At 33.8% G+C, this 72,089-nt stretch overlaps 1 protein-coding gene across 2 annotated transcripts; it reads right to left on the bottom strand.

Moving 5' to 3' along the window:
- Positions 1-23,488: 23,488 nt before the first annotated feature.
- Positions 23,489-28,863, bottom strand: LOC123550144 (uncharacterized). Of its 2 annotated transcripts, XM_045338582.2 has the most exons (4): positions 28,665-28,863; positions 28,096-28,269; positions 26,076-26,116; positions 23,490-24,900 (listed from the first exon to the last, which is right to left on the bottom strand). In XM_045338582.2, exons 1-4 carry the CDS (start codon positions 28,696-28,698, stop codon positions 24,088-24,090), a joined length of 1,062 nt encoding a protein of 353 aa, XP_045194517.2. In that variant the 5' UTR covers positions 28,699-28,863; the 3' UTR covers positions 23,490-24,087. The 2 variants fall into 2 exon arrangements, with proteins under 2 accessions (XP_053402957.1, XP_045194517.2); XM_053546982.1 differs by lacking the exon at positions 28,096-28,269 and having other exon boundaries at positions 23,489-24,900.
- Positions 28,864-72,089: the final 43,226 nt, after the last annotated feature.

The following is a 72,089-nucleotide window of genomic DNA, read 5'->3' on the forward strand; positions in this document are numbered from 1 at the left end:
TCATTTTCCACTCAGTTGTGTAATTGCAAGGGAAGTAAACTAATACCTATCTCTGCTTATAAGTACTAGCCAAAGGCAAGAGTTGTCATTCTTTGCGAACCACAACTTTAAATTAAAAATTAAAACTTCTGTTATTGATATTAACAAAACTATCATAACCTCCACATTTGTGAAATCATTTTTGGTTATTTCAAGGACTTGGAAATAAATTTCTAGACTTTATCTATTGTATAACTATCATTGAGAATTTTAGGGTTTATCTCTATATTATGAAAACAGGTCTCACGGTCTGCTAGATGAATTGAAAATTGTGATTTCTGATCATTTGTCGTAATGTCCAGGACATTATCTGTTGTTTCTATTTGCGTTGTGTGACATTTTGCAAGAACCCTGTCTATCATTTTAATAGGATGACACCTAAGTTTGTCTGATATTTAATGTAATATATATTTTTGCACTTTTGTAACACGCCCTTCATATGAAAATAGTAACTAGTAATCAATATCAGATCTTGAGAGACAAATGACATTTGGTTATACCAAATGAGCCGCGCCATGAGAAAACCAACATAGTGGGTTTGCGACCAGCATGGATCCAGACCAGCCTGCGCATCCGCGCAGTCTGGTCAGGATCCATGCTGTTCGCTTTCAAAGCCTATTGCAATTAGAGAAACAGTTAGCGGACAGCATTGATCCTGACCAGACTGCGCGGATGCGCAGGTGGTCTGGATCCATGCTGGTCGCAAAGCCACTGTGTTGGTTTTCCAATGGCACGGCTCAAATTGTTTTAATATATCATTAATTTAATGAAGCGAAGACTTGACAGTGCTGAATTGTTTATCCTATTATCAACAATAACAGCGCTTCAGTTCCAGTTTTGGTTGTCAAATTGATTATATTAACAGAATACCGAATCATTACAAACGAGGAGATAAATATCTGTTATAAAGGTTGCACGCATATGTGTCATTAGAGGCCGGCCGGTAGTCGCCAATTACATTTGATACTTACTCAAATTAGTCCCTCGAATACAAATCTAAATTTCTTGCAATAAAATAGGAATTAAACATAACCTGCAATGAAAACTATGGCAGACTCAAAGGAAACAATTATTATTCACTCATATATAATTTCAAGATGGAGTTGTTAAACTTGACCAATATTCAAATATAATAATAATTATGTCGGATCTGTTCGATTTTATTCTCGGACTTCTATTATAAAAATAACTTCAAAAGAAATTCTCAGCAAATAACAGTAAGTATCAAAGAGACAATATGCATTAAAAAATGTCGTTTTAAAACTGAACCTAATGCGCGAATTGAATAGAATAATGCTTACAAGCATCATGATGTGGCAGCTCAACCGGCCGATAATATTCAAAAGGAGCCACATCACGCCAGACTATTCGGTCAAAAAAGAGCATACTTGCATAGTGTAGGTCATTTTAATGAAAATAATAGAAAAAAATACTCTTATGTATTTACGTTCTACAGCAAATACTAATGGTAAGTAATGCTTTTGTTTAAAAAGCTAGGCACAAGATGAGATAATGAACAAAAGGTACAGTAACTTTTGCATTTTCTCTTCAAATCCCATTCTAAACTAATAAATAATATTCTAAAAAGGAAGCAATGGTAGCGCATTCTAAGCCTTATCTTACTGGGGTTCCCTGTCATGTATATGGAGCAAGTAAAAGAGCAAAATACGTATTATTCATGTATAGGATATCGCCTAGATATCGCCTTGTAGTCTATAAAGCCTTTAAATATTAAAAGAAATGAGCCGCACCATGAGAAAACCAACCTAGTGCATTTGCGACCAGCATGGATCTAGACCAGCCTGAGCATCCGCATAGTCTGGTCAGGGTCCATGCTGTTCGCTTTCAAAGCCTGTTGCACTTAGAGAAACCTTTAGCGAACAGCATGGATCCTGACCAGACTGCGCGGATGCAAATGCACTAGGTTGGTTTTCTCATGGTGCGGCTCAAAATATCAATTTCCTTATGGATCTTTACTTTCATTAATGGCCAATCATTTCTGAAGGTGACTGAACATTGACAGTTGTCTCTGTACATATAGCTAAATTGCATTTAGAAACAATATCATGATTTTGTTGACTGGTAACTGATCCTTAACCTTTTTGTTTAGTAATTCATATTCATAAATAGATTGCATATTTTGAAAACGAGTGCCGATAAGTTTTCTTTCACGCGTATAATTGTATGTCACTATATAAATACTCACAATGGCCTTTCGGCAACCGAAAGAGAATCATATATGTAATAGCAACTTAAATATTGATACTGAGATTATTACGAAGCAAATTAGTTAGCGTGTAAATTTTCACGTTTTCTGCTTTGTTGCCGTCGATTTAAAGTTCGATGAGGATATAATTTCATCCCATTTTGCATCATAACGGAAGAGTTGTTTTCTGCTGAGGCTGCAGACTAGCAGACTAGATAATCACTTTTATTATATACCTATATAAATTTTGTAAAAAATCTGCTTGTATTTCACAATTAAATCTGAACAGACCGACAAAAATTCCGTATTGTACCTTTTAAATTCCGTATCGTACCTTCCGTATTGTATGCTGCCGGACTATTTTCATTAATATGCATGACCCGACACATTTCTATAAAAAGCGCACATAAAAACTTAACTATGTTCCATTTAATATCGATAAACATTGAAGATTTCGTTCAGGAACAAAACAAAAATCAAAGTGGTAAAGGTATATAATAAAAGGGTCATTATAACAGTAGCTAGATCTGGGACTTTGTATTCGGCTCTCGCGGATTTTGCAAGGTCGGATCACACTCGGCGCTTGCACGCCTCGTGAGATCCGATCTGGCAAAATCCACTCGAGTCGAATACTGCATCCCAGATCAAGCTACTGTTATAATAACCCTATTTTATATTGTTTTACTCACCAAATTGCTTTGATGGCCATAGGGAAACATCGTTTTTTTCATATTACACAACGTTGAAATAAGAATACCAAAACAGTAGGACGAAGGTCCAACTGGAAAAGTCACGACCGGAAAGCGACACAATTCGGCATCGTCTTAAAATGGGCAGTGGCAAAAAATGCCAACAGGGAGTTTAGACCGCTTTGTGTAAAATGTAAAAAAAGGTTTCCTTGCCAGGTGAGTTCCTAAAACCTCGAATGTTAACTAAAGGAGATATATAAAACATGCAAGTGCTCTTGTAGATTTATAAAAATAATCAGACCAAAGAATCACCTAAGTAAATTAATTATGTATTCAATGTCTATGCTCAAGAGAAAACCCATTTAAACCTCTATATCGATAAAGACCGAAAGACAGAAAATATCTGCAGTCTTCAAGAACTGACTGCATATCACGGTGTGTAGCGTGAAACTGTGAAAGGATGGAACACGAAAACGTGCAGTGTGTTACTGAAACATTTCGGCTAAATTTGTAACAGTGTAACGCTTTTTCGACATAGAATATCGTGTCTTGGAGACTGGAATTGTTTTAAATTCAAAATGTAACTAATATTGTAACATAATATATATAAAAAAAACAAGATGCATATTTTAATGTAGGTTTAAACAACCAGTTGACTTGATTAAAGGAAATCACATTTTCTGTACAGTTGTTTACTCTCAATCATACTTCACTTTAATACCCAACCACCTCCAGTCGACTTAAACCCACGTGTTAATATTTTCTCGAGTCGTTAAAAAACGCCAAATTTCTATATAAATTTGGCCAGTCGCGATATAAATGGCACCGGTAACAAAAGACAATTCAGCATGCTGTTTGGGATACCAACAAATGCACGTAATTGTATCATACAATTAAATTCTTTGTTACAGTTAATGGTATAGGTGTACCGTCATGTACCAGTCATATTCCAGTTCCGATCAGTAAACACAACCCATGATCTGAATTCCATATCTGTATCTGCTTGTTGTTTTCAAGGAACCGAGATTGAGAACAAATAAGTTCGTCATGCTCCTTGTTGAATAAAAGTCATGAAGACCGCTTGACTTGCACAGGAATCAAAATCTAGATACCGGATTGGATCATATTTGCTAAATTTACTTTGGTAACAGTTTTGGGTAAGGCTTAATTGAAAATTTGTACTTTGTAACTCTGAGGCGAATTTACTTCGAGAGAGAAATTCGAAACACAAATGTGATTGTGATGTATAAATATGCAGCACACATGCGACAAGGTCTTGCATTATCAAACTAAATGTGGCCTTTAAAAGTGAACAGAGGAATGAATGTATGCTCACAAATTCTGATATTAATTCTGCATGACATATATCATAGATTTCAATAATCGTCATCTAACACGTGTTTAAGTTAATAATACGAACAATAGTAAGACTATTTAATTTTTATTATATTGTTATTATTGTTATTCAACATAGATCTATATAAATGTTCAGCTGATGTGTGAAACTATAAATAGATTCATATCAAGGCATTTTATTATACATTTTGTAGTAGCTTGTATGTAGCAGCTTTATTATAATAATTCTTGAGACACATTCGACTTTAAAGTCGCACACTTACACCAGTTTAATTCCACAGACTGTTTCTAATATTTCTTATGACCCACTGTTGTAGTGGAAGAAAATCTAGACAGTTTATTAATTGAAATGCTAAAGATATATATGACATACGAAAATAGACTAAAACTCATGTGTACGTAATAGTTTCCGAATTTCCATCATATTGATGTAAGCGTGTCTTGACAATTATTAATATGTCTTGAAAATGCCATAACCAGTAGACATTATATATCCGACAATATAAATTATTGGTCAGAAATAGTTCACGGCTTTTCCTTAGGGCTCCACCGTGTTTGACAGCTTGTAATTACAAGGTAAGAGACGCTGTTTGTCGTCTGCATGAATAATGAACTTCTGCTGCTGATGCATTAGTTTAGAAAAGAGTGAGTTACCATTACGATATTGCAAAACTGGATTGTTTTCTCTTATGCACACACTGTTTTTCCCTAAAGTTAAACAATTTGGAATTCAAATATTCCGTTGTAGATATATTCTTATTTTTACGTATATATACAATCAAGAAGTCAAAAAATTCTTCAGCAGGGAGAATAAAATATGTCATGGTCGGTCCTAACATGGAACTTTTGTCTGGGTATTGCGAAATTCATCAGCAAAGAGAATGACAAACTATGTTGAACCGAACGTATACGTGACGTTAGTAAACTTATCAATAAGTGTGTAAAGTAAGATATGAGCCGCGCCATGAGAAAACCAACATAGTGCGTTTGCGACTAGCATGGATCCAGACCAGCCTGCACATCCGCGCAGTCTGGTCAGGATCCATGCTGTTCGCTTTCAAAGCCTATTGCAATTAGAGAAACCGTTAGCGAACAGGATGGATCCTGACCAGACTGCGCGGATGCGCAAGCTGGTCTGGATCCATGCTGGTCGCAAATGCACTATGTTGGTTTTCTCATGGCGCGGCTCGTATCTTTTACTCGTGTTAGTTTAGGTGTAGGTTGCCTCATTGATATCCTGCGACACAAGGACTTGAACACATTTCTATATCGGTAACCACTTTTCCCCGATTGTCTATCCTGATATTGATATTTTTTCATGTTTGGCATGATACAATGTACCTGTTAAAAGTAGAAGAAAGTAACTAAAACATTAAGTTAGTAAAACATTTTACATGTATACGTATGGTCTAGATTTTGTTGAAGGTTGGAGAACGGTATGTTATAAACAAGTTAGGTTAAGGTTCAACAATACGTCTTCAAATCAATATAAATGATATGTAGTTAGTCTTATCTGTATGCTTTCATATAGACAAATCATTGTTAAAAGATAGACAAAACAGTATCCAAATGATGAAAGAGGGTGTTTGTTTCCTCCTGAAAACAATTTAGATGTGCAGTGTGTATTGTTTACTGCCTACGCTGAAACAGTAGTGTTTACAGGCTTTTTGCAGTGCAGAACTGTCACAGGTCTATTAACTTTTGATGCCTCGTAAAATGTAAATTGATATTTGATTAGCAGTCATTGCCTACTAACAGACAATCCTGTGAGATCGTTGTCCATATTCATGAGAAACATGATATTTATTTATCACATGTTTGACGTCGCGGGGGTGAAATTAAGCCATTACTTAGAATTGATAATACACTAGTGTAAGAAAGCTTTGACGTCGTTTAAAGTATTGTAGACGTTGGTCAAATTGACTTGTGTATAATAGTTAAGGAGGTAGGTTACCTTGTTACAAGGGTAAATTCAAATTAGTTGAACCGCAACATCTTTTTGTATTTCGTGTAATATGAAGTTTTAACTGCTAAAATCTCAGTTTCGTTTGTCTCTGTCCCTTCAAGTTCAATTTTTATCCACGTTTGAAGAACATGACCCTCCAAGGGTATTTCATATTGAAAGAAGAAGGATAATACGGATATTTAACACTTTTCAGTGTATTTTAGTTTCATTGATATCCGTAGAAGTCAGCATAATGTATAATTTTACTAGTATGCACGTTAGCTTTCTAATATAAGCTTAAAATGTATATATGTCGCGGGGCTCGTGTTTCCATGGTAACGCATTTTCCTCTTATTTTTAAACAACTATGTATAAAAATAGGGGTTTTCGACGGCTTCAGTGCCATTCTGTTAATGACCAACATGGAATATTTGAGTAATATTATTAGCAAAATACCAAGCACTATACATGGTACCATTTTTTCTTAAAGTTTAAAGTAACCATGGCAACAGAGATGTTTAAAATGGCTTATATCTTGCTTTTTGTCGTAATTTCTTATAAAATAATATTGAATAAAATTATCTTTCTAGTTGATGTAGCTTTAAAACATATTATTTCTAAGGTAAGTTATATTTCCGTGTTATCTGTATTTATTCAAAGGAATTTCTAAGCTTAGAATACTTACAGCAGTACCTCTCGTCTGGCATTTTTCATGGAAAAATCGTTCAGCATGCTACAATTATTCTCATGGATATTGTTGAAATGAAAATAAAAAGCCGAAGCTTTGTTTCTTAAATAGACTAGTGTCAAGGCTTTTGAATTTTACATTTAGATACATAGGTCACGGGCTTCGTTTCCATGGTAACATCAGTTCAATTCAAGAAAGCACAATTTTCTACTGAAATTTGAACAATTTTAGATCTTAGTTTTAGTATATAAGTAACAAATTATCAACGGAACCTGAAAAATAGGTATTACAAATCAAACTGCTAGATTTTTTATTTGAAAATGGCCGTAACAAGTAACCTCTCACCCATCTATATTCCAAATAACATTGGTTACCATCATCCATTTTCTTACATTCCGCATTACATTTCAATATAACTACATAAAAGAAGCAAAATATTGATTATTATTCAGAGCAAAAGACTCAAAAAAATTATTTCAGCAAATAATGGTTATTTGAAAATAGTTTGAATAAAGAAAATGCACAGAATTACGTACTTTCAAGATAAAAGCTATTAATTTTGCGCGGTAACTGACACGTAACGTCATGACGTCAATGACGTCATTTTAAGGCAACATTGTTTTGAAGCGTTTCTGCGGCAATTTATTCATTATTTCTGCATTATTAAACCATAAAGCGTCAGATCGAAGACAGGTCTATGATTTGTTTTCAGAAGAATGAATAATTTAACACATTTAGTTTGTCGTAAACGTCGTCGTAAATCGTCACGTTAGCTTCCGGTTGGACATGCGCACATACAAATATAAAGGTAACCTACCTCCTTAAGATATAAATATGCTAGTTCTATATGACAGTGCTATCAAAATATGTCAATCTTAATGCCTGGTAAGCTCATATAAATTTTGTATCATTTGAAAGTGAATTGTCTACTGAAAATGAAAATATAAATTACATGACAAAATATGTAATATAATTTTTAATTTTTTACTTTATAGTTTTAATGATACTTCAACAGAAATCCAGTTATTACAGTGTAATGTTTACCGTTTCGCAGTCAAAAACATTAATGTAGTGATTCGTGCATATTATTTATGGTCATCATATTTACTAATTCTTGTTCAACAAACACAAAACCAAAAAATATGGGGTCACCATGCATCGAACTGTGGATCGGATACCTTAAAGAAAGCTTTCGACAGGAAAAGTTTACGTGTGATAAAAAAAATATTACATTGTGACTTTCCACATTAAATTTATTAAACGAGTTGAATAAAATTGATTAAACGCTCGGCAGAGCCTAGCATTTGAGCCGTGCCATGAGAAAATCAACATAGTGGGTTTGCGACCAGCATGGATCCAGACCAGCCTGCGCATCCGCGCAGTCTGGTCAGGATCCATGCTGTTCGCTTTTAAAGCCTACTGCAATTAAAGAAACCGTTAGCGAACAGCATGGATCCTGACCAGACTGCGCGGATGCGCAGGCTGGTCTGGATCCATGCTGGTCGCCAACCCACTATGTTGGTTTTCCCATGGCGCGGATCATTTTATCATTTTGTTCAACTCGTTTAATGGATTTGATATGAAAGGACACTAATCTTATGTAATATCTTCTATTTACAGCATTTCATTCTAATAATAAGGCTGGGGTCTGCATTTTAATTTTTCTGACATTTAAGGCATTATTACCTGAATATTATTACATACAAAATATTCTTTCCTGAATGCAGATCATTTAGATATTTGATATACACTTATCAAGTATAATATCAAACGTACGCATTATCGACAAAATATCAATATTTTTTCCCAAAATTTTTATAAAAAATGGTACGATATTTGACTTTTACTTTTACCTGGAACACGACAAAACATTAATACACATAACTTCGACAAGACATATTGCCATGAACAAAACGTTCAAAAAACGTAAGGTGCTCTGTTGCAATAAAATCTATAAAAAGATCCTTTCTAGAGGTCACAAATGGACAAGAAACCTGTACAGATATTTGACTGACAGATTTAATTTTGTAAAGTATATTGAAATGTCTTATCCAGCTACGGAATTTATTGGAAATGTCATTGTCAGTTCCATTTATTACGTGAAATGCTTTTAAAACGCTTTCGGGAGACTGTTATAGAAACAGGAACACGTCTTTTCTTGCAGTAACTCTCACATTTTATTCCCGCCACTTGCCGTGTTTGGTCATTTTTTCCAATCAGGCACACTTTAATCTTATTTATAGAAGCCTTCATGGCCGGATGGATAAGGTTGTTGGCTTCTATTCACTTGACACTCACCATGTTGGTTCTAAACCCCCGAGTGGAGTGTAGGATTATTTTATGCAAGGAGGACATCTAGGTGGATAGTTCTACTCAGGTGACCATTGTGTCTGAAATTTTGTCTGAAGGGCCATCTTGGATTTTCCTCTGAAATACACCATATGATGGGTCGGTGTGACGCAAAACCCTACAAAAATATAAAAAAAAGAAATGTTTTAAGCTTGTCAGTTTGTGCTGGAGTATCGTACACAGTCCGAGTACGGACTTCAAATTTTATTCTATCCCTTCAGAGTATTCACCCTTGACTTCCACATGGTTGATTTGTACCACTTCATTTTTCAGAAAATTTTGAACGATGGCCTTTTTGTGAGCCGCAGCGTTGTCATGGATCAACTTGAGATCGCAAAGACCCGTCTTTGGACGCATTTGTTTGTATTTGCGTTTAACAGCTTTCAGTCTCTAAAAACTTTCCAGTGACTAACTTTCCTGACGGTAAAATTGTACAAGAGCAAGCCTTGAGTTTAAGAAGATTAAATAATAAAATCTGTAATACAAAATCTTTTTGTTATCTTTAGTTGTTTTTTTTTGCAATTACAGGTTTATTGTTATCTTTTCACAGACACTGTCTGTTCTCAACGGCTCATAAATGTATATCCAGGTCTCTACTCCTGTTCAGGGCTGTGACAGCTAAATTTGAGAACTTTTTCAGCGTTTCTTTAGTACAAGTGTCCCTATTGGCCTTTTGCTCCTCGGGTATCATGTGAGGCACCCATCGGGCACAAACCTTTCTTAAACCCAAGTTCTTGGTGTGGATCTCTTGAGTTCTTCCCGTTGACATGACAAGAAAAGACGCTTTCTCGGACACCTGGCGTGCTCATCAATTAGACAGCTTACAGCTGTAATGTTCTTTTACGTCATTGCTGTTTGGGGCTTGTCAGGACGAGCACTGTCTGAAGTACTACTTAACCATTTTGAAATTTACGTATCCTCTGTAAACAATTTTGCCTGATACTGCAGACTTCCAATATGTAGAATTTGGCCCATCAGTGTAACACAAAATGGATATATTACAACTCATCAAGTTAGTATTGAATTTCATAGTGAAACATACGGACTTGTAATTACCAGCTTGTGATCGGTGTAATTATGTGCACAATAAGTAAAATTTAAAAAATAGATATATGTACGGGGGCTGGGATAACTTGGCGGTAGATGGGGTTTGGCGCTGGGGCTAGTGTCAGTTTTGTGTAGTGGCTTGGTTTGTAGGGGTTGATGGTAAAGGAATGGTGGGGTAATGGGGACAGTTACACTCTGCGCATGGTTTTATCACCACCTACATTTGCACCTTTATTCAAAGCTTCAAGTCAATACCTTAAATTATTTTAAGCTATAAGAACTCCGAAAAAACAATTTGAAAGACAGTTTTGACTTTTGAACTGAGTTTGTGACTTTAACCTATGACCTACCGATCCGGTTTGTAGTCTTTGCACATCTTCTGACTGCCACCTACCAATATACCAAGTCTGATTTCAAAATCTTGAATGCTTTTTCAGCTCTACTCATGCGGAATATGAGTTCGCAACAAGCATTATTGATAGACATGAATCTAAATCAAAGCATTTCTTTTTATCATTTATCCGGAAAATTTATCCGGAAAACCTATAATTATACCTAATAGACGTAAAATGGGTAATACAAATGTTCCTGGGGATCTTTTTTTACCGTGTATTCAGTGTAAAACAGTCAGTCTTTCTTAAAGGTCATTTTGACAGTAGTTCGGTTTTATAACAATAATTAAACGAAATATCATAACTAGAACAGAGCAACACATAATTTTATTTCTAAATAAGTAGCCTTAGTAATATCTGGCCACTGTGACTTCAGTATTTGTCACTGATTCTGCATTGTTACACCTATAATTGTATATCACTTGTTAAATACACAGTTTTATCACATGTTGGATGTCACGGGAGTGAAATAAAGCCATTACATAAAATTGACAAGTAAAAAATTGCTGCAAGATGCAGCAAATAGATGGTCGCACGGCCCAAAAAACAAAGTGTTTGACCCATATTCAAACTTGACCTAGATTTTATCAAGGCAATAATTCTGACCAAATTTCATGAAGATCAATTGAAAAATACTGTCTCTATCGCATACACAAGGTTTTTCTTTGATTTGACCTATGACCTACATTTTGGCCCCAGATGACCCATATTCAAACTCGACCTAGATTTCACCAAGGCAATCATTCTGACATAATTTTATGAAGATCAATTGAAAAATACAGCCTCTATCACATACGCAAGGCTTTTCTTTGATTTTACATAGTGTCCCAGTTTTTGATCCAAGAAAAACCATTTTCGAACTTGGCCTAGATTTCATCAAGATAATCATTCTGACAAAATTTCATGAAGATCAGTTGAAAAATAAAGCCTCTATCGCATACACAAGCTAAATGTCATCAGACGACAGACTCCGGACATCGAGTGATCACAAGAGGTTAAAAAACAACAAAGAGTACAAATATGCCCCCAAGAGTAAACAAAATAGTGGGGAATAAATTTATTTCAAGGTATATACAGTATTACAGCAGTATAAGTAAATAAAATGCATTTTTATATTTTACCTGTAGATCTTCTATAAAAAAAAACTGGAAAAAGTTAACTTCACAACGCGACAGTTTGCACAGCCAGACCAGGATTCGAACCTGGAACCTCCCCAAAACACAAATTACCATACGTAATTTCCTCAATTTTTGGTTGCTCTGCCAACTGAGCTATCTGGCCAGTGGAACTGCAATATCCTAGCAATATCACTTAAGATAAATGTTAGATTTGCGGTTTTTAAAGCTGAAAGGGAGCATGAAAATGTGAAAAAATGGTAATGGGGATATTAGTAATCATTCAAGTTTTCTACCAAGTCAACTCTGTATATAAGCTGATTTACCACTTTTTTTTCTATTGAGCCTGCTGAAATTCTCTCAAAAATATTAATTAAAATCCTCTTTAAATATTTAAAACAAGCATTGTCACAAACAAATACAAATTAGGTTAGAAAAAAAGTTTGTTTCCGGTATCCCGACCTACCCTTAACTCCGGACCCTAATTCTTTTTCATTGCCTCGGAGAAGTTGTTTTTTTAATTTAATGTTTTAACAAACAGTTGAAAAACTGCACTTTTTATGTTTTAAACATAGTCAGTGATGTTAAAAATCAACTTACTCAAGGAAAAATCAGCAGGGGCTAAGGGTTTAACGATACATCGGAATTCATTTTATCATGATACATCAGTTTGGCGATACGCATATCGTATCATAGACCTATTATTTCGAAATTCATTTTATCATGATACATCAGTTTGGCGATACGCGTATCGAATCATAGGTCTGTTTCACAATACAGAAACGATAAGTGAAAACTAGAAATATTGCATGATATCTTTCATACAATCAGTGTTAAAGATAGTAACTAAAGAAATGTATCATTCCAAGAGTAGAGACATTGATTAATTTTTATTTTGTCACATAAATGCTTACTTACGATACTCAATTCGTATCGCGATATGTACCATATCGTTGCATCTGTATCACGATACATATTGTATCGTGAGTCTAGCATATCGTTACACCCCTAGCAGGGGCCCAGTAGCCCAATGTTCCTAGATTTTTGGCTGGGACCCTAAATTGTTGGAGAAAATGCCCATATACCTAATGTTAAACATATGTTTTTGACAGTCTGGGCCCCTAAATAAAAATAGCTAGTTTATATCCCTGTTACTAATGCTCTAAAGGAATAACACCTTATTCGTATTTTTGTACACAAAAATAGTTTCCGAAAGGTCCCACTTGATAATAAAATCCAGATTTTTTTTTTAAATTACTGACCAGCTACCTTCCTATTTTTCTTTAGCATGTTACTGGAAACATTCTTTTGGCCTTACATACATGTATACCTAAATTGTAGTAATACATGGTATCTTAAATACTATATGATTTTTAAGACAGGAAAGTGTGCAGATTGGAAATTATACACTGTTTTTCAAAGTGAAAGCACCTATTAAGTGTATTTGAATGGGACTAAAATTACATTTTCATTTTTCATCGAGTGGGTGCGTAATCTCCCTATAAATTCATATCTACATTTACAGAAATACTCCCAACATTCAACAATTAACTTCTGATCATAACTGGAAGGTCAGGGCAGTTGTTAAAAACTGGGGATATCTTCAAATAAATCAAATAAATGTAGCACAAAATATGCAATTATAGCTGCTGTCACTCATGCAGAAAAACCTGAAAAATGTGTTAGTGTCATAATCTAGGGCCTATATAAATCTTTATCACTTTAATTTTATGTCAAAAGCATTGATTTGTCATTCAATACATTCATACACTTACAAGAGTCCAAAACACAATTTTCGTCTTGTAATCAAAATTAACAGAAAAGTAGTGGTTGTTATTTATCATCAGGAAGTACATGTAAGTACCAGAAGACAGCGAGTGAAAAAAAATTTCACGAGGTCTCAAATCGCCCATTATCTGGACTATCATTGGACCTTATAATAAGACGAAATGTAGACGAAATGCCCCCTTGTGCAGGACATTGGATTATGTTTAACAATAGTTCGCTTTAATAATTGGAAAAACCGTTGAACAGCGCAACCTGCCGAGTGTAACATATGTACATGTGTAGTAAATTCGCGCCGTAAGTCACATGGTCTATTCTAGGATTTCTTCGTTTTAAAATATATACTGTACTGTACATATGTGAACCATCCATGATTTCAAAGATTTTTCTATATATAATTTTACAGAACATACAAAATCCTAGACCTGTTATCTCTTTAGACAAGCTTATACATCGGATTATTTCGACTATCTATCTCTTCATACTGCCTCGCGCCTCTTGTTATCAGGAAGTATGTACAAGAGAAAATTCTCTCCAAGACACCGAGTCAAAAGTTCTGACGCGGTCTCAAATTGATAAATTAAAATGCCAAATGTTTCAGTAACTGTTTCAGACATTGGGATATGTTTATAAATAGCTTCATTTAATAATTGGAAAAACCTTCGCAGCGCCACCTGCCAAAAGTAGCATATGTATGTGTAGTAAAATCGCGCCAAAAACCACGTGGTCTATTGTTTACATTATTCCGTCTTCAAAAACTTCACATTTATGCACATTAAAAAATGATACTTTGACTGCAACTCACCTCTATAAACCTATTAAAATGCGTAACTAAGCAAAAAGTCTTCTAAAGCATGCTATTTATTTATGTTTCCTATTGATAGTGTAAGTAGGTCATCACTTAGGGTGACTCGCTACGAGTTTGGTTTATTCTAAAATTTAGCTCAACGCATGTGAATTGGCACTCAAAATGCATTGTTATCAAAAACAATATTGTTGGTAACAACTTACCTTGTTCTTGACAAAATCCACTTCAAAATATTTTAATAAAAAAAGGACGTTACACTGACTACACTTTATGTACAGCAAGAATGACATAATTTTACTGCGCATGCGCGAATGGCCCTGCGCGAATAACTTGAAAGGCTGAAATTGATCAAATCCGATTCAATATAATGCAAATTCTGCAAATATTGCAAAATATAAACCAGAAGGAACAAAATTAAATAATATTAATTCCATTATTGTTGCGGTTACACGTTAGAATATTCACTTTCTGAGTGTCAAACGAAAATTTAACAGAAATATGACTCGAAGGGAAAAAATTGTCAAATCCGAACCCATTGCACATTCTAAAACCACCTCTATATGCCCGGCCCTGATGGGCCGTGCAATAATACACTAGTGTAATAAAGCTTTGAAGTCGGCGTCGTTTAAAGTGCAGGAGACGAAGGCCACATTAACTTGTTTATAATAGTTAAAGAAAGTAGCATTTTGGATGTTTCGGAAGGAAAAGCTAACAAATGATCAAAAGAATATTACATAAAATGCTCTGCAGAGCCTATAATATCTTATTCAACTCGTTTAATAAATTCAATATGACAAGACACGTAATATCCTCTATATATTTCCTTTTTCAACTAAATGGCTAACATTTGTCACAGCGGTCGGGTATTACTAAGGCTTGCACAGTCGTGTGCGGTTTTTCTTCTTCTCTTCAGCCGTACAAAGATGAGTTCCGCGACTGACTGAAATAATTCAAAGAGGGCTGCATATGTTTAGTATGCCATGTATATTGGCTTTTGCTATTCAATATTTCAATTGTTTGTCCAAATTTAGACCGTCACCTCTAACTGTACTTCCCAAGCTAATATTCACATATACTGTTTGCAATATGGCAACATACACACTTAAGTCACAGTGACACGATATTACTAAGGCTTGTATTTCGGCCATTTCGGCCTGGGTGGTTCCAATACTCCCGCTTTCATAGCCTTGGGTATTGTTTAATCACCCCTTGGATATGGTGCCTGCTTTTTAATTTTGTCTTTTGACAGTTCCAGGCTCCATAACCTCAGATCCCCTTCCTAAATTCCAGTTTGTTTAGTTCTGCCCATTGTTTTCTCGTTTGGGGCAAACCCTTTACTTTATCGCGGGACCAAACGCCGCTCTTCATGGAATTACACGCCTCAGCACGTGTATCATTGAAGGTTCCATGTTCATCGCCGTTTGAATACATCTGCGGATGTCTCAGAGTTGCTTTTTGTACTTGTAGTATGTGTAAATGTTGAGTTCTGCTCAACCCGGGGCTAGAGGGCGTGGACGGTAGCATGCATTTCCACTACCGTCCATGAACAGGCTCAATCAAACCGAGCCTGCAACATTTTCGTTTTTGTCGTGTTGAGCGACCTGTGTAGTTTCCACTTTTCTCTATTTCATTTTTGTAATATCGAGTGCTGTTCTCATTTACACTCACTTAGAGATGAATAATGATGATACAAATTGAGACCTTTATCTGAACCGATTCTGCAATGGAGCACCTGTAAAATTAAAAATTACTAGTTAAATACGCAGATATGTTTTCTTTGCATCTGAGTAACAGCAGCCGTATATTACTAAGGCTAGTTATATCAAGTGCAGTTCTCTCTTGCATTCAGCCGTTCAAAGATGAGTTCCGTGACAGAGTGAAGCATATCGAAGAGGGCCACATACTTTTCATTAGCCATGTAGACTGACCTTTGCTATTTAATATTTCATTCCTTGTCCAAATTGAGACCATCATCCTGCACAAACCACTGAACCGATTCGTAAAAGAAGCACCTCTTACTGTACTTAACAAGCTTAATACACACATATATATTATTTGCAATACAATGACATACGTTCAAGTCACAGTGACCCAATATTACTAAGGCATGTATGGAGATGAAAAATGATGAGTTTAATTCTATGTCCAAATTGAGAAAGTCTACCCGCCCTAACTCTGAACCGATTCTGCAATGGAGCAAATATAGCTGCAGACCACTACCTTTGCACCGTCACCTTTGCAGCTGACACAGTGGCCCGATATAGCTAAAGCTTGTAAATTCTAGTGCGGTTCTCACTTGCATTGCACTGCATATTAATGAGTTTAATATTAGGTCCAAATTGAGACCGTCATCACGTCCTAATCACTGAACCGATTCTGCAATGGAGCACATTTACTTACTATACTTCACAATCTTAATACAGACATACAATACAATGCAATACAGCGACATACACTTAAGTCACAATGGCCCGATATTACTAAGGCTTGGATTGAGCTGAATAATAAGATGTTTAATTTTAGGTCCAAATTGAGACCGTCATCCCGCCCTAATCACTGAACCAATTCTTCAATGGAACGCAAATAGTTTTCTGTTTTAGCTCAGCGAAAAGCACTTAAGTCACAGTGGCCGGATATTATTAAAGCTAGTAATTTCAGTAAGTTATACAGTACCTCGTTACATACAAATTTCATGGTCACGTGATAAATTAATACAATCTTTAAGTAGAAAAATAAACATATAGCAAATTGTAATCATATTTTGTAAATGGAGAATAGACGTTCACACAGATATTGCCCTATTATAACAGTATGGTATGATAGCATACGCTGTACATATTTTACAAGATATACAGTACCATATAAACTTTTCACAAATACCTTATACATGCTTTAAGAGTACCAAGCAAAGTCAATTAGGATGTATAAGGTATAATTATATTGCAAAAGAAACAAAAAGTTCATTTCAGTATACGGTTTCATGCCTAGATTGCAAGTTGTCAAACAAACTTGTTCTAACAAGGTTTATTTGAAGCAAGCAGAATTTTGGTTTCATTGATTGCTTCTTGTGAACTGTACTGAACAAATATGGCCACACTATGTTTAAATGAAATGACGTACAAGGCATTTCGGTTCTAAATAATTCTTATGTAAAACTGTTAGTGTATTTGCAAATCATCTATGACTTAATGGCCTTAACAAAAACATGTAAGAATATGATAACATTTGATATAATGACACTCTGCTTTCGCGTATGATGTTATTTAGTATTCTCAAACAAATTGCTATTTTCTCTAAAATTACTATTGATCATGTGGGTACGGTAAAAAAAGATATTCGCTTAGACGCGGCACGGAGATGACAAAAATGTTTTTATATTATTGCGTGCGGCAAGCATTAGTTATTTAGTGCGTGTGTAATAACTAATACGTGCACACGTGATGCTTATTAGGTTGGTTTGTTTTGGGTTTAACGCCATTTTTCAACAGTATTTCAGTTATGTAACGGCGGGTGCTTACTACGTGCATACGTAATAAGTAAAACATGCGCACGTAATAATTCGTGAGTGAGCACGTAATAATTCGTGAGTGCGCACGTAATTATTTATACGTGTGTACGTTATTTCTTATATAGTAATGCCATAGATGTTTAGAACTATTGTGTGTTGACATATTAGTTATAGCGTACCTATATATCACTTATTACAACATGGTATGACGTCATTATGACGTATAGTTCCTGTCGTGAAATTTATTGTCATTGAGATAATGTATCGAATTATTTGAAAATGTTCAAGATTCACTAACAATAAGCATTAGAGTAATTTATGATATTAAAAATAAAAATACCAATATATTGTTGGCATTCATCGCGTATTAAGTACAATGAAAGTGTAAGGCATAAATCACACTAATGTTGTTTCCATATAAATAGACTTACCTAGTTGATGACACGCCAATAACACATAAATTATGTTATATTGTTTGTTTGTACATCAATACTGTCAATACAAGACCTTCCTGTTACGAAAAAAAAGTTACTTTTGACATATTTCAGTAATTTCCTGTCCTTATTGTTATTGTCATTCATTAACGTCAACAACAGCCTCTTACATATCAGATACACTGATGTTTGCCTATCTTTCTATAAAAAGCAGCAATGCATATATATCCAGATATATGTTGCAAGTTCTGCGGAAAAATACTTTGGTTACGTGATTTGGTTATTTCGTTTAATAATTCACGTGATGTTTAACGAAAAACAACCTGGCCACGTCTAACGTTCACGACGTCAAACCGTTGCCACGCGTCTGACATGTCAAATTAATTTTGACTTTTCCTACAATTCTTCACCTTATCAGATTTTGTTTATAAATACGGAAAATTGAAATAATAAAAACCACAGTATTTGGCTGAAAATATGGACACTTGAATGACAATTTGTGTAAGATGAGCCGTCACCAACGTTCAGCCCATTGCGCCTGTTGAATAACTGATAAATATATGTTGTCAGGGCTTTTCAACGTTTTTCAATGGTGGGGGCAGAGTGGGTCTTAGTTCGTAAGAGTATGTTTATCATTAATTGAAGCCATACATCGCTATGTTTAGATTAAGTAAGATAATAAGTGTTCAGGAAAGTACCTTTTCTGGGATTTGGTATATTGAACGATCAGTACAAACAAAAGTCTATAAGATGATTTTGGAGGCATAGAATGCTATAACGGAAAACTGGGTCTGTTCATGAGAGGAAATGATATGTGCACCACCTACACGCCATTAGAATAGGCTTAAATGAATTTCTATTATTTACATAAATTGTCTGGATTCTATTACACTTAGAACGACTGAGAGCACTGTTCATTCTGCTAAATATTGCTTTTATAGTACCATCATTCATACACGTTTTTTTTTTCTGTTTACAAATAACCAATTTTATAATTCATATATAATATTACAATTATACATGTACGGATATACACGTAGAACTATTTTTGCTCTTTCTAAATTTTAGCACACGAAGATATCAAAATTACGATTTGATCGTTTCATAATGTTTCTCACTGAAAACTAACGAATAACAAAATGTTTCTGGTTTGAAACTGATCCATTTAAAGAAAACGAGCTGTATGTTATATTGGCATTCTAGAATGGTGTTCTTAATTTTAGGAGTTGAATTCTGAAATTGTTGTCATAAGAATGTAATAGAACACTGTTCTGCATTTGTACGGGACCCATTTCAAATAATCAAAGGAAATAAGACAAGATTTTCAGCCGTCGCAATCACTGTTAACTTTTTACTCCATTGATTTAGACTATGTACAGAATAGTCAATGAAATATGCATTAGGACTTATCTGCAAATGCAATGTAGATGCTAGTATAACAAAATGAAAAGTCAGAGAATTGCAAAGTCAGCATGCTTAGCTTATAGGCAATACATTGTATTTTGATATCTTTAACGTATTTTTCCGGCGTGTAATAAACAAAGGACAATCCTTTTAAAAAAGACACGAAATTAGATAATATCGGGAAATCTTAAAAGTTCTGTTATAACTATTACTATGGGTTCGAGTTCTAAAATTACTTTCTACGTGCATAAACCGGTTTTCAACTAACCTACTTTTCTTTATGCTTCTCATGCTAAGAGAGAAAGGGTAACCTATATGTACTGAGAAAACGGCTGAATGGTACTAACAAAGCAATGCTTACCTCTTTCGTTTTTGCGTATTTTTCACCTGTTATTCAACCTAACACACATTTCATTTAACGTTTTAATGATTCGTTTGTTTCGATCATTGTGATTTTATTTATTGATGTTTTATTATGTTCAATGTATATTTGACGATGTACACATGTACAAGTCTGAATAAATTATCTGTTCTGTTCTGTTCTGTTCTGTAAAGGTTATATATTTAACATATCAATGTGCAATTTTTCTAGTATATTAGATTTATGAAATTGGCCCAATGTATGTGGATATTACATTCTAATATATGATATGTCAAATGTATATGATTTTCACGTTTTATTATACACTTTACCAAGTGTATATGATCTTTTAGTTTTCAGTATACACTTTCTCAAATTTCTCACGTATACATTATTTTGCTTTTTAAAGTGTATATGATTTATGGAATTGGTCTAGTATATACGACTTTAAAGATACAATTTAAGCATATATAAGTTTGATTTTTTGAGTGTACTAGTTAATTATTTTTCATTTACCTACAGATTAAGTATTATTTTTTTTGTTCTATAATAGTTTCTTTCATTGGCCCAACCATCTCTCCAATAATGTATATTTCGGGAAAAGGCGTACACAAAGTCCCACAAGCAAAATGATTATTCATGACCCGGTTACGAAGACGCTATAATATATGGTATACAAATAACACCGGCGTGATTATATGCGTCTGCATTCATGCATATTATAATATACATCTTAGGAAAAATAATATGGATAGATATTACAATATAGAAATATGTTAAATAGAACCTTTGCCTGAACAATAAATGTTACTACTAACAAAGGAACGCTACACATAGACTTCAGTATGGATCCCAAAGGTAAAGGTCGCAGAGAACCTGTACAAAGTTTACTAACAGAAAGCATCTTCTTCATCCATTTATCACGAACCTTTCTATTTTTCATTGTAAATAAATATTATAATTTTGTTATACCTAAATTTACCTCACTGTCATTACTGACTTCATGATATATTTCATAGAGGACTGCAATGTATGAGTTACATGGGTACGATTTTTGTATGTTTCAAAGAGTATATATCTGCAAACATTGCGAGCGGACATATGCTTCACCGGATATATCTAAACTGAGTGGAATTATGCCTATAAAGCGATTGACCTTATTAAGGACATCTGGCTGACACAGATATGAGTTGTTTACATCCGTTATTGTCAATACAAGACATTTAGCAGTTATGAGATTGTCACTAACATTCATAAGCGTCATCAACAGCAAACTAAACATCCGGAACAGAAATAAATAGATATGATGTCTATTACACACATGCGTGCGCATTCTCTTTGGTGGCGCTTGACAGTATAATTGTCAACATGGCTTGTTTCTGAAAATACCGGTAATGAATAAGAATCAAATGTAGATGGATTGTAAAAAATACAAAATGAGTTCATGTTTGCATTATTTGTTGCTCCTGGTGCTAATAAAGTTTAAGCGATACAGTGAAGTCATGTCCTCATAATAAAATATTTACAGTTCAAATGCTTTTTTCGGATAAAGCTGTATACTGCATATACTGCAAATGCATACAAATCCAACTGAATATTGAGATCTCAGTTTTGGAAAATGTCAGCTAATGTATCACATATACTTATTACTTCATCTAATGGCATTTTCAGCTTTATTGAAATATTGGTTTCATTTTTTTCACTCTGTTTCTTGTGATTCAAAACCTCCAGCTCTGCGCACATGTGTCATTATTAGCAACTGGACAATTATCATGTGCCCAAGTCATAATTTACTATGATTGGAGATATGATCGTATGATGATGATGATGATGATATTTTGATGATGATGATGATGATGATGTTATGATAATATGGTGAAATGTTGTTTATGTTCATACGTTCATGATGATGATGATGATGATAAAGGTATGATATGATGACAATATGGAGTTGATTTGACGATACGATCATAACCATGATGATAATAATGATATTATATGATGATGATATGAATATATAATAATGCTTTGATGATTATAATGATGATGGTTTAACGATACAGTTGGTACAGTTAAAGCATGTCCTCTAAATCAAATATTTACAGTTCAAATGCCCTGTCTTTAGATAAAGCTATGTACAGCAAATGCATAAAAATCCAAGCTCAGTTTTTGAAAATGTCAGCTAATGTATTACATATATTTATCACCTCATCTAATGGCATTTTCAGCTTTATTGAAATATTGGTTTAATCTTTACCACTATTTCTTGTGCAACGCTGAGTGAAATGACAAATGCGTTCATCCATTGTTCAGAGATGCATTTATGTTCTCTTGTAAAAATAAATTATTTTATTTTTGGTAATAAATGTGCTCTAATTTTCATGTTAAGAGAAATGCCTTGTCCGCTATTCTTCAATATCAGTTGCATTCCGTTTTACGGTTTAATTCGTGAATCTATAAATCTACAGCTTGGCAGCAAAAATTACGAGAAGTCCGTGCATTTATGTGGTTTTCAGGAGCAATCGCGTTTTAAGTCTACAAGGTAGAGAAAAGTTTTGGTTTTCTGTTGTGTGTAATACACTAAAGCAATTTCATGCAAGACTACTCGTTTGATGTTCATCTGTAGAAAGGAAGCACATCAGATAATTTTCATCCCAGATACAATATTCTTGGAGTAGATCTGAAAGATATGACCTTAAAGGAAGTATGTATCCAGTGTTTGGTTAATCTGTGGAAAAATGGTTTTGTTTACATCAGTGTAAACGTTACCATGACTTTTTGCATATGGAATAATATGCCGTGTTCGCAATGTCTTTCATTGCATTCAAAACAAGTGTAATCTCGCCAGACATGAAAATCTGGATACCTTAGTATGGAGTCCATTTATTTGGTGAATTTTACCAAAAAGGTAGTAAAGAACCCGTTTACTTTAGTTCAATGTAATAACACACCTGCAAAGGTTTTCAAGGGCAAACACGTACCATTTATACATAACTTTCTTTCAAACTACACTGCGCCGACCATCTTTTTTAAAGATGTTGTTTCTCCTTTTTACGTGTCAGTCGGATGAAATATATTTATATGTTGATAAACATAGCTGTTAGCGTTACTTTCCCCTTTTCCTCCTCCCAAAACCTCTTTCATTTACGCCGTCCTCGGGTGACCCATTGTGTTGTTTTTTTCTTGCTTGTCTGTTTGTTTGTTCTGTGTTTACACGTATGTATGACTGTATGCGTGCGTGCGTGTGGGTGTGTGTATGTGTGTGGGTAAATGTTTTGTGTCGTGTTTTCGCTGCTGCAATTTGCGGCGAAGGGAGACTGCGTTTTTAAAGCATGGTTTTCAATGTTAAATATTAATTCATATATTAATCCTTGCTTTTATTTTGTATTTTGCCAAGCACCCTCGCCCCTTTATCTACCACTTACCCATTTTTGTATTTTGCATATAATTAAAATGTACTTGTTGTTAGATTTTTAAGCAACCAGTTTGCTATATTATTTCGATGAAGTTTCTTTTTGTTGCGGGCTTTCTTTGCGATGCATGGCTCCAAGGCTGTGTTTGAGGTGCTCTGTGCTTCCGTGAAATCTACCTTTATCTTTCATTTTTTTTGTAGTGCAAAAAGATCTTGTTTTCCATATTTGGATAACACCAATGAAAAACAAAATGTTAATCTGAATGTCAAACAATAGGATGTAGGTATTTAAACGAAGCTACGAATGAAATTCATCTTAAATATATGCATTTCATTAGACATTTTCGTGTTATTGATTCTTAAAAATAACATACAAATATGCACTAGACATAGTATAGGTACACAAAATGAATTGTGTGTCTTACCTGAAAACAAAGATGTGTACGTTCATGTACGAAGTAAAATCGGCTTATTAATAGCAAATTACACATTTTATTTACATATAATATTTTCATTTGATAAGCGGCATTTAATTGTCTATGTATTACTTTACAGCTTAGACTTTTTGTTTCCGGATACTCCGCCTTTGTTTACTTTATTTCTAACCCTTTTCTTTGATTCGTTATCGGCTCCTTCATTTTCATCTTCAGATATTTCTTCCGAATCTGCCTCTCGAGAACCTCTTTCAGGTTCATTTTTATCACTTACTTTTACTTTTATGCCATCACTAGATCTTTTGTTTCTAGACAATTCCTTTTGGTTACCTTTATTTGTAACTTGTTTCTTTGGCTGGTCTTTGCCTTCCCGATCCTCATCTCTAGACATTTGCTCCGAATCTTCCTCTCCAAAGCCTGATCGAGAGCCGCTTTGGTCGGTTATGATATCTTTAGCTTCGTCATGTAACTTGTCCTCCTTAGAATTCAATACAGTTTTTGTCAAAATAAAACTGTTTGCTGCAGTTAGTGCATTCTGTAAAGCATTTAGGCCATTTTGAAAAGATATTGTTACTTTGTCTGATATATGGTCAGTGAATTTAAACGAAGAGACGTATACCCTAAACCTTCTCCATGTCGATATCTTTTCCCAAATAAATCTTGGTTCATCTTTATCATCATACCAAGCACGTATCTTTTGTTTACCGCTTCCTTTGATTATTGTTATGTTATTGGTACCTTCAAAGGAAAAGTCTATCGTTAATTTGACATCTGTCAAAGGATAAATCTTATTTTCTTCTATAATATGACCTTTTGCGAAGTTGCAAAGTCGTTCTTGCTTTTGGCTCATACCATTCTTTTTCTTATATATCCGTAATTCCTTACAAAAGTCATCTGCAGTCAGAACGTTTTCCTTGTCCACACATTGCTGAAGTAGATATAAGACTAGCATGAAAATGATAGCTGGCATTTATTTGTCTTCAAGTAAGATAAGAAAAGATGTGTGAAAATGAATTTCAGCAACTATTTGAACATATCTATACGACATGAAAGCAAGCAAATTCGAGGAAGTGGTAAATTTCGTGAATATGACCTAGCATATATGCATGGGCTTTGGTTGAAAATTGCAGTTTGTACTCTATTAAAGACCAATTACTTTATTCTAAAATATCTGACAAAAACATTCTTGATTAAATACAAACATTAACGTATAATATCAACTAAATTTGTATAGACAACAATTCATCCTAGATAATAATTCTAATCGCATTTTGGGCAATAACACTGGTCATACTAAGTTCATTTGTTGGGAGCAGTTATGAGTGAATGCAATCAAAGAGCAACTGAATGCGACTAAGAATTACAAAAGATAATACAATTGATAGACAAGAATTAAAATTACCATTTTCTTTTGATTAAAGGAAATGTAAGAATTTACGACAATATTTACGACAAAATGTTTGTATAGTCATTCTTATAGCCAAAAACATTAATCTGATTCCGATATGATGTTGAATGGGTTAAAATGACGTCATAAAAGTCATAGCGTTAGGTGTCAGTAACCGTGCAAAAGGTTATACCTTAAAAGTTCTTGATTTTGGGGCAGTAATGGTATACAAAGTACAAAATTCCGAAATAAAAAATAATCATTTCAGTGGAGAAAACAAATAAAACGTATAGTGAGCGGCGGAACCTCAAGCAGTTAAATGTGTACATAGGGCAAATTGATACAATTGATACAAACAACTGATTACTCGAACTTATTTTTCAAAAAAAAAAAGAAAAAAAGAAATGAAAACAAAAAGATACAAGCGGGACGAGAGCATTTGCTCATGTGAACAATTTGTTGTATGAATACATCGTAATGCTTGATTTTTCTTAAGCCTTATATGTAATAATTGTTTTATAACCTCATGTTGTCATATTTGTTTGCCTGGTCTGAGTGTTAATAAAAGAAATCTCCCAAAACTTGTGACTTTATACGTAAAAGGCATGCATGAAAATGGATAATATTTATATTTGTAGTGGAGATAAAGTTTGGATAGAGCCTTTTCCCATTTAAATATAACATCAACTTAGATTGAAAAAGAAAAGTTAACATACTATTGCTTTAGTGGTATCTATGTCTTTTTCTAAATCAGCTTCTGAAAACAAAAAGAACATATATGCTTACATAAAAGATTTGGTTACTGCAATTATTACACTTAATTCTATTACAAAAAGATAAATCTGTATACATGTATATAACATTTATATACAACGTGTTTCATTATTCACTAAAATCCACACTTAACTTCGCCAATCACTAAGTATAGTAAGTCAGAAGTGTTCAGTTTAAACGTATACCTAGTATTTGTCAAAAGTTAATCGCAAAAGTTTTGCAAAATAACAACTATCGTTATACTTCTATGTAATCCTCAAGGGCTTCTTTCTCACTTTATATATTATGATATGTTTATTCCTTGGTGTTTGACCATCGCTGTTTCCAGTCTTTACTAGTAAATCGTACTGTTGACTGTATTCAATGTCAGGTCGATGCCAGGACAATTCCTGGCCTATGACTTCTGTATTTTTTAAATTAGGAATTTGATTAAAAGTCTGGGTGCTAATTTCATAACATGTCTGGGTAATAGAAAAAACGTTATCAGCCTTTTCCAAAATCGTACGCAGTGCAATTCATTTACAGACTAAAAAGCAATTTTAAGATTTGTCCGCAGCAAAACTATTCCACAAACATGATCAAATTGCAAAGCAAGTACATTCACACAACTGTCAAAATGCTTCAAAATGTTTTGAACAGTAAGATTTTTGTGAAGATTATATACAAGATGTTGTAATTTTAGGTTACATTGTAGTTTTGCAAATAAATTACTAGTAACTGCAGTAACGATAGAACACTGCAGGACCTCGTTGATGGTTTTGGTCTATTTGACGTGTTTACATTCTTCGGAAATTGATGGTAGTTGGGAACTGTCAATTGATTGTTCCCCCGGCTCTGACTTGTGCTGGATGCACCCGATTTGTGAATTACTAGACTGAGCGAGTGTAGGCTAAGCGAGAGTAGTCTATGTTGGTTTAACCCAATGCCAGTCAGCTAGAGTAATATGCCAGTAGAATAAGACAGGACATGTGCTTAAGTGGCGGGATTCCCGAAGAAGAGATAAGAAACTTCTCTCTTCATTTGTTCCTAGTATTTTCCTCGAGACTGACCATACCCGAATGATGTGGATCTGCCGGTCAGAACCAATAACACACTTATAAACATTCTGGGTGCACCGTTTTCGGCTTACTTGTTGCATGGGGGTTAGGGACGTCCCTCATGACACTCAATATAAGTATTTGATTTCCTAATCTATTAAGATATTTCCTATTTACTGCTGTAAAGTTCGAACTGAATGTATTAGAATTAAATTCGTCTATGCATTGCGATAACATATTGTCAAATCGCCAGTTTATAATTTGTACTATTATTATTTGTCGAAACAAAAGGTACCAATAACTGATTACACTTAAACTAATTATTAAAGTTCGGATGCTTGTGGAACGACCGGTTATTAATTACATAACACACACACTAAATAAGAAAAATTAAGAAATGCTCATGCGTTGAAGCCTTCGAGTTTTCGATCCAGTCCTTACGATGTTTAGTATAAAGAGCGGTTTTAAGAGCATGACGAATCAAAGACGAAAGTCGCTATTCACAACACGGTATTTTGATACTTTGTTATTCCATTTAAGTTATCTGTGATTCTTTTGGTATGCATCTTCCCTTATTCACTGATTTAACAGCAAAATATAGTATAACTACAACTAGTAAAATGTAAGTCGCATGTCAATTGTGTAAGGAGGGTGGAGTCAAATATCAATTTTTCAGAAGAAGCGAGGACATGACATTTTAATTGAAGTTTTTATATGATTGCTGTTTTAGCAGTATATTTTGCTATCTAAAACCAAAATAATAAAGGCAGAAAATACAGAGGTAGAGTGATATGCGATCATATGTAATCATATGTAATCTCGGTAGCCATTTAATATACACTGCAACAGTAAGCTAATACATGTACTTGTATTTTTGAAATATTACAAAGAATCTGTAAGCACCAAATTGTTTCGTAAAACTTACTGATATTTTCTGCTTTTTCATACTCAGTTTTAGCTATCTTTATATTTTCAAGCTTATCTATGAGAGTGTGTGTTTTCAAAAGTTTTGTTTCTATTTGTTGTCTCTTCTCTTCGAGGTCTTGAACCTCTAGGTCATCAGCGACTTCCTTCAGAATCTGTTTGTTCTCTCGAGATTCTGAAACACATTTTACATCGATGTAATTGGAAAAATGAAAAGTGTACTAAAGAGGAAGGTTACGCTATTGTTGTTTAGTTGAAAAACCTAAAAGCAGCACCGGCAGGATGTGTCTCTGACATTTTTGTGATTGGTGTCAACTTTATTTGTACTGGAAACCACTATCTAAAGATGATGTAGAAACTTGTGCATAGATCTTACTTCGTTAAGAGCCAGAAGCGTTTCCTATGACAACATATGTAACTGTACGTTATCGATTTTAGAAAAATAAACGATAATTATTTATGTTTTTTTTTAAATACTTCTGTTGAAAAATAGCTGGATCAGCTCAGAGCAAACCAATAGCAAATTCTGTAAAATTATGTCGTGTTTTCTGGTAAAAACACTTTACATACCATTTCCTTCAAAGTTCGTCTCTGCTCCTTCCATTGAAAACGAATAGTACCATCCATATAAAAAAATGTTTGATTTTATTACTTATGCGTACATCATGAACCTTCTTTATATCCAGTAAACATTAAATGTAAAATGGAATTATTACTTTGTGCCTATATATCGAAAATTGTAAACAAGACTCGCTGTAACACCGTTAATTGACCTCGTGTATTGCAATATAAAATCTTAAATTAGATAAAGATTATCATACTGCAAACAGTATAATAAAGATAACAAGAACTATCTTTAAAAATGATGGTCGGCGATTGTAATAAGGAAAGAAGTTTATAAATTTTTCACCTAACATTCATCTTTCATCTAACATTTTTCAAATTGCAAAACTAAACACCGCACTTTAACAATTTAAATGGTTCTCTTTTAATTTTTCGCAAAGGTTTCGTAGGGTTGCAATTTTGTTTCGTTTATCCTTAGACGAATAATTACAGCAGTAGTTCGATGAAGATTCATAAAGCGGTTCATGAGAAGAGGTCATTAAACGTGTTTATATTTTTAGCTAAATTGGTCCCTATCCCCATTTGTAACAAAATAGCAGGAGACCTTACGATATTGTTACACATCGAGTTTGATAAAAATCCATTACATTTTAGTGGTTAATGCGAAGAAAGGCATATCTACTTTTAGCTATAGTGGTCCCTAATAGGGCCCAAGTTCCTATATAAATAAATTTGGAAGAGGACCTTATAATGATGCTCCAGACCAAGTATGACAAAGATCCACCAAGCTGTTCATGAGACGCTGTATAAAGGCATTTCTAGTTTTAGCTCTAGCAGCCCCTAAAAGGGGTCAAATGTCCTATCAGAACAAAGTTGGCTGCGGGCCTAATAAAGATGCTACAAATCAAGTTTGATTAGAATACATGAGAAAAAATCAATTCAAGGATTTTTTTATTTATCATTCTTATTTATTTCTAAAATAGGCCAACTGATCCCGCTTTAACAAATGCATATTCGCTTTTCGTGAATCTTTGGACAATGACGTCACACCTATAAAAAGTGAAGGTCAAGCAAAACATACAATTGTTATTATTTCAATATTTCTGTTTCATAAGCAAATTTTGACCGCATAAGCAAAGTTTGACCGTAGTTATATCACATAGATAAACTGTATGCAACGTACCTTCATTTCAGTGTAAAATGAGATTCAGTCATTATAAAGCATATATATAATGAAACAGATTTCAACTGAGTTCAATACTTGCATACAATACTAAAAAAATATTCATATATAACAAATCAGTTAAATAATTTGTAACAAATATATCAAAGCAATCAAGTACTCATTTTAATATGCAAACTGAATAAGTCACAAAAGCAAGAAACCTTTTCATATACAGACGACAATTGTAAAATGGAAAATCTTTTAAAAAGCACTTCTCTACATAAAAGACTCTTATCACACCCTTATTCATGTGATACGCAGACCGTATTCAGCTCTGTCTTTAATTTGATATATGTTGGTATTTGAACAGATTTTTATCATATTTATTAAACTTACTTATTATTTTGAGATATATCAATATTCTTGCTAAATATACTGAGCCAAAGTTGGCTTTAAAACTGTGAGCAGCGTCGTTTAGGGTAAACGCTTTGTCTACATTTCACTCAGCGTAGCACAGTCAACAGAGTGAAAGAAATTGACACTCTCGTCCAATCAGGCAGAGTGTTGCATAAATCTTCCGTTTTGATAAATTATCTATAATGCGTTATCAAGTAGTTTGATTGGCAAACTGAAGTCACGTGGCATAGGAAAACGAAAACAAATTTAGACGGCGTCGCCGAAAAATAGTCGACGGCAATCAGGGTGAAGTTATCCTTGAAGCGCGTAATTAATTTTGAGTCATGATAAAGATTATTAAAGCAATAATAAAGGCCTTATGGATTCTAACCAAAATATTAGGCAGAAACATTTTTACATGTCTTTTCGTATTCTTGCAGTGATGTAACACTTCAAAACCACACTTATTCTACTGAATCCGTAATTTAGTTTAGGCCATTTCAACTTAGTTTCAATAATTTAACTGTCTTTTACATCGTTTAAAATTTCCTATGTTCTCGCATCAATTATACAAACGTTTAAAACGTTACAGGCTATATTTCAAGAGACCATCAATACAATGCTATATGATTTGAATATAAATTTGATTACATTCTTAATCAGCAGTAAATGTTGTTCCAGAAATAGTCAAAATTTTCAAGAAGTCTCATTCTATAAACGTGCAACAATGAGACCTTAAAAGGCACTGAACAGATCGTTCGACAACAGAAAAAAATATTTTTTCTTAAATATCTGGAAATTTATGCTATATTTCTTAAGAATGCTTTGAAACTTAATTACTGACCGACTATATGTTAAGAAAACACATGAGAATAAGTTGTTTGTTTTTACTACTTTTTACGATGAAAATCGAAAAGCGTTTGTAACGCTTTACTCGAGGTAAACTGCCTCGATTATAAATATCTATATTTTACGCGCGTTGACCACCAAATCTGCCAAAGCTCTATTGGTAACGACAGCGGAAAACATTTTTATTGCCGCGGTGGTCCGGGTTCGATTCCCCACGCGGTCACCTTTTTTCTCTTGATTTGACATTTTTAAAATAGTTTAGAAACAAAAACTCATATTCTAATGTTCATGATATGACCAAACTTCAATTTTAAAGAAAGATCATTTTAGCCAAAATCTGGAGGTCAGACACTCTTTACTTAGTGGATTTTTACAACAATGACTGGATACTAAAGCTGCCATATGTATATAGCTTGCTGGGTCTCATATGGATTTCAAGAACGACAAGTAGATACTCGAAATATCTGGCTTCCATTGGCAAACTTATTCACGTCACTACTTAGTGAATATTATATTAATTACTTTGTCTGTTTTACATTTAAAAGATCTTTCGACTTTTAGAGAAGTACAAAATGTGACTCTCTACAACGGTACACAACAGACAACATATGATAATTGGCACTTCTCGGGGTAATTTCGCTGAATTATTTTGTGTATTTTGCTGAGAATATATGTTTAAATCTATATATTTTATGTAATGAAAACAACGCTTCTGTCAAATACAAAATAGTGGTACACCCATTTAGTACAATAACACGCACTAAGCCACATTGCCATATTGATCGGATACCACAAAGAACATCCAAATATCTGCCAGTCTATGGAAACTGAGTAGTTATTTTAAATCTTTGAATTTAGTCATAAATAAGCGCATTTTGTTTATGTTTCATTTTAAATAAAATTCGAAGGGTTTTCAAGTACATCTGTATATGATTAACACTCGGATTGGAGGGACAGTGTTTCAGTCGTAGTAAAACTGTTTGATTAACTACTATGTAAGAAATTTTAAACGATGTGTATCAGTGTTCCCGTCACGTTAAAGAGTTTCTGTTGAATACTTTTAATGTCCGTAAGTTTTTGTCAGATTTTTGACGTTTACAATGAATTAAGTTACACAGTGCTATTTAGGTAATTTATTTTAATTCTTGTGTTGATTCCTGTGACATAAAAAGTAAATATTGAAACTTGTAAAAGTTTTGAAAGCAGGTTAGCCGAAATATAAATGCTGAAAACATCTTTGCTACTTGGAACAAACATAAAACTGTTATGGTAAATTCAAAAAGAGTCCCAAACAGTCTCAAAATACGCCCGTCTTAATATTCAGTTACGTATCATACAGGTAATAATGTTGATGTTGTATGCCTTGTTAACCCCCCAAAAATAGTAAGAAGGAATCAAGGTATTTGTGAGGTTCCATGTGGGATGAAATTGACAATCGGATCAAAACTGTTTGGACAAGGCTAAATTCGCAGTTTTTCGAGTAATTCAAGGGCCATAATCCAAGAGTGCCTTGGCGATATGGGTGGTTATCAAACTTGGCCGAGATATTATGCCCACAAACATTGTCAGAAAGTTTAGTGAAGATCGGATGAAAACTGTTCGACTTAGAGAGCGGACAATTCTAAATTGGCAGTTTTTCGAGTAATTCAAGGGCCGTAATCCAAAAGTGCCTGCCACGGGTGTTCTTTCAGAGACGGGCGTTTAAAAATTGATAAAAACAACCCCATAATTTACCATCATTTTTCAGAATTCAAGCAGTGTAGAATTATGAAAAATGTACAATGTACTGGGAAAAATCTGTTAAGGCATAATTACTGTAAATTGCTTTCTGCCAGTTTTTTATCCTTGAATGCCTAAGTATATCTTTATGGTTATGTACTTGAAAAGGCTGTTGTGATACAAGCTTATAACTTACTATGATACAAGCTTAAAAATTACGGAAATAAAAGCTTAAAAATTACTGAGATATAAGCCTATAACAAACTGAGATACAATCTTATAACTTACCGAGATACAAACTAATAATTTACTGAGATATAAGCCTATAACAAATTGAGATACAATCTTATAACTTACTGAGATACAAACTAATAATTTACTGAGATATAAGCCTATAACAAACTGAGATACAATCTTATAAATTACTGAGATACAAACTAATAATTTACTGAGATATAAGCCTATAACTAACTGAGATACAATCTTATAACTTACTGAGATACAAACTTATAGCAAATTGAGATACAATCTTATGGCTAACTGAGATACAAGCTTATAACTTACTGAGATACAAGCTTATAACTTACTGAGATACAGTGTTATAACTAACTTAGATGCAATCTTATAACTAACTGAGATACAAACTTATAGCTAACTGAGATACAAGCTTATAGCTAACTGAGATACAAGCTTATAACTAACTGAGATGCAAGCTTATAACTTACTGAGATACAATCTTATAACTTACTGAGATATAATGTTATAACTTACTGAGATACAAGCTTATAACTTACTGAGATACAAGCTTAAAACTTCTCAATACATATAAATTTGACATATGTTTGTATGAAAGAAAGGCAATCCAGTATCTGAAAATAAATACTGTTTAAACAAATACACATAGACCATGGCGCCATCAAAGCCTACCCATACATATCTGACACAAAATTGTTGTTGGTAGTAAAACATTACGCAATGTTTGAATTTTAGCCAATGCTGGACATGACTGATTCTGCATTTGCGATCAGTGTAGATCATGATCAGCATTCACATCCGTACAGTCTGAACATGACCTGCACTGTTCGCCATTCAGTCAGTATCTTTTGGTATAAGGCACCCCTTTTAACAGTTAATGGTACTATCCAAATTGAAAGATGGACAAGTTTATTATAGAAATTTAGCAGGGTAAGGGTTAAACTGGTTGTACTTTTTGTTACATTTCATGTTTTTTTTTTTATCTTGCTGTCAAAAAGTTTCTGGGGAACTTTAGTTTAGATGGTCTCACATGCCCAACATTTCCAGCCACAACATATCACTTTGGAAAAAAAACCGCCTATTTTCAAATGATTTATTTCTCGTGCGGAAGGTCTGGAAGAAAGGCTTTGATGATAACACTGCTGCAAAATGATTGATTGGACACAGAGCGTAAGCGCCTTTATTTTATAAAACGTAAATCTAATCTTAATTTATTGTTTGCGTTAAGTCGCTAAATTCAATTTTCAAAAACTCATCAAGTTGTGCATTTGTAAATTCTCTGCTATCACGTTGATTTAGAAACTGATTAAATCCTCAGAAGTTCACAAGGCCTTTAATGTTTTAGGGTAAATCATCTTCAGCTTATAGATTTTATATCCTATGCATGTCACATAAAAGGCTTGCAAAATGCATTATTTGCATTATATAGTAGTATGAAACAGAAATGATTGCAGTAGTAGAATGATAAATCACTGATGATCTCAGAGCTTTTCAGTTATACCAGTGCATTAATATCTTTTGTTTCCATAAATCAAACAAAATCTGGCATTTATTGCTGCTAAATAATTGCAACATGCAGTATAAAAGCTTAAGGTAGTTCTGCACGTTTGATAAACCGGAAGTGACGTCATTTATTGGGAAAACGTAGAATATAAAGCCTAGATTCGGTGACGGAAATGAAAATCATTTAATGAATAAAGGGCCACCTGTGAGTAAATTTATTACGTTGGCACTGCTATTATCTTTCTAAAGTTAAAATGTTATATAAAAGCATCTGACACGCTAAATAATTCAAAATAATGTCTTGGCATTAGCGTGAAATGTGCGGTTCACTTTAATCATGATTAAATACAGTATCTCAAAAATAAGCACACGGACCTATACATTTTATTTCACCAATTTATAGGCCGTATGTTTATTTACATCTGTGAGAAATTTCATTAAAATCTACATCGTAGAAAAATTTCTATTCGCAAGAATGTTATGACAGTTATGGTTTTCCCATTGACTACCATTATGAAAAATTGCGTGCGATCTAAGTTTTTTAAATCAGTCTAGCAAAAAGTCAAGCACACGACCCTATCTTTTTTATTTTCTGAATTTTCTAAGTATATTCTGAAGTTGTGAAAAATCAGAGTTTAATCATATTCTACATTGTAGAAAAAATGTCGATCCGAACGTGCAGAACTACCTTAACAAGAAATACATCGGGTATTGTTAACTGTTTATCCGCACGATAAAACCAATTATGCAAGAAAAATATTTTTCCTGGTACGAGTATACCATGTACTACCATGTGTAAAATTCTGGCCGTGATTTAAAAATTTAAATAAAAAGTATTTCGTTTTTAATGTTTTGTATAAAACTAAAATCGAAGATGTTAATGAGGTTCTAACTATTATATCCTGAAATTTTTTTGACAATCCAATAGCAAATTGAAAATGAAAAATACACCAGCGAAAATACATTCAATACCAGTAAACATATACTGTGAAAACTAAATGAATCTTTGATTTCTTTCGAATGCTGTCTCATTTTATTGCTTAAAATTTCCTAGCGTTATTCATGAATTAATTTGAAGTCCAAATGTGGTCATTACCTGTTTAAACACACAAAAATAGCATTCAGTTAATATAAGAAAGTATTCTTTCTTACTTTACAAAACTAGTTTTTCATGCAGTAGAAGTAGGAAGCATTTCTTATTTAACCTTGTATAATACTTTTAATTGCATGGCATTTGAATATTGTTCATATTCGAGTAGAGTTCTAAATTTGAGTACACAGTAATATGCACTGAACTCCTGGAAGCTCAATTAGAGATTATATAACAGCATTGCAAATTTTATGATCTAAAAAAAAAAGTTGATATGTGTTATTTTTAAAAAAAAAGCCCTGAATAATATAATTTTAAGCTTAAAAAGTTTTCTAAAATTGAAAAAATGTATTTCTATTCTAGCAATGGTGTTAAACAGAATGATGTAAAGCCAATTTGGAAAAGTATGATAAAGTCGTAGTTCGTTTTAACTGAAAAGGAAAATCGACGAAAACATTATAAGAAAACAAAACTAATTCAAGGTTTAAGCACTGTCTTTCCAAAAAACGTTGATCTAATTTATTGTCTGTTCCTTGTTATTTATTCAATTTTCTGTAATCCGTCAGATGCTAGGAGAAGAACAAATGAATCATCATCGGTGCGGATGATCAACGATGCATCAGTTGTTATCAATTCGTTAAATTCGTCGGCGACGATGAAGAACTATTGTACACACATATAGATATACGTTTATTCAATTTAAGCTTTACAGTTCTCTCTAGGTCAGCTCATTTCACTATATGATATTTTTCGTCTAAATAATTGAAGAAAGAATGTCTAAGTTATCATTATGTTCCCAGGTGACTAATCTTATTTTCTTATGTCTGTTTACTACACATCATCATCACAACGTTTATTCAATTTAAGCTTTACAGTTCTCTCTAGGTCAGCTCATTTCACTATATGATATTTTTCGTCTAAATAATTGAAGAAAGATTGTCTAAGTTATCATTATGTTCCCAGGTGACTAATCTTATTTTCTTATGTCTGTTTACTACACATCATCGTCACAACATTGTAGTTTTCCTGTACCGTTATCGTTCGTAGTCGGTATCCGTTTTCTGAGTTATATGATTGTATGGTTACATTCTGCTTATACCCGATATATATATATAATTATGTTTATAGATAGCGAAAATACACCGACTGTAGTATTAAGACAAATGTGCTTCAGACTAAACAGATTGACAAAAATGTTCTTCTCTTTGTAAGAAATATATCTATCAATATTTGACTTCCTGTTTTCAGATGAATGTATTTGGATTGATAATGCTTGTAATACAATGTTTCTTAACACTGAAATGACAATTAATCACCATCAATTAATGAAAAACATAATCCCTTTCTCCAAACGTGTTAAGACAAACTGCAAAGGCTGGTATTGGCTTTATTATTTCACGTTATCAACACCTGATGTGTAAGGACACAGTATTTTGAGTCTAATATTAGAGCAATGTTACACTTTTCGAATATTGTAGCTTGGTACATGCACTTTCAAACGATACTAAGCCTTTAAAATATCCCAAAGCCCTCCCTCTTTTAGAAATACATGTAAAAGGTACCGTATTGTAGCTTTATACATGCACTTTCTAACGATACTAAGCCTTATGAAATGTGACGTTGGCAGTAACAGTTTTTTACCCGAATTCAGGATCCGGAAGTTTTGCTTGTAATCAACGCTAGGTTGCTCCTAGATGACCAAACACTCGTTCCCTTTGCGATATAAAAATACTAGGACCCATCCCAACTTTTAGTAGACAAAGGTTAAAGTTCATCCGTGCTTGTATATTTCTTTACCCGCACAGGGTTCTCCGGGGACTTGTGAGTGTTAAAAATACATGTGAATGGTCCCATTTTGTAGCTTGGTACATGCACTTTCAAACGATACTAAGCCTTATGAAATGTGAACAGCAGTACGCTGAATATAGTGCCAAAACCAAAGTGGACATTTCTCATACATGATTATATTCGTAAACGATGTTTGACCCGTATTCGGGATCAGGAAGTTTTGCTTGTAATTAAGCTAGGTTAACGCTAGGTTGCTCCCTGATGACCAAGCACTCATTTTCTTTACGATATAACAATAACATTCCAGGTCCCTTCCTCTTTTAGTTGTCAATTTCCTAGGTTAACTTTCATGCGTGCTTCAATATTTCAATACTTGCCCTTGGATTTGTGACTGGAAGGAATACAGTTGAAAGGTATCATATTGCAGCTTGGTACAGGCACTTTCCAACGATACGTAGCATTTTGAAATATCCCCAAGCCATCCCTCTTTTAAATGTCAATTTTTCTCAGTTAAATTCCATCCGTGCTTCATTATTTTAATGCTTGCCCTGGGATTTGTGACTAGAAGAAATACAGATTGCAGCTTGGTACAGGCACTTTCCAACGACATTTAGAAAAACATGTGAAAGGTCTCATATTTTTGCCAACACGGAGTTCTGCAGGGCCTTGTGACTTGAAGAAATACATGTGAAAGTTACCATACTGTAGCTTGGTATATGCACTTTCAACGGGTCAGCAACGGGTGAGCAACAGTACACTGAATATAGTGCCAAAAATTGACTTTTCTTATACATAATCATATAATAAGAAAATGTATAATTAAGTTATAGGACACTAACAGTAATTGGCCGCAAGTTGTTTTTCGTAAAATGTACATATTTCGTTCGTATTATGTTACAACACAGACCTTAACATGTACCATTATGTCAAATAAACACTATTGCGTAGGTTTCCTTTGGTTTACCGAACAAATATTCTATGATCAACGGTAAAATTAATTTGACGACGAAAAAGACCAGAAACAAGACTGGAAGACGAATTGAATAGAAATGAATTAAGCCTTCTCGAGAATATTTTTATTAAATAATGGCTGAATTTCTGTTTAAGATACATTATCTGTCAGCAAGAGGGTTACATTTACAACTTACATGTTCACAAACCTTTATAGAAAATTACATCATCATAAGGGACATGGTGGTGATGCTGTACCCGTCGATTCACACATGAAAAACACATGCAATACATTTTAGTTATACACGTAAGCGTTTGTATTTGTGTCAGAGAAATTTGCGACGATTTTAATATGACAGTCTGTAATAGTACAATTAATATAGAACGGCATATTATTACAGGTGTGATAAGTCAACTACTTATTTCTTTTTTGAACTGTTGAATGATGATACGAAGTCATCGGTAGTTTTACCTTCTCCATAAAACCTACGACAACACCTTATTGACACTGAGTATCCGATATAATCACAATAGTAAACAGTATGCACCTTGCAAATAACCAATGATATTACTTTAGTTTTGTGGAAAATTAGTTCCATTCATCCGAAATATTGGAAAGCCAAAATATCCTTCATGATATACATATCCATAACATGATGTCTTTGCAATAATCTAATCAGAGAGGATGGCCATAAATATGAAAACCGACATCCACGAAAATTGATTTCAATCATATAAATATAACGATAATTAATCTTGCAAAATAATTCAGTTGCCAAGCTCATTATATTTTAATGGTATTCTGATGAAAAATAAGATTAAATTCATTTATGTTAAATATGTGCATCAATGACAGGTTTACGCTACTACGAACACCAGAAAGAATTCAGATTTACAATTCCGCACAGATTTTTTCATTTCTAATGATTTTGCTCTCTTCAAATATTTCGAACACCACTTTTTATCTATTTTTTGAAACAGAACCACGACAACCGGATAGGAAATGATCTGACCAAAAAAAAAATGAATGCTCCGTTTAGAACTAAGATTCCGAATATAACTGCTATTAGTTTCGGCACTGAGATCCGTGCATGAATACAACAAATAAAAAAGATAAAAGGGGTTCAACAAAGTATGAAAGTCTCAGCTAAAACAGTCAAATTGATTGCATTACTAGATATTAGAATTAGAAGAACCATCATCATGGCATATCAATTAAACAAAATATCAAGCTATATGTGTAAGTTTTCTGTTCTTTTTACGTTTTTGGGTCAACGTTTGAAACTTGCCTTGGTGTATATATATTTAAGCTGCATTTTACTAAAGGAGGGCCACTTTCAATGTACTGACAAAATATTTTATACTTTATATAATTTGGCTGATAAGGAAATAAACAGATAAAAATTCTACAAAAAAACAGAAGCATAAATATTTATATATATGTATTTAATCCTAAAGCACTACATGTAATACAAATGTCAGCCATTTTAGTGAGTATGCACATTATCACAAAAAAAGTACCAAAGATTTCAGTGCGACAATACATTTAAAGTAATTGTCTCCAAGAGGTGATTTGCCCCTGTTTGTTCAAAGCCAGTGTTTCGTTACTGTAACATTTTTTTTCTATAGTAAGTTTATTTTATCCTCATTAACTATTGTATGGGTTTTCTTTTTTGTCCTTTTCTGTACGTCGTTTGTTTTCATATAAAATATGTTCTTTCATGAGAAAGAAATACACACGCATGTATGACATCCATTCTAGTATAAACATAAAACACAAGAACATCAAATATAAACTGTAGCAATTATCTAATGAAGAAACATATTTCGCCAGTGTTTCACCATTTCGCTATTAATTACATTGTTTGTAAAGGTTAGACTAACAGTGACTACCAAGCATCATTAGAAAAAAGATAAAAGTATGATCTGCATATTCTTAAACATTAAGTTTCTTAAACATGCAGATATTTACTGCTGTGATGTATATACTGACTCAATATCTGCCTTGTTAAGGACACTGCTTTTCACTTATTAACGCTACAGCTAATAACCGCTTGAGGATTATCACTTTATTATTATTATACCAGATTTATATAGCGCCCTTTCCATGATCAATTTCACGTTCAAAGGCGCTTTACATAGTTCAAATGCAGCCACACAGGGCGCATAATTCATCCTCTACTAGTACAGACACAGAGCGATCTGACCAGAGGGACAGAGTGAGACAAAGCCCCGACGACAGAGAGATCAGAAATCAGATACAGGCTTGTCCGGCTAACTTAGCCTAGCTCGTTGCGAATAGACAGCCTGGTTCTTCAACGTGCCCAGTGTATAGCACTGATACACGCAAGGATTGCCTGGGTTCCTGACCAGAACACCTCTAGTTGGGTGGGAAACACTGAAAAGCGTTTCTGAAAATTCCCGAGTAGCTGCCGGGGATCGAACCCCCGACCTCAGGATTGGAAGTCCAGTGTGCAAACAACTGATCTATTCACTTAGAATGCTTATGTCGAAAAAATATCTCAAGTAAATACATGTAGCAAGGCGAGAACGCCATTGATTGTACTGCCACCAAACCGTGTGAGCTATTCATATGGCACATATTTTTTGATAACAAAGAAACTAAGCTCTTTTTGTATATTTGTCAGAATAATTTGTATAGTTGATATATTGCTAACAGATAGTGCTTGACGCTTTTTCATTGTATCATTGCTATAATTATAGTTGAATTGCTGTACACAATAGGATCTGGGTTATTTAGGGACAATTTGGGTTAATTACAGTGATAGCTGGATCCAAGCATCACACATTATATTGTATACAATAGTTAAACGGAACCAACTATTTGTTAAAGCAAGTTCCCGTTGTAAAACACTATGTACTATGATTGTATGGACAATCAGAAACAAGTTCTATAAATAGCACCAATCAAAGCTCCGTCTGCTAATGTATAAATAGGAATAGGTAGATGGATGACAGATAATTCATTCTGGATCCAGCTATTGACGAAGACACATCGAGGAATCAACTAATAATTTATCACAGTACCTTGATGAGGAAGTTATTGCAACTACACTGTCAGTGCGGATAAATTATTAAAAAGAAAACGTTTGAAGTTCATAGACTAAAGAAGAATAAGGTTTCGAGCTATAGGGCCAACGCATAGGAGTTTTACCTTAAGGGTAGTTGAATGTTATAGACGATAGCAAATATAGGCTGAGCATCGGAAAACTGAGGCAGAGACATAGGTTTTTGCAATCTACTGAGACAGTAGGAGTTTTCCAGCTTATAGACGAGGTTAAGCGTTATAATCGAAGTTACATCTATATGATAGTTAAATGCTACACGTGATAGCATATAGGCGCTGGGCATCCAGGAGTCAGGGCAAACACAGAGTTGTAGCTTCGATAAAGAAGACATAGGCTGAGCATCTATGCGATAGGACACGTATGTTGTAGATTCAAAGACATTGTCTGACGAGAACTTCAACAAAAAGACGAGTGAAGTATAGTATCTGCAGCCTATAAGAATTTGAGCTGATTTACATTAGTTGAAGGTTGTTATTTGAAACATTTAGTGATTTGTCTGATCCCGGAAATTATCTAGCTCATCATTAAATGCATTTACAAATCATTTGTACACGAATCATTTAGACGAGGTAGCCAGAGAAAAAAAATTATATACGAGGTATGTGATCTCTCAGGACATTCTACATCGTTTTTCAGCTAGGCACTACCCTGGGTCTTATAACTCGTATCCTGACAATGTTCTACTTTCTTTTGTATGAATTCTATTCAAGGACAAGGATTAGAATGAATTGGTGCCCATTGTATGGCAGCCATTTTATGTATAGAGCCTTTGGACGTGGGTGCTATATAAACCTGGTATTATGTAACGATAACATTGTAATCTTATAGAAGGTTTTTGTAAATTTTCTTTGCAGCATAATTTTCATATAAAATACCAGTGCCGTGTGGCGGTCTAAATATGCATTTTTCAATAGAGTTCCTCTTCAACAGGTGCTAAGAGGCATGAAGATGCAGCGCATTTCATTACTGCGCACGAGCAGAGTCTGCTAATTTTTCACATGGCTGAGTTCTATACATTCAGATGGTCATAATGATTTTGATATTTGTACCTAGTTAGCTATAGATATTCAGAAGATTGCTATCCATTTGAACTGAATTAAACCCTTGTTATTATAGAGGACTTGGACCGAAATAAGTTCGTAAATAACAGTTACTATTATAACGCTTCAATAATATAACATACTAAGTAATTCATGTGGTTATTAGAAATTAGCGTACAGATTGTGACGTCAAATCGCATATTCTAAATGAGGCATTTTTCTGCACCGTTGGTTTTGTCATGCAGTTAATAGTTTTTTTTTTATTTTGATTGTGATGGAAACTTAAAGATTATTTGAATCGATCTCGAGTCCGCTCCATTGGTGTCATATGAGAAGGTATAGTCGTGACTCCTGTGGGGCTCAAACCCGTGCGAGTTGAGTGACCCCGACCACCGCTTCCCTGGTCATGTAGCAACCCATATACTATAAATCGCATTTCAGATTACATAGATATTGCATAAATATAGCAATTAGGAATATTATATATGCAGTGACCTTGTTTTTTTCTTCCTGATCGAAAATTGGACGAGTCACTTCAAATAGGTATTTATGAAGCAGTCTGAAGATATATCGTTTTGCCTTTAACTCTAAATTATTCTAGAACATTATTAAACAGAAATGTGCGCCGTGATACAATAAAAAAATTGTTTATCAAATAATCAAGGCATTGTAGCGGTATTTTGCCTGATTTAACACGGTTCAGAGCTGAGATGCGCAGGAATTAAACCACGTTAGCCCGAATGATCATATAATCTCTAAGTATCTGAACGATGAAACGTGGTAGATAAACCACAAGAAGGCCTTCATTGTTTTCACTTTCAATGAATTATTGCTTTAAAATTTTTGCTGGACTTCAATTTTCCAAGTAGTAATGAACCGGATTGTCGTCATAATGTTCTCTTACTAGTTCGTGTGTCAACTGTTGTTTATGGCAGAATATACTTTGCTTGACCTTTTACTTTATTCTACTTAGAACACTTTTAAAACAACTTTCATATAACATAGTGCTATCATTGAGATACATTGATTTTTTAACCTTTCTCGGTAAAACACTGATTTAACTGATTTTCATGTGTTATAAGTCTGAAATTGTAATTATATGATTTCAGTTATAGAGAAGTTCTACGAAATTAGTGTGCAATTTTAAAAAAGAAAGAACCTGATTAAAATTATCTCCCACAAATGTTACACATGGGCTTTAAGATCATGTACTTTAACCAGATTGATAAAAAAAATACAGAAAGACACAGAATACGTTTGTAACTGAGTCGTCAAGTATTGTTGAATTTTACTAGTTACTTTTGTAAACAGAGATCACGCCTGTTTGTTCAAAACATAGCATTTATCACCATATTCTATGTCATAGCTTATAATAAGATTCACAACAATTTTTAAATTAACTAAATGGAAGATTCTTTATTGGATTTTAGTACACGATTAAGATTCTCTTGACAATTCAAACCAATGCAAGGCTATTGCCCCATCATTTAAGGACTTTTTGTTCATTCTAGTTCTTGATAAACAGTGTAATTATATTTAATGACGCTTCTCGCAAATAATAAACGAATTAAAGCAATTTTAAGTTCAAAATCCGTAGAACAACCTCGTTAAATGATAGGTTTTTGGAGTTCAGGTATCAATTTGAATGTTAAAGGCTGTAACTGCGGAAGAAAACAACACAAAAGAATTATTTCGAGTCATTTGGCAAACCACTAATTTAAAATCAGAAGATATTCTAAGTAGGCAATGAATGGAATGTATAACTTTGTGAAGTATCGGTAGATACGAAATAAAATAAACACTGAATTTCCACAACATTTCTAATTTGTTCTTATTTTCCAATTCGTCTAAAAAATTCAGTGCTGAAACTACACATCGTTGATTACATCTGTGAATGTGTCGTCTGCTTTGTTGAAACATGTGTACCCTAAAGAAATTGAGCTAACGGATTTGCAGGGAGTTTCACACACTTAAGGTTTGCACTTCTTTATAAACCATTATCAAATAACATAAGTAACATATGATGTGAGGCTCTAATGACTCAATATGTACTAGGTATTTATTACTCAATACATTTGCACTTGTTTATAAACCATTATCAAATAACATAAGTAACATATGATGTGAGGCTCTAATGACTCAATATGTACTAGGTATATATTACTCAATACATTGGAAAGACATGACATGTCTTTTGGCTGAATCAAGAGAGAGAGAGAGAGAGAGGACATTCACCTATTTACGTCATGGCAAATATTTACGATCTTTCATTTGCGTGACGAGAATTCTGACTCAACTTGATTGTGAATTGAATAAATCTTTCTTCTGTAATTGCTATGTTCCTTCTCAAACAAGTTTCACTATACTTACATCTTATAAGTAGGAAAGCAGGACATACTCTTCATAAAACGTAAATGTGAAAGAAATATAATAAACAAACGTACTAAATGTTCTGACTAAATGTTACTTATAAGCTGTTTCTTACAACTGAGTTATTTTCTTTAACCGCGACGACCTTTTCATCATGTAATAGAATGGATACTTTAATACGGATAAGAGTAAACTAAAGAGTACAATATTTTAGTGGCTATGATATTTGCTACAGGTGCTTATTATGAAATTATTCTAATCTAATAAGAGATTTCAAATTTTGTTATCTGCAGTCAAGTATAAAGAGAATATGTATTGTTATTTTTTTGAAATACATGCATTAAAATTGGATAACATAATACAATGTGTTCTTTGTCTTAGCAGAATTACTCTTAACTTCGACTTATCTGTTATGCCTGCTCATGTTGAGTCTTTTCGATACAATACCACCAGTTTTGTTAAAGCTATATTCAGGGACAGCAAAGAAGACAATGATAAAAGTTATGTAAATTTAAATGAAATAAATTTCGACGAAAGAAATATTGCTCCACTCAGATATTCAAAATATATTCGGTGTCTTCCCGAAGACGTTTTATTGCAATAATATTTGCCTGTAGTCTAACATTTGATTGACATTATTGGATACTTTATTACTTACCACAGAATCTACGTAATCCATCAAACAACGAAAACCATTGTTTGTATAAATATTCAGTAAATAAAAAATCGGTCGATGGAAACCATAAAACAAACATATAAATTCATCTTCTGTTTCGCCCACATTTTGCTGTTAAGACGTCATAGGGCATATTACAGAAGTAAGAACGTAAACATTATTATTATGCACATACTCGGACTTTACAAGATGCTACTAAAACGGAAGGATGTTTTAGTGTTTTAAGATCACAGGGCTGAAGGCTGCATACAGTACTGGCTTGTTTAATAAAAAAAAACAATCAGCCGTTAAATTTACTATTTTATTCGTTATTTTCATTTCTTACTTTTGACTCAACAACCGTTTACTGTTTCATTCCAGAATCAAAATCAGACTAATTTGTCACAATGAATTTGCTTCTACATGTATTAGTACCAGTAATTGTTTCTCAGTTGATTCAAAAATTGTTAAAATATTGGAATATTAATGGATTTGCCAGTTAAAAAGCGTTCCACAAAACAAGCATTAATATCTCTGAAAAGTGAAACAAGAACAATAAGACAAATTTCCGGTTTTGAGCATGTTCGTGGTTTTCATATTTGTTTTAAACTTTGTTGAACACACTTGTTTAAAGAAATTAATGGCAGTATGGATACTAAGCTGCTTTATTTGTATGCCTAATTATAATACTTGCATATCGTGTAGGGGTTTTCGCATGCGCGCGAATCTCATGGTGTTAGATAACTCTCGTGGTGCAAGATAAATGACGTGTAGTGATGTTAGTTATAACTCATGTGCAGTAAATGACGTATAACGAAAACCTCGCTAACCCTTGAACTAGTATTTGGATGGAAATGAAAAATGAAATGTGTTTAAACTATACACAATATGGTAACGCTGCCTAAGACAGTGATACGGCGATAAGCGTCAGCAGCTTCTTGAAGAACTAATATTTCAGCAGTACATGACCGAATTTCTTGGATTAGGAAAAAAAAAGAGACGAAAGGTCAAAATATCACGGTGTCCATGTTTTGACCAAGTGAAGCTTATTATATTACTTTGATCGGTTAGACCTCATTTTGATATTCTCAAGAAAACGTGTGTTGAATATATAATCTTGCATAGCTGAATTCGTTGACAGTACCAAATAGAGCTGTTGACTTAAAGTAAATGGTTTTTTTTATAAAGACTACGGATATAATATGAATATAAAAGATAAAAGAAACAAAGAAGAAATGATACAGGTCAGTGAACTTAGCAATGAGGAACAAATACCTTTTGGCCCGATGTAAATATAGCCTTATAATGTTTTATAACGGATACAGAAGCAATAGAATAAAACTATCTATTCAACTAATATATAACAAATCCTTGTTTGCCGAATGATAATTAAGACCAAAAGATTCCTAGACCAAATTCACTATGAAATTAAAACAAACAAAAAAACATTTGATATATACTTTTTCGTTTTCTGTTAAGAGTCCGTTTTAAGTTGAGAAAAGACTTAACTATATATATATAATACAATTGTCTCCTTTTATATTAAGCCTTTAAGTGCTAGTGGGAGACAAACTAGACTTGTATACATCTGTATATAGCAGTTGTACCGCTACTGACGCCTTTGTTTCAGAATATCATTATATCATAGACAATACTCTCTCTGTTTAGTCTTTGTCATCTATTTTAGATATTTTTCGGAAACATAAAGGGCATAAATCAAAAATGATTCGCCAAATACAACGTGCGGTTTTGGCAAAGATATTCTGAAAATTTATGTTCTTATTTTAGAATGCAGAAAGAAAGTAATCTGAACTTGTTGTTAGTAGAGTCATTGTAAGGAAAGGAAATAAAACAAATATTATTTTTTTATTACCTGACAAAGAAGAAAACGATAACCAGCTTCGCGTTGGGCAGTAAGAAGGACTGTTTCCTGCCTGTTTCGATGTCACTTTAAGATACAGTCTTTGATCCTCAAACATAATGTGTTTTCTAATACTTTTTCCTAGGTGCAGGTGTCAAGTTTACCATATCAACTGCTCGTTAATTATGAACAAGAGTATTTTGACTGACTTGGTATTGCACTGCAATCTGTCATACGATTTATGTTTATTCCTTATTCCCGGGCTGTCAGTTTTAAATAAGTACTCCCTATAATATCTCTTGCAAGATTATTTCGACCGTCTACACACGTTAAGAAAGGCAATAATCAATTTTGATCAGTTGCACGGTTTTCAAAAATAAAACATTTGCAGGTGGTTGTTGACATTGTTAACTTGATGCTCTGGTAAACTTTTCCGATCTTGTATTATATGGTTATTAGTGCAAGAATATGGAAACAGAATATGCGCAAAGCTGAAACTATCTATTCAGTGGACTTTCTTCTGTAGTGGAAATATTCCGTATAGATGTAATAAAACAAAGAAGGTGGTATTAATTTACAAGTTAGATATTTGAGCCATGCGTTATTTTTTTTTATAACAGACCAAAGACGGTGTTGTTTAAATGCATAGGTTATTACAGAAGAACAATCATTACTTGTGTCTGGTTTCATTATTTTCCACTGACCAGTACGTTCTCAAACAGTCTTTGATATCGATATCTTTGTAAATGTATTTGCAAGAATCAAACGCAGTGAATCAGCGACCGTTAATTGTCATCCAAGTAAAATTATGGCTCTCCTCTTTAATCTAAGCGTAATATTTTACGAGATGTTGGAAGAACTACTTCAAAGTTTAAGATGCGCGGACAGACATACTTATAATTATTGACAGTAAAACTATTGATTCAGTCGCCGAAATGTAACAGAAATAGTTTTATAGTGGTCGCATTTTCTATTTCTATTTAGAGACAATTAAGTCGAACTGCAACATGATTGATGGCTTTGTTGCGTTTGTGATTTATCAGCAGGTTTAAACAAATATTCCTGTAAAAGCAATGCAGCTTGATAGAAAAGAAGATTTGTTTACTGCTTTTCATTTTTCATAGAAATAGCAATGGAACTGTTGTTTAACAAGTATTTCAGCTTAGTAGATGTTTCTACTTAAGAATGTAAATTCTCAAACAATATGAGCCCAAACACATTGCCAATTTCCTTGCTATGGCTGACAAAAATGTTAAGCAAAATTCAATTCTAAAGGTAGTCATACTTTTAAGGTGCTAATGTAATATTTCGTAAAGATACTAAAGAAATTTTTCGTAATACGTATTAGAAGTTCAACAAAACACTGTGGTAGAGTTTTGTTGTATAAATACAGACAAAATGTTACAGATTATCATTCTAGTTTTGTCCTGTAAGTATATTGTACGATACTGCACGAATTTATAATTTTTTCATCATTTTTATGTTTATTTGATTAGAGTGTAAACAAATGCTTAAAATGTTTTTATTATCACGCAATATACGCAAATATAGAATCGCTTGTAAAATGGTTTGTGGTCCTGTTTCTAATCGCTTTGAATTTGATTTATCTATATTCGCCATCGCTGTAACATCTTCTCCAAGTTCCATCTAGTGGTATCCTTCTTAAAAGTTATATTTTTTATTTACAAATTGATTCATGCAACATTCGAAGAACATCTCATTTTGCACACTGTTTATTTCAGAGACAATTTTGATTTAATGTAACACCGACACAGTTATATGAATAGCTTTCAACGCTGATCTGAATTATTTTCCTTAGAGAGATGTAAATGAGGTTCAAAGATGAGTTCAATCAGAAAAGCAAGCATAATCCCTTATAAGATATATGATTGTGTCAAATATTGGACGAATCTCAAACATGTGTAACGAGGCACTATATGGAGTATTTTGTCCGAGAGTGTTAAAAGGTTATTGTACTCTTCCCTTTTATGTCTATACATCCTCACAAAGCCATATGGTATCATTTAATTGAAAACCTGTCAGACTTGAAATGAGAAAAAAGAATGTGGTATAAGTGGATTGTCCAGAAAGTAATGTTGTATTGTGTACTTTAAAAACGAAAGATAGCTTGAAAGCTAAGTTGGGTGAAACCATAATATTACAAGAAGCTGTAAACATAACATGTCGTCGCTAAAAGTCGCATTCATACAGATTTTTGTTAAATGAAACGTCCTATATTTAGCAATGATAGGCTATATGTGCAAAAATTTAATGGATACACAGGCGGATTAGTGGATGGAAATTAAAATACTTTTAATTATTTTGGAATAGATGTTTCTTATATTTAGCTGACATGTTTGAGTAAAATAGATAGATTATTTCTTACTTAATTTTGTCGAATTAGATGCGCAAGTTTAATTATTTTGTTAACCAGCCCTATGTATGCCAGGTTTGGGAAACACATGACATTTGATATAAAAATATCATATCTCACTTTTCTTTTTCATGTAATTCAGTTTTATTACGGACTAGATAAGAGTCTTATGTTCAGATTATTGAGAGCAGATTTGTAACATGTTTTCGCGACTGTAAAAATAGTCATATAGTGACTATAGCAAAATTTAATTTTATAAAATAGCATCTTTCTATTTCTTTTGATTTGCTGATTAATTTAGTTTAGATAATTCAGCATCCTTTTAAAGCTTCAAATGGAACGACTGTGGAAGCATTTGTCATTAGTTTCAATTTGTCATTAATTTCCAAGGACAGGAACTACTCTTGCGTATTTTGCTTTATGACAGATACTAATACACCAGTTACTATTCAGTGAATTTTCTTTCATTACTTTTAAAAATCCAGGATATAAATGGAAACAATTTTGTTCTGTGATGGCAATTAGAAATTTAATGTGCTGTACGACTCTGTTTAACTCGGTCTGTTCATAAGTAGTAATGAAAAGTACAATTATATTCCTCACGCCCACTTGCACAGACATAACTCTTATATGAATGAACATTGACTCGACTCCATAGGAACAGACATACGAACGAAACGGATTCAACTGCGGGGTGATATTGCTCTTGTGATAGTTAAATAATACTATTGCAAGATCCACTCACAGTGTAAAATGCGACCAAGTAAATTAATAATATATTATACGGGTTTTTGACAGCTGTAAATTTCTAAGAAAGAGGAACAGCCATTGTCATTGATATCGATTTAAGTTTTCCTTAGAGACATATCAATAAGTTTCAACACCAAATTCAGTCAGGAAAATAAACAGGAACTTCATGGCATCTTAAGGAATAAGTGGCCCTTCCACAATGAGTCACTGCCAGAGAGCGTTAAAACAGTATGTGTACTTTTCCATAAATGTTGATGTACTCTTACAAAGCTACGTGATTCCATGTCATTAGTACTGCCTGGTTAGAAATGAATGAATGAAACGCCAAGAAAATAATGATTGAGAAGGTCATCTCATAGTGCTCTATATTTCTATTTCTTGCATGTCGGACTGGATTTTCCCGTGTTTTGCCGGTTCTGGAAAGCCCCAGGATGGAATACATCGAAAACAGCGGGGTTTTTTTCAAACCAAGAAAAACATAACTTTGAAAACAGAAACATACGTTGATGAAGTATTGATTGACACATTAATTAAAGACATTTCTTATAAAAAAAAGTGGAAGATATAGAAAAGATTTTATCATAGTTACATTAATTAGATGATTTATCCAACTTCAAAGGAAACAAACTACTGATCTTTTCATGATAAATTAAAAAAATAGTCAAACTTGAACTGTTTTACGTACATGCTTGCTACCAATCATATCCAAACACGAGAGTAAACAATCACTGATTTTTTTGTTTGTTATTTAGGTGTGAAAAAATAACAGTTTACGTAATTTAAATAAATATCTCAGCTATACATTTTTATTTTACAATATATATAAGATATATGAGAGCAAAGCTGTTGTTTGTACAATTGTTTTAAGTTTAAAACATAGACTATTATCCCTTAGATATGAAAATTGTCATAAAAACTTCTCTAAAAATTGAAACAAACAAGCGTTATTTTTACTACATGTATACAGAGCAGGTGTAGACAGAACAGTGAGCTACAGTGCATTTAAAGTTCTATAAATCCTAACCGGGGTATTGGTTGCAGTGTCTGGGTTGAAAGAGGATATAAAATCGTCAGGAAATTTCTTGATTCATCAACACAAGTTTTGGTTTCATATCTTCTACTGATTTTGAAGACGAGTTGCATGGTACAAAGAAAATAAAAGTACATATTATACTGACAGGTTATTTTAGTAACTGTATGAACCATTATACTTGGAAAAGATATATAACGATATAACGCTAAATATAGTAATAAATTAACTCAAATTCTACTTAAAACTGTGATGTATCTGTAGAATAATCTCTACTGAGATATCTCTGAAAAGCAAATACAATGATGCTACAAAGGTTGATGTTTCCTCTTCCACTAGATCGATTTCCAAATTAAATATCCGCTCTAGATCAAATACCTCTCTACAAAAAGGTTGGTGTTTCCTCTTCCACTAGATCGATTTCCAAGTTAAATATCCGCTCTAGATCAAATACCTCTCTACAAAAAGTTGGTGTTTCCTCTTCCACTAGATCGATTTCCAAGTTAAATATCCGCTCTAGATCAAATATCTCTCTACAAAAAGGTTGGTGTTTCCTCTTCCACTAGATCGATTTCGCTCTAGATCAAATACCTCTCTACAAAAAAAGGTCGATGTTTCTATAACATTACATCAATTCCACAGTACAATATCCGCTCCAGACCAATTCCGTCTCTACAAAAAATGTCGATGTTTCCTATCACATGAGACCAGTTTCACACGAAAAAAAACCAGATTTGGCTAATATGAAATTTCGATAACAATATTAGTACGGAGGCCATAAACGTCTACTATGCACCCACTCTCCCTCCTAGACATTTTTCATATGTATCAAAAGGACCAACTGTTCACATGAAAAAACTCTATATATGATTTCCCTGTTTCCATGGCAACCTTTCATATTTGGAAAGGACAACCATATAGGTGATAATATGTCACATCTATTTCAATTTTGGCGCATGGTACACGTTTCTGCTCCCCTCTTCACCTTTATTGTAAAGGAATGTTTCATGGGCCAGAATTGTTCACATGGAAAGATAGATGTTTGGCAATCTTTACTCTATACGTTCCTAATAACACAATAAAAACTTTTAAAATGATGTATAACATATCTTGATCATGAAATTAATGATAAGCTTCATGAAAAAAAATACCTCTCTACAAAAAGGTTGGTGTTTCCTCTTCCACTAGATCGATTTCCAAGTTAAATATCCGCTCTAGATCAAATACCTCTCTACAAAAAGGTTGGTGTTTCCTCTTCCACTAGATCGATTTCCAAGTTAAATATCCGCTCTAGATCAAATACCTCTCTACAAAAAGGTTGGTGTTTCCTCTTCCACTAGATTGATTTCGCTCTAGATCAAATACCTCTCTACAAAAAAAGGTCGATGTTTCTATAACATTACATCAATTCCACAGTACAATATCCGCTCCAGACCAATTCCGTCTCTACAAAAAATGTCGATGTTTCCTATCACATGAGACCAGTTTCACACGAAAAAACCCAGATTTGGCTAATATCAAATTTCGATAACAATATTAGTACGGAGGCCATAAACGTCTACTATGCACCCACTCTCCCTCCTAGACATTTTTCATATGTATCAAAAGGACCAACTGTTCACATGAAAAAACTCTATATATTATTTCCCTGTTTCCATGGCAACCTTTAATATGTCACATCTCTTTCAATTTTGGTGCATGGTACACGTTTCTGCTCCCCTCTTCACCTTTATTGTAAAGGAATGTTTCATGGGCCAGAATTGTTCACATGGAAAGATAAATGTTTGGCAACCTTTACTGTATACGTTCCTAATAACACCGTAAAAACTTTTAAAATGATGTATAACATATCTTGATCATGAAATTAATGATAAGCTTCATGAAAAGATTAAATTTCGGATTTGATCAAATATGGAATGGAATATTATACACAATTTAATCTTAAATTGTGAAAAGAAAACAAAAACTTCAAATGCTTCATTTCGAAATTTTGAAAATACACTCGTTTAACTGAAATTAAATTTCGACTCAGTCTTGGCTTTCCTTCAGATATTCATTTATTCTTTAAGTCACGTTAATTCTACACGTGTTTGTCCTTCCTCTTTTATATACCTGTCATACACCTACGTGTCAAATGAATCAAATATATGATATCTGTGGGGGCCGTAGGACACAAAAAAGCTACATAACAGCAGAGTCAATTTGACTGAGTCTGTTAATTAAAGATAATGAATTGTGCAATAACATTCACATCCCCGTGCGCCGCCTTTAGCAAAACTCTATCATACAGACATTAAATTGACAGCATGACCCTAAAACACTTGAAATCATAATATGAAATTTACGGTTTCAAACAGCTGGTACGAATTTGGTTCAAATGTGAAAGAAGACCGTTTGGGAAGTGTTTAGCCAAAGCAAGCAAAATTGAATATTAATCGGTCTGATTTGATGTTAAACATTATTAGATGCATAAAATTCCATAAAGGAATACAAAAGGAACAAGTTTAACGTTTTGATACTCTGAACTATTCTTTTCAAATGTTCGAAAACATGTTGTTTTTTCTACAGAAGTAGGTAAAATGCATTAGTTTTGGAGCAAAGTGTACGGAAGTTGTCAAAATGACGATTAATTATCAGACTGTTAAGAGGGACAAACGTTTTCAAAAACAAGTTTATTACTCTTAAATCTCACAGTTTAGGAAGAAATATTTCAATTACTCTACGCGGTGGCAAAACAAAGCAATTCGTAATATTTCAGGAACGGGGTGAGCCCACGTTAACCTTTAGATATCGAATTAAAGTGTTATTGTGGTGAAAATAATTCATTAAAGGAAAATGTGTTTTTGTTTTTGATTTGTTTAATAATCATACTGATAAAATGTAAGCTACTTAAAAAGACAATGACTGTCTGACTTTTCTCAAATAAAGAACAAATATTCACAACATATCTAATTAACCCCAATAAATCTAGGAATACTGAGGGAATAACCTAAAATTGATGTCACGTGAGTGATAGTGGCGTGATAAATAACCAATACGGAACCTACCAATCATGTAAAGCTATTGCTAACCTAAGCAGCAACGACCTAGAATTGTTTAGCAAGTGCGTGCTACATATGAATTACGCTGTGTTACTTCCGTCTATGGAAACTTAAATAATATTTATGACCCTGTGAATATTTACAGTCAGTTACCATGCTGTGTGATATGATTTGTTAAGCTAACAACACAGTACATAGTTTATATGACGGCTTTAGTCAAATGGTAAGGAGAATAATTTGTAGAACCAAAATGTCTATGAATTAGAATCGTGTTATGTCATGATCATATGTTTCAGGCTTAATAAAAACGAATTTCCGAGGTGTTACTGGAATTTCATGTGAACGACTAGTTTACTATTGTTGTTAGATAGTTTGTTAGTTAATAATTATTTGTTTTAGCTCAGTAGTGATGAAAACTTCAAGCTTGTTTGAACCACTGTCGAGTCCGCTTCCTAAAAACGCAAATACCTGTCTCACTGGAAGGTGTGGTCATGACTACCAAAAGTATAACAGACACATTTAGTTGGTTGGTTGCTTGGTTGGTTGGTTAGTTAGTTACCTTTACGAAATATTACTTTCACACTTTTGTATGACTGCCTTTATCAATGCATTTTGTCAAACAACATTTTTGTCAAACACAGCAAGGAAAATGTTTTTGGGCTCATATTTTTTGAGAATTCACATTCTTTGGTTAAAATATATTTTAAGTTTAAAAACTTGTTAAACTTGAATGGAATATTTGCTAAAACATGCTGATAAATCACAAACGCAACAAAACCATCAATCATGTTGTAGTTTGATTTTATTGTCTCTAAATACTAAAAGAATATGCGACGCTTGTAAAACTAATTCTGTTACTTTTCAGCAACTGAATCAATATGGGTTTTTTTTGTCAATAATTATAAGCATGTCTTTTTGCGCATCTTAAACTTCGAAGTAGTTTTTTTTAGCGCCAGATCTTCAAACATCTATTAAAGCATTACGTTCAGATTGAAGGGGAGAGCCATAAATCTTCTTCGAGTGTTTATTTGGATAAATAAAACGCTTTTCGAAAATTAAACATGAGCTAAGGTCAAGATTCATTCCGACTAAATTGTTGTACTACTTTAGCGTTTCTCAAGGACGGAATTGGAAAAGTCATGTCAATTCTTTAGCTATACCCTAGCTTTGTTTTAATAATTCGCATTCGTAAAAGCTGTTGTGCTGATTGTATAAGACAAAACAAATAATTTAATCAACAACGAAAAGATTAGAGTGTTTGTATTTAATTTGTTTGAAGCTAGGACTACTCAGTAATATTTTCTTACTCAAACCACTCATTTTAAAAATCAAAATCATCTGTGTTTAAGTAGCAGTGAAAACATATTCTGACAAAAGTTTGATACATTAAGACATGGTATCCCAAAAGTGGCAGTTTTCTGTTCTGAAATTTCGAATATGTCAGTCTGTCAGACTACTTCTCCGCCCAACTCTTCCATAAAAAAAACAACAACAACAAAAAACGCATAACATTTTCAACCAAATTCTATTTGGACCAAACATCTCATGCCTTGTCACATATAATGCGATACCAAGTGATCTAAAATGCAGAACTTTGATGGCTTGGCATCGTTTATGACAAACCAAAATGGAGGTAAAGTTATTGACATTTATTGCTGAATCTCAGCTACATTTTGTTATGAATTATGTTTTGTTGTTTTATTACGACTTTATGCACTTCTAGAATATTTATAGGAGACTATTAAAGAGCAAACAACCAAACATTTCCTCACTAATTAACTTACTGTGTAATTAGTTTCAGCTATGTGCAAGTATAAAATAAGTTGTGGTGTGACTTGCGCGTGTCCGACACAGGCTGATAATTCAAAATGCCTAGTATTAAGCATGCAGTTTAATGTTGTCCAATGAGGCTAAGTTAACCAAATTCCTTTTACGTCTTTTGTTTCTATTGTAAGCTTAATTTTTCTTGGTATCACTTATATTACCTTCCTGCTAAAGATTTAAATAAATATAAAACAAGATGCATAAAGTTCTGTCTAAATAATATTTTATCAGTGTTAAGCAAAATAAAATATGTAGATAGCTACTGGTTTGTAGTTTAACACCTAACCTTGATACATGTTCTGTTTCTATATTCTTGCACTAATAACTATATAATACAGGACCGGAATTCTTTACCTGGCAAAAAGTTAACAATGTCAATAACCTCCTGCAAAGCTTTAGGAATGTTACTTTTATTTAAAAAAAATATGCAGTTGATACCTTCCTTAATGTTGTAAACAGATAGAAAAAAGTCTTGCAAGAGACATCATAGGGAGTGCTAATTTAAAATGACAGCCCAGGAATAAGGAATTAACATAAATTGTATATAACAGATTGCAATGCAAGATAACGTCAGTCAAAATGCACTAGTTCATAATTAATGTGCCTGAAAATACATCTAGGAAAAAGTATGCAGAAAAACTCATTATTTTTGAGATTTTCGAAACTGTATCTTGAAGTGACATCGTAGCAGGTTTTCTTCCCTAATCATTAATCAACTGACGACATGTTCAGATTACTTTCTTTCTGAATTCTAAAATAACATTAATTTTCAGAATGTCTTTGCCAAAATCACACTTTGTGTTTGTCCAATCATTGTTGATTTATATCCTTGATGTTTTAAATGAATAACTAAAATAGATGACAAACACTAAACAGAGAAAAATATTGTCTATGATATAATGATATTCTAAAACAAAAGCGCCAATAGCGGCACAACTGCTACATACAAATGTATACAAGTCTAGTATGCCTCTCACTAGCACTTAAAGGATTAATGTTAAAGGAGACAATGGTTTTAGTTAAGTTTTTTCTCAACTTAAAATTTATTCTTAATAGAAAATGAAAAAGTATATATCAATTGTTTTTTATTTATATAGTGAATTGTAGTTTATTTGGTCTTGGAATCATTTGGTCTTATCAATCGGCAAACAAGGTTTTGTTATATATTAGTTGAATAGATATTTTTTTTTTGCTTCTGTATCCGTTGTAAAACAATATAATCGGCACTAAAGGTATTTGTTGTCACAAGTATCTGCGTATATTTTGTTCCTTATTGCTAAGTTCACTTACCTATATCATTTCTTCCTTGTTTCTTGTATCTTTTATTTCCATATAATAGTATATCCGTAGTCTTGATAAATCATTTACTTTAAATGAACAGCTCTATTTTCTACTGTGACAGAATTAAGCTATACATTATATATTCAACACAGGTTTTCTTGAGAATATCAAAATGAGGACAAACTTATCAAAGTAATATAATAACCTTTTTACCTCTTCGTTTGTGCAAAATATGCCAGATTCGTAAAAAAATGTACAGTCTAAAGGAAGGAATATTCCTCCCTTCAGAAAATGTGAAATAAAAGCTGTTTAGACATGAATTCTCAACTTTTTCAAAAGGGAGCAACGTTCCACCTTTTTCGTTAATGCAGTATATGCCTTATTTGTAAAAACATTTGAAAAACCAAAGGGAGGAATATTCCTCTCGAAAAAATTGTGAAGATATGAATACTCAAGTTTCACAAAAGGGAGGAACGTTCCACCCTTTTTGTTGCCTAATTCGTAAAAGCATTGACCGTCTTGGAATATTTCTCCCTTTCGAACAGTTTGAAATAATACATTTAATTTGGTCCTTTAGATACAAAACTAAACTAAGAAAGAGAATAAAATATAATGTCACAGATTTTCCCAAAGTTGTTATTTATCGTCTTACGACTTAAGAGCGTAGCAGAAATTGAAGAGGATAGAAATATAGACATTGATGAAAAATCCCAAGTGCATGAGGCGGGATTCAAAGCCGGGAAGCACGGTTGGAAGTCCAATGCTCTAATCACCGAGACAAAGAAGAGACTTTCTGGTGGAGTTGTCAGAGATTGGTTTTAATCATGAGGCTATACGTAAGCGAACGTAACACCTTAAAGAATTCATCATTTATGATGACGTGAATGCCATTTTGGCATAGAAATTAAGTGCCATTTTAGGCACTAGATAAAGTTCATTTCGCGGACAAGTCCCAATCTGAAGACATTTGAAGAGGATAGAATCTTATGACGAAAAATCCCAACTGCCTCTTGTGGGATGCGAACCCGGGTCGCACAGGTGGAAGTCAAATGCCTCGACTCTCTGAAGCAGTTGTCAGAGATTCGTTTAAACATGAGGCTATACGTTAGCGACCGTAACAATCGTTATTAAATGAAAACAGACTCCTGGTTCTTTGTGGTCATGGAGAGCATTCGTTTTCCGCTCAAGTCAGTGCAAGGGTGGCGTGAACATAGCTGAACATTTCCTTACCTCTGATGAACAGACTGAATCAAAATTTAGTGTGCTACTTTGTTGCCTGGTTGTGTTCTATGTGTACAAATAAAAAAAACAGTTTGTCCTAGATTATGATAACAGACGACGCTCACGTATCCTCTGTTACAACAGTGTAACATAATAATGTTTCCGATCTACAAATATTGTTTTCGGAATAAGCATTTTCTGGGTAAGAAATGTTTCTGAAAGGAAAATGACAAGTTCAATCATGTATGAGAAATAGCATTGGTGATATAAACTTGTACATGTTCTTTTATTAAACTGAAATTGATATTGTGTATAAAGATAAAATTAACGTCGTCTAAGTATTCGTGTATATCAGTAAAACAGACAAATTGTAGAATTTAACGATTTCCTTAAAACATTTATTACTTGGTGGCCTTGCTTAGATTGCATACAAATTCTCAAATTCCGTTTAAATATATGAGCCGTGCCATGGGAAAACCAAAATAGTGGGTATGCGACCAGCATGGATCCAGACCAGCCTGCGCATCCGCGCAGTCTGGTCAGGATCCTTGCTGTTCGCTAATAGTTTCTCCAATTCCAATAGGCTTTAAAAGCGTCCAGCATGGAGCCTGACCAGACTGCGCGGGTGCGCAGGCTGGTCTGGATCCATGCTGGTCGCATACCCACTATGTTGGTTTTCTCATGGCACGGCTCATATTTTGAATACCTTTGTTTACAATATTTCAGTTTTTGCTGGAAAGTGTCGTAAAAGCATTGACATGATCATTCACGCTTGAACTGATAGTAAAATATCAAATAGTTCTTCTTAAAAATCCCCGTTTATGTTAATGTAAGGGTAGATATTATTCTAATTGTATGTTAACAAAATGTATTGTCTAGAACGAAGTGGTTTACTGTGTAATATATCATGCTTGACCTTGTTTTATAAGTTCATAGATTTATCGTGCGAAAACTTTATCTTAGAACAACGAAATAATTTAATCTTCTTGACACTTGACACTTTAGAATCAAGGAAAAAGTCTAATAGAAAACAAACGCCACATTACAAAACGTATCCGCTCATACAACATAGAAACCAGTCTTATAGACTGAGAAATCACAAAGATACGTAACGCATGTCAAACCAATTTTTATTAAACATGCGATATAATAGTCAAATGATGTGTCTTCAATTCAAAGGTGACCTTTATTACAATACTGGTTTTACATAAGAATGAATCTGTATACGTTTTAATTTCAATATTGTGTTGTACTTTAGGCCATACGATTTTGAACTATTTCCTTTCATGTTCGTTAGAATGGGAATTGAATCGTTGGTAATGATTGCATAGAAGTATATGTACTGAATTTCTGTCGCATAAATTAAAAAGTTTCTGCATAATTATATATCAGTCAGACACTTAACTTATGGGTAACGACGATAAAAGTCTCAAACTGTAGACATCCTATAATTAATGAAATATTAACAGGAATGGTTTTCAGACAAGGAACACAACAATAGTTATATAGAACTTAATTATCTGCGGACCAGATACCTTAAAATTAGAGTGCTTCACATTTTAGTGTTTTCTCTATAATGACTCTGCTAAACCAATTTAAAAATTAACTGTTTTGTATATCTTTATTTGCAGATGCATTAATGTCAAAGCCAACGGACGTAATTCTTATCCGCGCCATAATACCCCAGTCACACATACGGCGCGGAGAGCTACGTCTAGCCACGGATAGAAACGTAGTAATCCGTATCGATCCGTACCTGAGCCGTACTTCAAAGTAGTGATCCGTATCAATCTATATCAACACTTGGTCAAAACGTATTCAAGACTTTTCACAAACTTGCAAGTTTCTCCAACTTTTGAACATGCACACCGTAGCCATTTGAGCGTGACTTGAGTCCAACTTGGTTGAAACTTATTCATCTGTAGTTAAACGTACTAAAACGTAGTTATCCGTACTGAAACGTAGCTTGTCGTGTTGATCCGTAGGTGAACGTAGTTATCTTAGGCTGCCCGTGCTAAAGCGTATTTCAACGTAGTTCACTGCAGACCAGGCCACGCGCTGGGCAAGTTGCCAGGCGCAGTAAAACGTAGTTCAACGTAGTACTTATTCGCGTCCTTATTTTTTGGTTCCCCGTTTCTCACCATTGTTCCCGTACTAAGACGTACTGCTCCGTACTTATCAGTGTCCGCCCCCACCACAGACAAATCCCATCCGCACCGTACCTCAACGCACGGACATATCCGTATGTATGACTGTAGCTATAACCCCAGCCACACACACAGCGCGGATAGCTACGTCTAGCCACGGATAGAAACGTAGTAATCCGTATCGATCCGTACCTGAGTCGTACCTCAAAGTAGTGATCCGTATCAATCTATATCAACACTTGGTCAACACGTATTCAAGACTTATCACAAACTTGCAAGTTTCTCCAACCTTTGAACATGCACAAAAGTTTGAGCGATCCGCAGCCATTTGAGCGTGACTTTAGTCCAACTTGGTTGAAACTTATTCATCTGTAGTTAAACGTACTAAAACGTAGTTATCTGTACTGAAACGTAGCTTGTCGTGTTAATCCGTAGCTGAACGTATTTATCCGAGACTGTCCGTACCTAAGAGTAGTTCAACGTAGTTCACCACAGACCCGTCCACGCGCTGGGCAGACGCAGTAAAACGTAGTTCAACGTAGTACTTATTCGCGTCCTTATTTTTTGGTTCCCCGTTTCTCACCATTGTTCCCGTACTAAGACGTACTGCTCCGTACTTATCAGTGTCCGCCCCCACCACAGACAAATCCCATCCGCACCGTACCTCAACGCACGGACATATCCGTATGTGTGACTGTAGCTATAACCCCAGCCACACACACAGCGCGGATAGCTACGTCTAGCCACGTATCGATCCGTACCTGAGCCGTACCTCAAAGCAGTGATCTGTATCAATCTATATCAACACTTGGTCAACACGTATTCAAGACTTATCACAAACTTGCAAGTTTCTTCAACTTTTGAACATGCACAAAAGTTTGAGCGATCCGCAGCCATTTGAGCGTGACTTTAGTCCAACTTGGTTGAAACTTATTCATCTGTAGTTAAACGTACTAAAACGTAGTTATCTGTACTGAAACGTAGCTTGTCGTGTTAATCCGTAGCTGAACGTATTTATCCGAGACTGTCCGTACCTAAGAGTAGTTCAACGTAGTTCACAACAGACCCGTCCACGCGCTGGGCAGACGCAGTAAAACGTAGTTCAACGTAGTACGCCGTACCAATCCGTACTTCCCCGTTTTTCACCATTTTTCCCGTACTAAGACGTACTGCTCCGTACTTATCCGTGTCCACCCCCCACATACCAATCCCATCCACATCGTACCTCAACGCACGGACATATCCGTATGTGTGACTGTAGCTTTAAGGAAATCCATTATCCACATAAAAGTATCGGTATCCGTAGATAAAAGACCAACTGTCAGATAGATCGATTTACTTTTTCTAGACATTTCATTGAAATAAGACATCGTAAACGATATTCAGGCATTTTTAGGTATTCATCTTCTTTCCTCTTGAAAACATCTGTCAAAGTCAATCACTCCAACTCTGTTGCAAGAAACTTGTTTTCTATCATCCATACGGTCATGCACACATTCTAGTCAAACATGCATCTAATAACCTTAAATAAAAATAATGATACTGTGTATTAAGTATTTTTCTTCAGTACAGAAATGATTCACACGTTATGTGATACCTTGCGATACTGTCATACTGTAAACCAATTGATATTCACGCCCAATTTAATTTCGCTATATTATTGGAAGTCACCTTTTCGCGAATATCAGTACGTATATACGAATACGTTTTTTCTTAAAATAAAGCTACACTTTTCGCGTACGGTTTAACTTTGACCGTAAATACGTTTTTACAGCTGTAACAGATAAATACAGGTTCTACGTGACACATTTGACCGTCATATAACACGAATTGAAAGACGATCGGTTCATATGGTAATTGCCAGAAGCAATTTTATCTTTGTAATTCTTAGGCCAAAAAAAAAAATAGATGTGTTTCCAGTCTTCCGACCGACCTGAATCATTTTCCCCCGACCTGAAACTTTTTTTATTGGTTTTGAGAAAAAAAAATCAAAATTTGTTTCTATGGTCGCACACGCCGAGAGGCGCCACAGCAGTCGTAAAGAAAGGTATGGTATGGTAACGGTTATTATACACTGATCATGTATGTTACGATACTGTAACGGTAATTATACAGGAATCAAAATTGCAGCGCCCCTGCTCGGTCATGTTTTGGCTGTAGATTTACGTTGTGAATCTTGATCAATGTAAAATATTTTTGTCTTTAATAATACGCCAGAGGTTTTGTATATCACTACACCCGAAAAGCCTGACGCATGTAAAAATTGATCCTGCATACTTCTGAAATGTTGAAAAAATCTACCGGTCATTCGACCGACAAAGTCAAAAATATTGTCGGTCCAAGCGAAAATGTTCGGTCAGAAAGTCGTCTCATTTTTGGTTTCCTAAGAAGAGCTACTTCTAATAAATGTAAACACTAAAAATATGTGAAGAATGTGTCAGTAGTTAGACATTTGCCAGATACAATTGAAATTGTAACCTGATTGATTGACATGGTATGACTGGATTCGTATTCTGTCTTTAAATAAAATATTTCTTTCACAAAGCTTCGGACATACGGTCCGGCAGTTGCTCAGAAATCGTCGGACCTAGTGCAAAAACTCCGGTCAGGACCAATGACTTTCCAGAAGTCAGTTCCGTCACATAAAGTTTTGCATTGTTTTCTAACACTATAAGTACCCATATACATGTAATTAAAATTTTGTTGTGCCATCAAATTATTGTTGGGTGAACATTTTTCGCACATGACTTATTTTTTATAGTGTCACAGCAACAAGAAGAGACCATTTCCGCTATAAAACACCTATTGTATTTGTATAGGAATTCAGCAAAGGTCCCAGAGGACCCAAAAATATATAACAACATGTTCCAAGTTTCAAATTGTCTTTATTTCGAGATAATTCTATAGGATTTTGCAAGCAAAAACCAACAGCATGTTTACTTTTTCTTTAAGGAAGTCTCCCTTGGTGTCTACATCATATTGCATTAGTAAAAAATTTTGAATTTTGTTCGGTGTTCTTCCCTTCGATACCAAAAAAAAAAAATAATCCCTACCTACCTACCTCAATTTTTTTCACGGAGACTGGAAACACACATGTCTTTTTTTTGTCCTTAGTGTCGTTTTTACACAATTGTCTTCGTCTTTCTAATGTCTAGTAATGATTAATGAGATTTGTATCTTTTAACTGCTTTAATCACAATTTCGTCACACCATTAGAGTAAGTGTCAGATGCGTGTTATTTATTAACTCAAAACTTTGAGGTACTAATTCCAAATTTCAGATAACTAATTTCAAAAATGCCTTTATTCATATCAACGTAAACCTTCAGTCCCTTTGGTTGAATACCTCGTAGTAACAAATCACCAATTGTAAGAGTCTTTTCCCTTTATGGTGCTTCGCAACGCTGTGAAATATGTGTATGCTGATTTTCAGTTTCATTCGGTTTCTGTTGCCGCACTGGTATAGGTTTGACACAATCCATCGTTTGCTGCAGCTTTCGTGAAGGTGATTCATGATTCTGTTTGATGTTTTGTTTCATGGCATTTGTAACAGCATTTATTTCATCAATCTCTATTTTTGCTTGTTCACTTACGCATGACATATAATTTTTTATACTCTGTATTTTCATCATGAAGCTGACCCAAATTCATGTTTGTTATTTGCATAATTCATTATGTCTTTCTAGGGTATCACGCATTCATGGATAGTTGCAAGTGTGCATAAAACCTTATCGTTAGCAACATCATACGTACTGATATTATTTTTTCAACATTTTGATAACTGATGTCTATATTTTTGTTCATTTACTGTAGACTGGTCATGAATATTTACATAGCTGTTCTCGAAATGGTAAACAGTTTTTGGCTCTATATGTTGTAACTCGTGTCTAGAAAAATTTTCCGGCTCTGTGACATGTAATAAATTTGGGAGCTCTGTTTCAATAAAACGCTGAGCATTCTTTCCATTAACTAATGCTGACCATTTCATATGATATAAATTTTGTTAAATATTTTCTTTATTTCCGTGTAATGATTCATAATTATAGGTAATGTTTCATAAATGGATACGTACATGTATTACTGCAAATTTGTATAATACCTGTATAACACAATCATGTTGTTATTACTGTATGTTTGAAAGCGATATTTAAACTTTGATAGTACTTTCTTTCATAACCCTATTGTTTCTAAACAAAATTCAAACTGGAAAAATCGCTGAACTTTTTTCCTTGTCAGAAATGAGACCTGTTAAAATCTGAATAACGCCTCCGTTTTACTTTTAAATATTATATGGAATGACAAATAAATATGCAACTTGTTTGCATTAAATGTTCTCTGTGAAATATTCTAACAGTTTCAACAGTACGCGCAGAACAATGTATAATTTGAAAGAAAATAGACCATTTCAAACATTAAATGTCTGTATGAAGATACTTAATACCTCAGGAATCAAACTACAACACAGATCTGTGAAATAAATTTGAAACAAATATTAACGAAACAAAACAAATAAAAACGTTTTATAAAAACAAACAGTTAAAACTTCTTACTTGTTTTGTTAATACTTGAAATAAATTCATTTTACGAAAAGCTTTCATGAACGTTCTTTTTTTTTTTTTGTTGTTGTTTTTTGTGTGTTTTTTCAGTATTCATTGCTTTATTATTTAATAAAACCAACGAAAGTCTTCATTCATATTTTGTATGCAGTAAATCAGGAAAACTGTTTAAATTGCTTCAATATATTAGAAAACCAGCGTTTTTGATAAACCATGCCCTACCACCTCTTAACAAATTACTTTGGCAGGTGTCGTTGAAAGCTTGGTTGATTGGTACGAATTCGGTGTCAGCCGCGATAGTATGAAGTATACAGGATAACATGTGATTTATTATTGATGAAATACTAGTATGTTATCATAGACTGATGCCCAAGTAATATTACAAAGTATGTAAAATCTCTTCATATATACATAGTACTTGTAGACAAATTTTCACTTTCTAAATGTTTGGCCATTGGGCATTCCATTGGCCATTTATATACAAACGTTGTTAAGAAATGATCGGTGTTATGAAAATATGATATATCAGAGGCGTAACAATTTAAGAAAAACAAAATATTTTACAAATAACCAATTGATGTCAGCTATAATTACTAATTAGATTTTTAATGAGATGATGCAGTATTTAACTGTTTTACTTCGCAAACCTCATTTGCATCTTTATATCGGGAAGACAGTTTACAACATGCGATGTCTCAAGAGCCAAAGGATGATTTAAAATGTTCCTAGTTCATGGGAAAACAATCATCTCTGTTGACCTTGAATGATACGTACGATTCAGAACAACAATATGAATAAGTTCGTCAATATATTTTTAATATATCGAGAACAATCAACTGATATAAAAACACTGTTGACCTTTGAGCTCCGAGTGTGACCTTGACCTTTGAGCTAGGGGTCGGGTTTTGTGTGTGACATGTCGCCTCTTCATGGAAGCATCTATGCAAACTTATATATAAAATTCATTGATGAATGACAGTCATGGACCGGACACGAAATTGTGGACGGAATGGGGGATTGACATAATGACGGACGGACGGAAAAGCGAATACATATAGTGCACGAAACTGGTTTTCAATCAGTAGGGACTAATAATGGGCTTGCCCTAAGTGAGAAACAATTGGCAGAAGTCAACAAACTTGAATTTATAGAGAGAATCTCATGTTATGGAGCCTTCATATCACGGACACTGCCCTAAAAAGACAAAATTAAAAAGCTGGCAATATAGCCTATGGGTGAATAAACAAACCCGAAACTATTAAAGCTGGAGTATTGGAACCACTCAACCAGACATGTTCAAACTGAAAAATTTTACAGTCCATTTACACAACATAAATGCCGTGCTGAAGACTTTAATAGATCAAAATATGACAACTCTGGTTCAAGAAGAATTCAACTCCCAGCGTGGGACCATGCCTTTTCTTTCTTTTGCGTGTGTTAGAGATTCACCTGGCGGGGATGACTTTATTTACACTGTCCCGTAGCTTTTGGGACATGGTTGGGGTAAGAGTGAAGTGGTGTTTTTGCCACTGACCGTTCCAAGGCGGTGTCCCACTGTGTTTCCTACGTATGTTTGCTTTGTATATGAGTGTGTGTGTTGTCATTTTGCACTTATGCGTGCTGTGAGTTTCGTTTTGGGCAGGCTGCGTTTTTGGAACGTGGTGTTCCCTGTTTGATATTTCTCCTTATTTTTTTGAAACCACGTTGGTGAGGGGCATGTAATTTGAAGTCAGCGATCTTAACCACTAGGCCAAGGAGCCGCCCTTAATGCCTATTTGAATCCATCTTAAAAATACAGTACTATGTTATTATACAATATCAGGGAATTTACATTAAAGATATTCTTATGAATTTTGACAGTTTTCATTTATTTATACTCTCTTGTATGCAATAGTTTTAATATAAGATAAGCAATAAACAAATAAGATACTGCTTTATGTATGAATAAAATCATTTTAGTTTTTAAATGTCATGATAGCATAAAATAATTATAATTATTATCCCTTTCATTGTCACTCAGAGCCGATTAATTATAGACCCTACTAAGAGCGATCTTTGATTTTTATAATGGACTGCATCGGTAACGAGTAAATGAAAATAAACAAGGAATTTTTATCTAGGAATGAATGAATGTCAGTCGATCTTAGTCATTATACTAACTGACATCTTAGTCATTATACTAACTGACATCTTAGTCATTATACTAACTGACATCTTAGTCATTATACTAACTGGCATCGAATGTAATTTGTGTAACGCAGGTTGCTATCTAAAACTTTTCTTAACTTTATACCTATGGTGTAAAAATAGGTACTTTATCCATATTAATGTGTGAATTCGGTGATATTTTTATCAGATCATAACAAGCTGATTAATTCAGAACCATGGTCATTTATACATGTGAGCAGAAGTTTTCTTCCTTTTCCCTAGACAATACTGTTGTTTTTTATTTTCAATTTGTAATTGTGTACTGATGCATGAAACATTTTGACCTAAATAATGACAATGAGTGTACTTTGCACCAAGCCTCATGTGATGACATTAAAACCACACAGTGACACATATACTGGCCGATTTACCGAGACAAAAGACTATCTTTGGCATACTATGAGTCAATTTTGCATTGAACCTTTAATCTTTATCCGATGTTGAATGTCCGGTGATTCAAACATTTTCACTTTTCAAAAATTGACAAAGCGGTTACAACGTATTTTATATTATCATGAAAGTCTTAATCATTATAGGTTCAAGGTATAACATTAACGAAGATGAAAGAAGTTTAAAGAATTCTAACGTTCCCGTCCCAACGCAACTTTATGAGAGAGGTTGAAAACGTTTAGAACACAGAAAATTTTAAATAGTTCATCCGTATTTTCTTCCAAATACATTTCGTCGTCTTCTGTTTGGTTACTGGCAATATGAACTTTTTAACACTTTTGATGTTATAGTCAAAACGAATCAGGTGGCATGTTTTCCATAGTAATAAGTCACAGGACAAACGAAGCACAGACAGACAAATAGGCCACTATAGCATATCAGAGAAAGTTTTGATAAATCTGTACACTATTTACAAATTAATTTAAGATAAAAAACAAAAAGAAATGAAAATGAATACATTGAATAAAAGAGTACAATTGATTGATTTGAATTACTGTCCATACTCGACGAATCACTTACTACAGTGACGTAAACAGAATGTCTCAACAGCATGACACGAGTGCTAAACGGTACTTTAAAGTCAAATCTGGATAGCAATGTTTCCATTTTGGCTCCTGGTAGTGCCCGTTTCTTCGAACTGTTTCTAATATTTCGAAAACAGAGCTCTCTGGATTTGTTGCACAAATGTTGAAGGATCGCACAATTATTCACCGGGAGAGTAGATCCGGATGTTCCTCCCGGTTTAGGATCTTCTGGAGTGGGGGCGGGAGAAGGGGGGGGGGCGGGGGTAAGTCGTTGCTTCCAGGGTCTAGGGACTTCTTTAGATGAAAGGAGAGTCTTTTCTAGGTATAAGTTGTGTAGGCTCAAGGATCCAGGTATAAACGTCTGGGGTGAAAAGCTGAAATAGACAATACGTGGTCAATACTATATTACATAAAACAGCAGGACATGTAACATCACCATGGGATACACCGTACTATATGTAGGATCATTAAAAGAATGTGCAACAAAATACAAGCAAAAAAATCCCCTTCAGTAAACCATACAATATGAAGTTTCGCCAAAAGCAATGTGTGAAAAAAATATTAGGCAACTAGATAGTCCCGTAAGTACACTGTACGGTCTGTAAGAAACAGGAATAGGATTTATTTGAAACATCACTTATTCTTTGTGAGTGTACATTACTATTACTTCACCAAACATTCTTTAATTAACCTAAATATTTAAGAACTCGCAAAACATACAACTTAAAATTAACTGCAGTCTCAAGAAAATAAATATTCAATATATTAACATCGGAAGAATAAACTAAGAAGAAATGTTATGACAACAACGAACTTCCAAAAGTAACGAACGATTTAACAAAAAAAATAATAAATGCTATACAGAACCTCTAGCCGAAATAACGTTCTAACGCAATAACTAACAATGAAATTTTACTCTCATTTATAAATGCATTAACAATTTACGATAATACATTAACGTATCTTCAAATCAAGAACCTTTCTTTGTAACAGAGACAAAAAAATGTAATGTAACAAAATCTGTAATATACAACAATATTTCACAAACCTTGCAATCTCATTACAATATTCGTCTAAGATGAATTATCGCAATACATTTAATTTAATGTTTTTATGCGAGTAATTTATTTTTGTCCAAAACAGTACTCTGTATACTCGTATAAGCTAATTCAATCGGGGAAAAGCACTTTCCATTAGTCTAAGGCAAACTGTATATTTGCATTTGTGATTTTCTGTTATATTTTTTCTTTAAAACAACCAGTCTCTCGAAATCATTGCTTACATTTTTATCATCAGCATTTAAGCTTGATTTCAAAATGGCCACTTCCAATTATGGTATTTTCAGTTTTCTTATCTATAAAATGTACTGTATGCATTTTGTATGTTACATAAATGTTAGGGTTTGTTAAATAATTTCGAATTAAAGGGAGATATATCTCTTGTAAATTTATAAATAAAGTATACTTAATACTTACTTGTATACATGATAACAAAGAAAGTAGATTTGAAGATTAATTCCCTATTAACTATATAATTATCGTCTAATAGTATTATTGCCATAAATTATGTATGGTTGGCAAACTGTTAAGCTGACTTTTTTTAACAAAGCTTTCGTCATAGCTTCTGATTATTTCCTTCGAGAAAATAATATTAGAAGAAGGCAATGTTCAAGACTCATTTCAAGGTGACTGATCCTTGAGCTCCTTTTCTGGAGCTGATATAACTTAGCAATTGTTTGAATATATTAGATTTAATGTTACTGAAATCATCACATTACGAAATAATACATGTTTTGCACCATTTCGAACACTCCAACGATCTGGAAAACTGTGATAGATGCTGAATTTAAAATTATCATAAAGATGAGGCTTTTTTTCTCAAATAAAAGACTTGATGCTCTCTTTGAAACAAACCATGGACAAACAGAAGTATTAATAATATAATACAGTGCAAAATATATTTTGTTTATATCATAGCATACAACTATTATTTTGTCAGAGAATGTTTTACCAGGAGAGTAATCGTGTGTTAATTCTCGTACTTATGTGCTATTAACACACTTTTTACCGCATTTCATTGCAAACCGTGAAAGTATTACGTCCCTATAAAGGATATCTATGAAGGCAATAATGTCAATGTATTAAGACAAAGCTGTCATTCCCGTATATTTTAAGAATTTTCTATGACACTGACGGACACTATCTTCTGTCTTTTAGCTTTCTACACATCTTATGCTAGAATAGCTTTGAACGTTTTATGCATGTTTGTTTCCTGTTGTAGCATCTGCACTACTCTTCAGGATACAGTGTTGCTTAATGGTACCGGGCACCATTAGATCTCATGGAAATCTGCATATGTTGTAACATGAAAATACATGTATTACTTAGTGATGGTTATCCACCGCAAAACATGACAGATAATTGGCTAATAACCGATTTACATTACTGCTCATAAACAGACTCAATCAAACCGATTCTGCAATTTTCACTGTTTGTCTTGTTCTCGGTGCTTCCGAGTGATCTACTTTCCAGATTTTATCAAGACAAGAAATATTTTGATATGTCCTTACTCGCACTATATCATATTTTGCGATCTTTAAAGTGTTTGCAACAGATTTATTAAAAAATAATTATTCATAAATTATCCTCCACACATCCTTTGCCTTCATAGCCAAATGATATAGCCAAATGATATTTGTTTCTCTTTTTTTCTATTATATTCAGATACAAAGCCAAAATACACATTACGAATATACTCCATATAGAGGGAGGCAATTACTCAAAATGATGATGACAATGATGATGATAACTTGGTCCTTCACTTACTATATGGGTATGTTATGCTTTGCAGCAGTTCATGCATTTAGCATAATCTGTGTCAGTATTCTTATTGGCCTTTATAACACAAAGAAAATCACTGTTTTCCCTTTCTTAATTAGAAGCGACTTTCGGTTTGGTTTGTAGTGGCCATTTTGAAGAGTGTACCTAGGATTACCTGTTAAGCTTTATTTTACTGGCTACAGATATCGAAATTTCCCAATCAGACAACATTTCCTATCATTCTATCACGGACAACACTCCATGCATATTTATACATTAAATCATTGACGACCAGGGAAACAGAACCTCTGGACGGCTTACATCAATGATTCATTGGCACACCTTTTACTTTAGGAACCTGTCACTGGTTGTAGCTGCAGATTGAGGGTAACTGTTTAGCGATATTAAGACTCTGCAGAAAAACGTTCACTGCAACTGATACAAATGACATTTTCTTTCTTACATACTGTATTATA

The sequence above is a fragment of the Mercenaria mercenaria genome, chromosome 6 (assembly GCF_021730395.1).
Source record: "Mercenaria mercenaria strain notata chromosome 6, MADL_Memer_1, whole genome shotgun sequence".
Lineage (NCBI taxonomy): Eukaryota > Metazoa > Mollusca > Bivalvia > Venerida > Veneridae > Mercenaria > Mercenaria mercenaria.

Excerpts from the sequence above, each read along its gene's own strand:
- LOC123550144 (XM_045338582.2), bottom strand. The coding sequence starts at position 28,698 with ATGGAAGGAGCAGAGACGAACTTTGAAGGAAATG. Across the intron at positions 28,270-28,664 it reads GACGAACTTTGAAGGAAATG|AATCTCGAGAGAACAAACAG; the intron begins GTATGTAAAGTG and ends AATGTGTTTCAG. Across the intron at positions 26,117-28,095 it reads TGAAAAAGCAGAAAATATCA|AAGCTGATTTAGAAAAAGAC; the intron begins GTAAGTTTTACG and ends TTTTGTTTTCAG.